General features: G+C 37.7%; 4 long non-coding RNA genes and 4 pseudogenes across 4 annotated transcripts; 6 read left to right on the top strand and 2 right to left on the bottom strand.

Moving 5' to 3' along the window:
- Nucleotides 1–6110: 6110 nt before the first annotated feature.
- On the bottom strand, nucleotides 6111–7061 carry LOC132980633 (uncharacterized). Its single transcript, XR_009674191.1, has 4 exons — nucleotides 6872–7061; nucleotides 6689–6765; nucleotides 6422–6602; nucleotides 6111–6316 (listed from the first exon to the last, which is right to left on the bottom strand). It is a non-coding gene; the product is annotated as an uncharacterized LOC132980633 (long non-coding RNA).
- Nucleotides 7062–15214: 8153 nt separating this feature from the next.
- LOC132954369 (uncharacterized) lies at nucleotides 15215–19924 on the top strand. The gene is made up of 3 exons (XR_009665751.1): nucleotides 15215–16244; nucleotides 19324–19439; nucleotides 19797–19924. It is a non-coding gene; the product is annotated as an uncharacterized LOC132954369 (long non-coding RNA).
- Nucleotides 19925–37410: 17486 nt separating this feature from the next.
- Nucleotides 37411–38145, top strand: LOC132980619 (uncharacterized). The gene is made up of 3 exons (XR_009674187.1): nucleotides 37411–37521; nucleotides 37759–37973; nucleotides 38058–38145. It is a non-coding gene; the product is annotated as an uncharacterized LOC132980619 (long non-coding RNA).
- Nucleotides 38146–38493: 348 nt separating this feature from the next.
- LOC132980612 (uncharacterized) lies at nucleotides 38494–41327 on the bottom strand. Its single transcript, XR_009674186.1, has 3 exons — nucleotides 39403–41327; nucleotides 39176–39225; nucleotides 38494–38828 (listed from the first exon to the last, which is right to left on the bottom strand). It is a non-coding gene; the product is annotated as an uncharacterized LOC132980612 (long non-coding RNA).
- Nucleotides 41328–58660: 17333 nt separating this feature from the next.
- On the top strand, nucleotides 58661–58769 carry LOC132955078 (5S ribosomal RNA; annotated as a pseudogene).
- A 143-nt stretch (nucleotides 58770–58912) lies between these two features.
- Nucleotides 58913–59030, top strand: LOC132955093 (5S ribosomal RNA; annotated as a pseudogene).
- A 2550-nt stretch (nucleotides 59031–61580) lies between these two features.
- On the top strand, nucleotides 61581–61698 carry LOC132955088 (5S ribosomal RNA; annotated as a pseudogene).
- Nucleotides 61699–64248: 2550 nt separating this feature from the next.
- On the top strand, nucleotides 64249–64366 carry LOC132955085 (5S ribosomal RNA; annotated as a pseudogene).
- The last annotated feature ends 7723 nt before the right edge of the window (nucleotides 64367–72089 follow it).

Below are 72089 nucleotides of genomic sequence, written 5' to 3'. Positions count from 1 at the left end.
ATGAGCTTTCTTCAACAGTGGCTTTCTCTCTGCCACTCTACCATAAAGCTTTGACTGATGAAGAACCCGGGCAATAGTTGTTGTATGCTGAATTTCCCCATCACTGAAAATGTTTTGTATATTGACCATGATTCCATTTATAATATATTTATAATTATACAGTTGCAAGAAAAAGTATGTGAACCCTTTGGAATTACCGCATGATTCGGAATTGTGTTGGTCTGTAAGAGGCTCTGTCAAAGATTTACATTTTATGCCGTTTTTAAGCCACATTTCACTTTACACTCCTTAGAGCCTGACGATTTTATTAACAAGTTTTGACAGAGTTTACTATTAGTCTGGTGGCTAGGCTTAACCCAGTCATTTTTGATAGGGATTTTAAGTACTTTTACTCCTGGATTTTACTCATCAATCATCATTGCTTTCTCTCTATCCTGATTTTTTCATGAAGATACAGAGGACATGGTGTAGACACCTCAGCTTGAATGTCAGCACCAGCTAGCAGCTAAACTTAGCTAGCAAACTGGCTAGCTGGCTTACCCCTGCTGTAGCTGCTGGCTGTCCAGGTTATCCACTTGAGACTGCATACTTTCCCGCTGACAACTAAATGGATTGTCCAGAGCTGTCCAGGGCTTAAGGCAGACCATTCAGGGTCTGATTAACGAACTACTTAACCATTAGTCAATCTGACCTAGCTTGTTCTGCAAGTGAGCTACTAAATGATTTTAATAAATCTTGTACCTCCATATAAGATACAAATGACCCTATTCAAAAGCAAAAAATTGAGTTGCCTCTCAATGTCTTGGATCAATGAAAATATTTGAGAGCTTAAGCAAAAATGTTGCAAGGTCAGATTGGTGTCGAGAGAACAAAAACTGACAGGTCACCTGGAAATGCTCAGGTCTCTTTTGTGAATAACAAACAGTCCAACCCCAGAACGTTGGTCAACATTGTTAGCAGTGTCATGGATCCTGCCACCGTCGAGATTTTAGATGCCACCCCTAAGAAATGCAAATAATTTCTTTCTTCACTCAAAAATCACCAATATCAGACAGTGCATCTCTCCCCCAGATTTCCCAATCATAGTCATGAAGCCATGTTCAGTCTCATCCTGTTCATTTGATCCTATTTTGTTAACCTTTCTAACTGATCTGGTAATGAAGATCAAATCATGTCATTTAGATATTCTCCCTGTAACATTTTTGAAAGTTTGAAAGTTTAAACTTTAAAGTTTTAATGGTTTTAAGTTTTTTTAACCACAGTTAGCCCCTTTATTTTACAAATTTTAAACTGCTCCCTATCAACAGAATCTGTTCCGGAATTGTTTTAAGACTGCTCTGGTTCAACTACTTTTAGAAAGACCATCTTTTGAGTTCTCTGATCTAAATAATTTTAGACCCATTCTAAGCTCCCAATTTTAGCTAAGGTTTTAGAAAAGATTGAAGCGGATGAACGGCTTGCTTTTCATTCTTTTCCTCCTGGATTTAGGTGCTGCATTTGACAGTATTGACCATGACATTTGGACATCTTTGGACATCTCCCAACCTGGACACGGCTCTTCAGTGGTTTAGGTCATACCTAAATGACTGGCGTAGGTATTACCAATGCCAGGTCTGGTGCAACAGATGCCTATTGTGGGGTGCCTGGAGGGTCGGTGCTCAGTCCAGTCCTCTTCAATTTACATGCTCCCTTGGCCACCTTATACGCAGACATAATATCAATTTATATTTGAACACATGACACTGACATCTTTTTAAGCTGCGATCCAACAAATAACCATTAAAATCTACTGAATTGGCCCCATGACATCCATAAGTGGACATAATGTCCTGCAGCTTATTGCTGATAAGACAGAGATATTGGTCATAAGATAGTGCAAACTTCCAAATATCAAACAGTCCCAGTATCAAACAATCAATAACTCCACATTGCACAAGTCTCTGAATATCTTTTGGTCAAACCCTCAACTTAGACAAACATGTAAATATAGTGGTCCAATCTGGCCTCCACCTTCTCAAATATTTATATTCTCAGATCATTCCTTTCTAACAAACATCTAGAAACTGTTATTCATACATTCATACCCAGTAATTTAGGTTACTGAAAATGCTTGCTCTCTGGCATTAGTAAAAAAAAATCACTCTCCTGCCTCCAGTTCATCGTGAACTCTGCAGCCAGAATCTTAACTCAGACTGATGATGACCACATCACAGCAATCTTGGTTTCCCTACACTGGTTACCTGTTGCTTTTAGAATTTAATTTAAGATTGTATTAATCGCTAACAAATCTATGTGAGGCCTTGCTAAACAATCTTTATTTACCTTATTGCCCTATGTTGCTATGTTTAATTCACAAATTCTGACCTTTGTGACCTTTGTGAATAGAGCTCTACCACTTTGGAATGACCTGCCTGAAGAGATCAGGCTGCAAAATCAGTCTCATCTTTTCAATCAGTTAAGAAACCCCACTTGTTAAAAATTGCATTTCAGTTTTTATTATTGCATGTTCTACTGTCTTATGTGTAGTCTGTTTTTATTGCTTTTCACTTCTTGTATTCACTTTTGTTAACCCCTTTATGACAGTGTTTTGAAAGGTGAATACAAATAAAGCTCATTATTATTATTATTGTTACTATTATTATTATTATTATTATTATTATCTCTTTGATTGAAATCTCATGAAAAACACCTAAAAAATAATAACACTCACCTTAATACTAAAAATGTTCTTCTTTCTGATAACCTTCTTTATGGGGACCTGGAAGGGGCGGTACTAACCATATATGGAAGATGTGTGTGTGAGGGACAAGTGGGTGCACCTGCAAACAGTAACCTTGAGAGGGCGATGCTGAGAAATCATTGTGAGTGTGTCAAGACGGAAAATTTTGAATTATGGGCCAAAACTTAAAAACTTCACAGGCACCTTTAGAATGACTCCTGCATTCATTTAAAACGCATTCTCTTATGAGGACCTCGATTTTGGTCCCCATGGTGTCAGAGGTCCCTACGGCGTGACTGTGTAAACAGAATGATGTCCCATAATTATAGTAATACAAGCACACACACACTCACACAGACAGACAGTAAGTAGTAGCTGCAGCTAATTGTCCCTGCTCCTGTCTCTGCTGTTGTAGCGGATTATTCTACATCAATATATAACTCGGGGCACCATCCTTACAAAGTAAGGAAATTAATATTACCTGTATTAATGAATTAATCTATAAATCTTCTCATATCATTGGGGTAAATTCTCAAGCAGTTAAAACCATAAAATTACACAGACAAAGTACTGACATTTTATGTGAAGTTTAATAAAGAAAAATGGTGAACAAAAGATGTATAAAGGGAGTAAATAGGCAAAGGATATAATTACGATAGTGATACTGACGTGACAACGTAAATAATAACACTGTTATGTATTGTTTCTAAGTTGAAATGGTGAAGTTCTTATGTTAGAGTTGGAGATAAAACGCAAATATGGTTTGAGGGATTTAACTAAGTGGGGATTTCAGAAAGAAAACAAAAAGGACTTAAAGAGCCCATATTATGCCCTTTTTGGGGTTCATATATTTAATCTACGTACCTACTTATGTACGTTCACAATAGCTAAAGTTCGAAAAAAGTGTCTGTTTTCATGTACTGCTCCTCCTTGCTCCCTCTCCGCTCTGAGTCCGTCAGCTACGCTCTGCTGAGCCCCCACAGTTAGACCCCATGTGGGCCAAGTCTGCTCTGATTGGTCTGCCGAGCCGCTCTGTCGTTATTGGTCAGTTGCTCAGCACGGTTCTCGGAAATTTCACGCCCCTTTTACCATATTGGGAAGTCTGCAGCTCAGGCTTTGAGGGCAGCAAAAACACCGGTATCTGCAAACAACAATGGCGGTTAATGATCCTTACCAGTCAGACCCCGAGTCTGAAACCGAAGGAGAGGATGAACAACCATCACAACCTTTGCCACGACGGCTGGAGCAGGAAGTTTCAGTGTGGTAGGTATTTATTTTTCAGCTTTTTTCAGATGTAATATGTTAGTAATATGTGCTCATTGTGTTTGCATTGTTTTACGTTGTTCAGGTGTTTGTGTGAAAACTGCAGCAAAATGCCTACAGAAGCAGAAAACGTGTGCTGCAGAGAAATACCACAGGTAATTTTTATAAGTTAAATACTATAACTTACAACCAGGACATCGCAACAGACACACACAAAGCATGTTAAGTTTGCATCATGTCTTTTCATCATAAAAACATTCAACGTTGTTGTGTTGAAAAATGCGTTAGCCTCTTCTAATTTCAATGACTAGAACTACCAACATATTTCCCTAATCAAAAAATATCTGTTTTACTTGTGGCTTAACAAAGTTTGGCTATAAATTTACATTAGTACCGTACATTCTTCAATGAATAACGGTGAAGCCACTCACCTTGTACTGCATTGTAAATCACCTCCTCGCTGTGATTAAAAGTTCAGTGTACAATTGTGTGTATCAAGTTGATCATATAACTGTTAGTTACCTATTCTACAAAAGCCCAGGTGATAATCATGTGTAAATTAGATCAATATGTGTACCATGCAATAATTTTGCCTACTCTTGTCATTAATTGCCCTATTATTACTGTACTGATGGACTATTATTATTTCATTTTAATCAGTATCTTATTCTTTTTATTAGGTCATCAGGAGAATGAATGAGCTGCCTGTTCCTTCCACCTGCATGACTCAACATCCGGGGCTAGAAGCAAACAGTCTTAACCCATATACACTCCAAAATATACACAACATTCTTCGAGTGGACTACGGGCCTTTGAGAAGGAGAACAGCAGAAGAGTATGTAAAATATAAAAAATTATTTACAACTTCAATGAAATTAATTCTAAACCAACAGTTCATTTCCATTTTTCAATATGAATAAAAGTAAACAAGTTACAAAACCTTTTTTGTAAATTCTTTATTTGCAGCTAAGGTTAAACAAAAGGAAATGAGAGAGAACTATACAATGTAATATACAATGAGAACATTTTTATGTCTCCATACAGGCTTTACAGACACTTGGCCTATCGTAGCTTTGTGAGCTGGTGCTGGGGATATTTGGGACGCAACTGCAGAGTAGTCATCCCGTCGTGTGTTGTCCTGAGGATCCGGCTTGAGTTTCCAGACCAGACCAGACAGTATCTTGGCTTCCGCCCGCCCCTTGGCTGAACCTGGATTTGTGTCGAGTCACTACTTCGTCTTTTGCGGGACGGTCAAAGTCTGAGGCAAGATCCTTGGGGACTGGTATTCTCTGAAGCTCCCCAAGAAATGGTGCGGTGGTCCGGGAACACCTCTTCAAACACCAGTGCAATCAAGTCCCCAACATATTCTGAAAAAGAATATATATATGTATAATTTGTTTATTGCTCATTTTTCTATCATCCGTTTTTTTTACTGTTTCTGAAAGTATTTATAAAAGGTATTTAAAAATGTTCTTTTGTGTTTAGAAAAATAAAATAATTTGTAAATTACTGTATGTTGGATCTGTTTTGACGGGCTTGGCGACGGATTCGCCCTTTTTGGCTTTGGGAAATGCCACCTTGTAGATCGGCTGTCCTGTAGAGGTTGTTGCTTGCTCGCATTCAGCATTTTCATTGTAATGCATCACTGACAGAAACAACCTACAATACAAAAAGGTAAAATCAGTAATTATACAATGAAATCACATGTCTCTGATATATCAGCAATTGGTTAATTTGTTAGAGGGTGGTACAAGAGGCCTAACAACAAAAATGTATTTGTAAAGTTCTACAGCATACCTGCACAACATTCCCATGAATGGAAAGACCACATTCTTCGGTGTGAAACGAAGCAGCAAGCTGTGGTAGGACTCAAGTGCAGAGATTTGATAATGGTGGCTCAGATTCTCCACATCCTTCAAGACCGTCTTGTTATTCAACAGTTTCTCTAGACGATGTAGAGCCACTGACCCTAGAGTAAAAACACAAAATTAAAATTAGAATAAAATAAAAAAACAGGAAGTTCCATAAAACTGTAGATAAGCCATTCATAATATATAATTTTTTTACAGAGTGCTGTTTGCATACCTGGTTGGAACCACTTCTTTGGATCCCTTGTCACCTTCTTTGGATGAGTACACTCAGGAAAGAGAGAGTTTTCATGCTCATGCACATCCTGAATGTGGTTGAACATGGATGTGAACTTGGCCACCTTCTCTGGTCCTGATGTAGATGATGTTGCGCTCCAGTAAATGTGGTTCTTTATGGAACGGAGCCACTTCTTCACCACCTGGCAGTCTTTGTTCTGTCCAAGTTTATTCAATTTCTTTGACAGACCTGATAGCAGGGATACAAACAATACATTAATATTAAATATATAGTTTGAGGAAGGCATGCTAAAGTGACAGTATGTGTCTATCAAATTAAGACATGAATATTTACCCTTTTCAAAGTGCCAAACATCATAGAACTGGGTGATGCTGTGTTCTCTCAGATATTTCCGAATCTATGGATGGCGGTCTGTTACAATGTAATCAACCTCCAAACCATTAGATTCCAAACAATCTAGAGATCGCTTCAGTCCCTCCTTTTCCATGTGGTAACTACCACCGACCTCATTGCTCTTGTGGTGGAAAAAAAAGGGGAAAGTATGAATGTTGGAGAATGTTTAAAATAGTTTCCTGTCTATTACATAGAGATGTATCTCACCTGCACAAGTTGAAGATCAAATATCTTGTTGTTCTCCAGGTGCATGAGTGTGTAACTTCCAAATTTGGCAGAGTGACCTAGAATATAAGTAAATAAAAAACCAACGGTAAGTTGCAAGAATTTCTAATTAAAACCGAATATATGAAGATAAGGATTTTAACAATGAATAAGTCAAATAATTACCAGGCGAGTCCGCACGCATGTCACCACCAACTGCAACCTTCCTTTTGTGTTGGAGATCCTGGAACATAGCTTGGTCGTTGTTCCATTTATGGATAATGGTTGGCTCCAAAAATTTCTTGCATGTCTCCTGAAAGTGTCATACTGGAAAAATTGGAGTTGTATCGCCTTACACACTTATAGTTCAACAAAGAGAAAAGAAAAAGCTGCAGAAAAAGCGCATTCTTTGCAAAATTAATATAGATTGAAATAGAAAAAAATAGAGACCTACCTTTTCCAGCTGGAAGAATGAAGCGGCTGGCTCTGCCACTTTCTGGAATAGTTGCAGTTGTGGCAAAGCTGTTTAAAAGCCACAAATGTGCCCATGCATTGCCGCTGAACCTCAGACTGCCTCCTACACACGGGACAGGTTTCAAAAAGTTCCCTCAGGCACAAGTCAAACACAATGTATTTTGTGTTGCCATACGTGACCTGCGGCCCAACTGTACTGCAATAGAGAAAAAGTTTTTGGACTTCACAAAGAGGTTCTTAGATATTTTGATCAGCTGATAGTCTGCAACTACAAATAATGTACTTCAGACTCCTCTGTAATAGAGTCACCAGGGTTATAGGTTGAACCACTGGGCTCAGCTTCTGCTGATGTTTCTGCTGATGTCTCTCCCTCCTCTTCCTCTTCCTCCTCCTCAAGACGGGGCCTCTTACTTGGTTTGAAAACGTTGCCGTGTATAGGTGTTGACGATAGGGGAAGTTGTGGACCAATGCAGACAGTCTCTGTGCCAGTACTGACCTGAGACACTGTAGCCTGTGTGCCTAAATATAAAGGAAGGTTATTAATTTTGGTCATTGTCCCAACTAGTGTCTTTATTCATATATCTATATATATACAGACATATCTTCTTACCTTTGCTTCTCATATGATAGTCCCTTAGCGTACCCCAGGACAACTGTGTGCCGACAGATAACAGCTTTGGAGGTACTGTTTGTGTGCCCTCACAAACAGAGACTTGTCGTGGTGAATCTGTCTGGCACCCAACATCACTGAATCTTGGTGCACTCATTTGGATGCTGGAGCTTGTGGTCTGTGATGTACTCTGAATACAGAGAAATAGCAAATGTAGAATGGCTTGATGACATGAATCAGAAATATTATGTATTGTTTCCCATAGCAAATCCCGATTGAAACTTTGTCCAGTTAGCAAAGCAGTCCTTGGTGAAATGTCAGGAACACAAGAAAGTGTTTGGGCTGCACTGCTGCTGAGGACCATTACTAAAAATAAAAGATAGCCACCGGGTCCTCAAACTGGCACTGCTAGGCAGGCAATGAAGAGTAGAACTGGGCTGGCACGAAGACGACTCCATTGCTAAATATGCTACCGCATAGAGGCTTGCGGGGTTCTTAAAGACAATTGTTACATGTTTGCGAGACCTGCAGCTATGTCACATTTCCGTGGTTCAGACTGTATCCGTGGCTTTGCAAATGCTTGTGGTGCAAAGTGTCCCAAGGCATTGACATCAACCAAACTGCGAAAGCATGCTGCGACCCTTTCAACTGTCCTCAATATGACAGACACAGAGATGGACCAACTGGCCAACTTTCTTGGTCACAACATCAGAATACATCGTCAGTTCTATCGACTCCCTGACAAGACCCTGCAACTCGCGAAGATCAGGAAAGTTTTGATGGCACTTGAGCAGGGAAGATTGGTCGAGTTCCATGGCAAGAATTTGGATGAAATAACAATGGATCCAAATGGTATGTTTGATTTCCATTTTCCTTTGTCTACCTTTTTTTTTTTTTGACCAGACATATAAGCTTGGTATGTCTCCTGCAGACAAAGTTCTGGGTAGTGATGAAGAAGATGGCTGCAAAGAGGATGGAAACCATTCACCTTCTGTTGATGGTATGTGTTTTTTTTTTTTTTGTTTTGTTTTATTCATATTCAACATGTCTTTTTTTTATTGTACATTTCCTTACGACGCTCAAATGCATTTGCAAATGAACACAAATTAGAACTTGAATCTTTTATGGCACTGAAATGTTTCAACACTTTTTATGATCAGCATTATTACAGCACAACTGACGTACATGTCTGACTAAATTATGTATTTCAGCAGAAGAAAATGTTGCAGCTAATGAGAGGGATAACATCCCACCAACACGCAAGAGACGCAAACAACCATCAGCAGAGGATGGATCATATTCTGAAGATAGTGCTGTGAGATCTTCTTGCTAAGGTGAATTTCTACACAACATCAGTAGATGAAACTGTTAAAAATAAACAACAGATTCCTACCACGCAGTAGCGTGATGATCAGGTAGAATAATAAAACTGTCACAACCTGGTATAATTTACTGCAACCATTACTTTTACTGACAATATTTTAATTACATTATCCCAATTCTGCTTAAATTCTTCAGTAACATTTGCAGTGAAAGATATTTCCTTGTATCAGATTATTTTTAGTGTGACATTATTTATTTTACTCTAAGTATAGGTAAAGTAAACGATCAGAACACTACCCCCACCACCTCAATCATAGATATAGAAATATAGACACTGCATTGGCTGCTGGATTGGACCTCAACGTCGCCGCCATATTTGACCTGGCAAGACTTGCCTGTACATGAATACAAATAAACAAGGGAACTGTGTTTTTTCTGGGTGCAAAGCACTATAGCATTGTCATTTCTCAACTGGTTTTGAGACTAGTAAAAAAGAGTCATAAAAATGTTTTGTACTCCAAGTAGATTCATAATAACCTGTTGAATATAAAAATGGCTCATTGAAATTAGTTGAGAAATTCAAATGTTATAGTGCTTTTTAATCTTAAAAAAAACTCAGCTATGCCATTTACCTATATCCATTTACAGGCCAGTCTTGCCCAGTCTAACACGGTGGCAAAATTGATATATTGCAGTAATGAGCCGAAGCAGTCAGTGCAGCATCTACGTGTACATGCCTTTTGTAGGCAACATTAACACCTCTGCCTGAATAAGAGATTACAGTGTTTAAAAGAGAGGTACAACTGAACCTCTTTTCAGGTAAATACTGGATGTAATTCTGTGACAGTGAAAAAGAAAGAACCTCAAAAGTTGATGGTTAATCAGTTCTACAACATTCAAATGCATTTGCAAATGAATACAAATACAGAATTTTAAAACTTGAATATTTTATAGCACTGAAATGTTTTGACACATTTTTTTTATGGTCCACATTGTTACAGCACAATTTAAGTATTTGTCTGACTAAAAATATTTTGTAATTCATAGAACCATCAGCAGAGGAAACTATTGCAGCTGATGAGAGCGATGACGTCCCACCAACAGACTGGAGACGCAAACAACCATCAGCAGAGGATGGAGCATCTGGAGTCGGTGCTGTGAAACCTTCTTCCAAAGGTTAATATTCATTTATTTGGAGTAACATCAGTAGATTTGGGTGTGTAAAATAAAAAAGATGCCTACCATCATTGCACGCCTCAGTCTGGTGGCACCCTAAGTACATTTGGTCAAGTAATGTATTTAATTACAAATTTGAGGTACTTGTACTTAATTGAGCCTTTTCTTTTCATGTTACTTTTCAAGTTCCACTCTACTACATCTTAGAAGCAAATATGGCACTTTTTACTCCACTACATTTATCTGACAGTTATACTTATTACCAGGGCCTGGTATTATCTGTTGTGAGTGACCTGTTCATAAGTGGACAGCTCCAAGTACAGGTGTGAATGTCTTAGGATTTGATGACTCAGAGGTGGTCTGGGCCACACGTGACACATTATTTTAGCACTGTGTAAGCGCATGTGTCCCAGACCAGATTGAAGGACCGCCTGTTCAACTGATGTCCTCTGTAGAGGGCTGATCACACTAATACTCATTAGGGGCACAGCCCCTTCAGAAATGCCAAGATATGAAGTGTCCACAATGCAAAATAATTAATAGAATGAATGTCAGAGATAAAACACAGCCCTCCATACACTCTCCCCTCTCCTCCTCTCCTATCCTTAGCAGCGGCGGTTACATTTCAACAGTGGGGCACTGTTGCTGCCGCCATTTGGGAAATTCTGTTTGAAATGGAATGTCTATCAGGTTAATCAAATCAACTGACAGAATTTATAAGGACATCTGGTCACTTTTCTGAAGGTTTTTATATATCAAATGACCACAAACTTATATTATGCTGTCTCTCTCTCTGTGTCTCTCTCTGTGTCTCTCTCTGTGTCTCTCTCTCTGTGTCTCTCTCTCTGTGTCTCTCTCTCTCTGTGTCTCTCTCTGTGTGTCTCTGTCTCTCTCTCTGTGTCTCTCTCTCTCTGTGTCTCTCTCTGTGTGTCTCTGTCTCTCTCTCTGTGTCTCTGTCTCTCTCTGTGTGTCTCTATGTCTCTCTCTGTGTTATTACTTATAGGAACTGTTGCTCCTTCCATTTCTTTTTATTTAAACATTTGTTTTTGTCCTCACTTACAGGTAAAAGAACACCCTGGCAGCCAGCAGAAGTGAAGGCAGTGGAGAGGCAAATGAAACGATTCATCCATTCTGGTATTGTACCATCAAAGAGTGAATGCCAGAAATGTTTAAGGGCTGAACCAGAAGCTCTGAAGAGTCGGAATTGGCAGAACTTGACATTTTTTGTTTATAACCACATTACGGCCCTTAACTGAAAACTCAGCTTAAATAGTATGGAGAATACAATGAAAAGGCTGGTACTGAAGTATTGTTTTTTTCCTAAAGTTCTTCAGCAAAACACTGATGTTCCTGAAGTTGAATGTTAGATTATGTGCAAAGACAGGTCATTTGAGGTGTCGGTGCCTCTGAATCAGCACTGTAACATTTTTTTTAAATTTTTTTTATTTGCAAGATTGTTACTGATGTTTATGTTAAACATTGTTGGATGTTTTACCATCTGATACTCAGGTATTTCTGTTATATTATTATATTGGTACACATTATTTTTCTACTTGAAGCAGCAGTATGTACATATCTCCAATTTGGGAGGTGGGAGCTGCCACCTGCAGAAGTTCTCCGATGACACAGCCGTCGTGGGGTGTGTGTCTAATGGGAGCGAACAGGAGTACAGGCAGGTCATCATGGACTTTGTTGATAGGAGTGAGCTCAACAACCTTCAGCTCAACGCCAGCAAGACAAAGGAGATGGTGATTGACTTCCGCAGGAAGTCACCCCAGACTGCACCGGTGAACATCCAGGGCTTGGACATTGAGAGGGTGGAGACGTCACACAACACAGACGTCCTGTACAAGAAGGGCCAATGTCGACTACACCTGCTGAGACGACTGAGGTCCTTTGGAGTGTGCAGGACTCTGCTACGCACTTTTTATGACACTGTGGTGGCATCTGCACTTTTCTATGCAGTGGTCTGCTGGGGAGGAGGGAGCACAGAGAGAGACAGGAAGAGACTGAACAGACTGGTCAGGAGGGCCAGTTCTGTCTTGGACTGTCCTCTGGACAGAGGAGGTGGGTGAGAGGAGGATGTTAGTGAAGCTGACATCCATCATGGACAACCCCTCTCACCCCCTGCATGACACTGTGGGGGCCCTGAGCAGCTCCTTCAGCAGCAGACTGAGACACCCACCCTGCAAGACAGAGCGCTACCGCAGGTCTTTCATCCCATCTGCCGTCAGACTGTTTAATCAGACTCTTTAACAGCATCACCACCTCATGCTACACACTGTGTGTGTTTTTTTTTCTTTCCTGTGTAGTTACTGTGTAATTTTACATTATTGTTTTTTTTTTATTTAACTGATGTAAATATGTTTGATTTGATTTTAACTTCTATTTTTATTTGTAATAATTATATTCCTGTCCCCTGTTTTCTGGAGCTGCTGTAATGCACAAATTTCCCCCACGGGGGATCAATAAAGTTTATCTTTATCTTTATACTGTTTGCCTGAAAAAAAAATCGGAGAAGTAAAATAGCACAATTTTTTGAATGTTAATGTTTTGGGAAGTTTTTGTTTATTTGCAAAGCAGTTTCAAACATTTTGCATTGTTAACATTCAATGTTATATTTATTGCACTGTTTTAGTTTAAATATGCTATTTGTAAGAGAAGTTGATTTGAGTCTCAGTCCCAAGTCATTAAATAACAACTTCAGCAATTTCAACTACGTGGATTCATTAAAACTTAAAACATTAAGTTGTTCAGTTTGAGTTTGATTTATTGGAGAACTATAAAATACATATTTACAAGGATTTAAATGTAACTAATTTTGATGATTGCCAGTTATATAAGGGTGATGCTACATGTTTGCTGACTAAAGTCCTTTCAGGCCTTACAGGCCTTACCACTTGGCAGCCATCTTGTCAAAGCCCCATGGCAGCTATGTTGGGCTAGCAATACCCTGCTCATATTTAGATGTACAGTATGTTGAGAGAGCCAAACTCCACTTCCTGTGGTCATTGGACATAAAAACTGCATGTAAAAAAAATAATAATAATAATTTTGTTTTTCCAATCAATTCTGATGAAAACTTAAACCAGGATGAAATACACTTAAAGTTATGTGACTTTGCCCCAAAATGAGGTTTAAAATGGCCAGTGGCTTTTTAATCTAATGGGCATGCTTATGGTTTCACGACACCATCTTTATTTACAGCCCGATACAGAGTGCCATGACATGATGTCATCTGCTCATCCAACTAGAGCATCTGACCAAATAAGTTTAATGTCTGAATTACTTCAACCTTCTTGCGTATTGATGTGATATCCTCCTCTTTCATGCTTATTAGAAGTGCTTCTGCAGCCACATCAAATGACTTGACACCGTTGTGAATCTCAAATGTGCATCCCCCATCAAAGTAACAGCACAGTTGATTGATAGCTCTACTGGTTTGGCTGTGATTTAAGATGTGTTTGGCTTTTGGGGGAAGAAGTGGTATATCTGTCAAACAACCACCAGCTAACAGCTGTGTATTACTAATCCTGTATGGATGTATTATGATTTGCTTTCATTGTTGTATAATCTGGCTTAAGCAATACCCTTTGTAAATGATAAACAAACGCATACAGAGTATGTGCCCCAAATATCAACAGATAGTGTACTTGAAGTTACATACATTACTTGTTATTTATGGATATTGGCTACTTGTGTGCTAATCTGTTGGTAACTAACGGGGTCCCTTTTCTGGTCTTAAAAATTGTCTTTGTGATCAGAACAAAGATTTGCTTACTCATTAGCTTTTAGGCAGTTTTTAGTGTTTGTATGGCATATATGGGTTGGGCAACAATGTCTAAACAATGATTCTCTACTGAAGTCTTAGCACTGAAATTACTTCAGACAACATGTTCAGTGTTTCAACACTCAGAAAAGAATCAGAAAAGTCAGAACAATGCCTCTAGTATGAATGCTAATATAATTATCCTATTTGCACCTTCATATATGTAATGTGATCATTGCATCATTTAAAAAAAAAATGCATTCTGCATGAATCGAGGTGCTGCTAAACAAAGTATTATTAAATGTGGTTGTACTCCATGTTTGTAATAATACGGTATTTGTTCACATCCCACAGCTAGTAGCTGGCTTACTGAATGATAAACGAAAGAACATAACCTGACCAGAGTAATGTGATCCTAACATTACTTATGTTATGTTGTGAGGCCAGATACAGCACAACAGGGTCTTGTGTCTTGCATCAGTGATGACATTGTGAGTTTTGGTGATCAGAGTTATGGCTAAAGAGGCCAGAACAATGGTCAGCATCAAAATCTAACCATTCCAGAATTTGAACTGTGACAGATGTACTACATGTAATTTACTCATTTCTATGCAAATGCAATATTCTGGGGAATTGATATGATTAAAAAGTACATCATTTGCCATTTTATGTAAAAATGGGTCGCCATTAGTCACATAATGAAATGTGTGAAGTATGCTAATATTTGCTAATTTATGCAAAATGTGGTCCCCTGTAAACATGTTAACTGGTTCTTCCGGAAGTCCCCATAATGCATGGGGAAACTTTTACTTCATCATTTCAAAGGTTTGAAGGTGTGTATAGGCTCACTTGGCAATGGAAACTTTACCCATTTTTTTTCAGACCTGAGGCACCTCTAGAAAAGGTGGTCCCCACAAGTAATGATTAAAAACCTGGTCCCCATAGATGATATAAACGTGTGTGTGTGTGTGTGTGTGTGTGTGTGTGCTCTCACATTTCTTGGTTGGTTGGGCCATACCACCGGTAGCCCACCAACGGTATGATGCCATGAATTCTTGTGGGGCCAAAATGCTGGGCCCCAAAATGTTTATTGCTTCAAAGTAGCTCAGGAGGCTTCACTGATACTCCTCATGCTTTTTTTTTACTTGGCCCAAAAGGTAACAAAAATTGGAAATGTGTGTGTGAAGTGGGTGTGCGCCACGAGTCGATCGTGGATCTTTCATGCCACTGCAGCAGGATACAGACTTCCGGAAGTGTGTGTCGTATTAGCCAATGAGATGCCTTGAACATCAAGTGTCATAGTCTCGCAGGATTTTACAGGATTTTGATAGTGAGCTGAAGCACAACACGGAGCAATGCCCAGTACCGACTGAAGAACTTTGCATGTTAATAAGGTAAGTTTACTTCAAGTTTTGTTTTTTTTAACTAATATTCTTTTGACTGTAGGAGTTTTGTGCAACTTTTTACATTCTTTAAAAAAAATATATAAAAAGTACCATTCGATATAGATTGCTAATTTTAGCTGTAGATCACTGACTGCTAATCGCTAGCTTCAGGTTTCTAGTTTTTATTTTATTTTCATATAAACTTCATTAACATTTTACAATTTATTACATAAAACAGAAGAATATGGGAGTACAGCAAGCACTGTTCCCTGAGATACAACTATGTGAGACTGTTTGCTTGCTTCTGTTAGCTAAAGCTAGTTAGCTGCTAACCAATAGCTTTGGAGACTGCCTATGCTTTCACTTGCATACAGCCTTCCAGTTTAGTTTATGACAATGCAATGCACACTACTTTGAAATTTGGTCATAATTCAATATAATTGGTGTTTTGATATAATTAGGGGTAAATATGGTCCATTTGGTACATGGATTAAAACATGAATGATAGTCGGATGGATATTGTCACCTTGGGCATACATTACATTGTCATCATTTCATATTGAACTCCTTGATGGGATAGACTTTCAGTTATTTTGACTGCTATTACATTTAAAAACGTATCAATAAGATGGATCTACTTTCTGTGTATGACTACTCTTCCCCATGCTCTGAGCCGGGGTGTGTTTCATGCGCCCAGCCGAGCACATGGCTAATTAAGCCTGTGAATATTCATGAGATACCAGAGTGACAACAACACGGTGGTGGATTGTAATACCTACAGTGCGGAGTTTCAACGTGGTGTCTAACGTTAACAGACGTTTGGTGAGCTATTTGATAAATGTGTTGTTGCCGTTTCTGTGGAGAAACTTGTCTCGTATTTTTCTACGAAAGTGCTGATATATGGAAGACGTTGTTGTGCTAACGTAGCCTACAGGTAACTTGCGGCTAAGTGCTAATAGTGTTAGCCGCAGGCTTGTATTTTGTAACTAACCGTGTTTGAAGGGGCCATCCGATCACACGTAATGTAATGTTTGAGTGGTAAAAACGTTCACATACGGCCAGACAAAGCATTGTAACATAAACTCTGCTTCATGTTAAATGTGTCGCTGAAGGCTTTGGGCCTAGTCAGGTAATGCGTCGCGGTCCGAGCCACCCTTTAAAGTGTAACACGAGTTATGAAATAATCAACCGATGTAATTATTCAGGGGTTCAGAACAGAGTAGAATAGAATATATCTTTATTGTCTTTGCTATAAAAACAACGAAACACAGTTTAGCAGCTCCTGTCATTTGCAGCACACACAGACAAACAGCACACACTGATTGACGATAAGACTGATTATGTAGAGACAAACAAAAATCACATCATAAGAAGCAGTAAAACAGTAAAAATACTCTGAAAGAAGTGCTTAATTGAGTTTGTTTGAGGCAGGACTGGCCTCAGTCCTAAGGCGGTCAGTGTCCACAGTCTGTCTTAGATTTTGTGTGTGTGTGTGTGGGGGGGAAGAAACTGTTTCTGAGTCTGTTTGTCTTTAATTTGATTGTTCTGTATCTCCTTCCAGAGGGAAGGGGGGAGAAGATGCTGTTTCCAGGGTGGGTGGAGTTGTTTATTATGCAGCTTGCTTTCCTTTGGAGCCGGCTGGTGTGTATTTCGCTGAGGGCTGGTAGTGTTGTCCCGCCCACCCGCTGCAGATCCCTCCTGTCCTCTGCTGTGCAGCTCGTAAACCCACAGTGCAGCAGTAGACCAGGAGACTCTCCATGGTGGCCCAGTAAAAGTTTATCAGCAGGGGTTGAGGAAGGTGAGCCTGTCTCAGCTTCCTGAGGAAGTGGAGTCTTTGCTGCGCTTTCCCCACCTGGTAGGAGATGTTTTTTGACCAGGTGAGGTCAGCTGAAATGCAGACTCCCAAGAATTTAAAACTCTCCACCCTCTCTACCTCCTCTCCCTGTATCCAGAGGGCAGAATGTTCAGTGTGTCTTGTTTTCCTGAAGTCCACGATTATTTCTTTTGTTTTTGTTGTGTTTAAATCCAGGTCGTTATGAAAGCACCACTGTACCAGATGTTGAACCTCTTTCCTGTAGGCCGTCTCGTTGTTTTCAGTTATCAGTCCTACAATGGTGGTGTCATCGGCGAACTTGATGATGGTGTTGGAGGAGTGGATGGGAGCACAGTCATGTGTAAAGAGGGAGTAGAGGAGGGGGCTGAGGACACACCCCTGCGGTGTTCCTGTGTTCAGGACCAGAGTGGATGAGGTGTGGTCTCCCATCCTGACCCTTTGAGGTATGTTGCTCAGAAAGTCCAATATCCACATGCACAGTGAACTGCTTAAAGCCAGTTTGCTCAGTTTTTTGACAAGTTTATGGGAATGATGGTGTTAAATGCGGAACTAAAGTCAACAAACAGCATCCTTACATATGTGTTCTTGTGGTCTAAGTGTGTAAGGGCTGTGTGGAGGGTTGTTATAATTGCATCGTCTGTTGATCTGTTAGTCCGGTATGCAAATTGTTGTTGGTCAAGTTCTGCAGGTATTACAGCTTTAATGTGAGAGAGAATAATTCTCTCAAAACATTTTCTGATGATGGGGGTTAAAGCAACAGAGCGATAGTCATTCAGGCCGTTCACCTTGGTTTTCTTTTGGATAGGGACGATTGTGGCCGCCTTAAGGCATGTAGGGACTAGAGAGTGGTTAAAGATGATAGTTAATACCCCTGCTAGCTGGTCTGCACAGTCCTTTAAGATTCGTCCAGATACACCATCAGGTCCTGCTGCTTTCCTGGTGTCAACTCTGCCCAGGGTGGATCTGACTTGATGTAGTTCGATCTTTATAGGAGGGTCCTTAACTGGCAGTGCAGAGCAGATGTTGGTCTCAGTGTTCAGTCTGTCAAAGCGGGCAAACTCATTCAGAGTGTCAGGTAGTGTTATGTCTGTAGGGCTTGAAGCTGTGTAGCTGTCTTTGTAGCCGGTGTTAGATTTTATTCCCTGCCACATGCACCTGGAGATGTTGTTATTAAAGTGGCCCTCTATGCGCTGTTTGTACCTATGCTTAGCCACTTTGATGCCCCTCCTCAATCTCCCCCGTGCCTCTCTGTAATCCCCCAGTTCACACTCCGTGCGCGCCGCGGTCCGTCAGCGCCACGCACTACGCCGTACTTAGCTGCCACTCTAGTCAATCACTGTGTTCACACAGGGTGCGCTGCGGTCCGTCTCCGGCGCGTGCCACCAACAGCACTACGCTCTGCTTCGTTTCAAATACGCAGCAAGTCTATTTTCGCCGGAGTACGCTGCAGGCACGCGTCAAGATGGACAGAAAATGACAGCTCAGACAGGAAGTCAGACAAGGAAACGCACCCCGTCAAAACAGTCTTGGAAGTGCTGAGGTAGCTTCCTCAGTCCAGACTTGAACTGTTTTTACAGATAGTGTATCTCTGCAAATTCGGGGTTTGTATGTAGGTGGTATAAAGTTCCAGTCCGGCTCAGGCAGCTTTAATTTTTCTCAGCACCAGTGAAAAGTTCATATCTGCTGTACTGTATACGTGTAACTGCTACTTCGTCGAGATGACAAAGACATAAATACAACACAATTAAAACATAAAAGTTGCCTTGGCGTGAAGAGTGCTGGGCCGCTGCGACTGACCACGCCGCCATCTTGCTAGTGATTTCATGATCTATGTGGAGGAGTCACAGTAGTTGAAGCATGAATCCAAAATTGCGATACTCGTATCACATGCTATGTTCTCATAACTGTGAAAATTAAAAAATAAAATAAGGTGCGATGCGACTCTGATAACTTTCCAACAAATATCACCTTTGAACATAAATATGTCTCCTTGAAATTACTAAGTTAATGAGCAGTCTGTTTTCTCGTGTAGCACAGCTGTGTAATGATATACAAATATTTTCACAGAGCCAGGATGTCCAAAAGGAAGTCCAGGATAAAGCCTGTCTAAGATGCAATGTCGTACATTCTGTCTTCGAGAGACAAGCCATGGTTTGCAGAAAGATTTATCAACAATATCAAAGGTATGACCTCAAGCCCTTTTGGTAGCTGCAAATTACGGCATTGCATTTCTAAATACTATTCATTAACACACACATTTGGAATAAAGAAATATTTAGGCTACTTGTCAGAAGATATTTTACAGAAAAAAACTGGCTTCAATCTGCTGTTTTGTTAAAATCCAATGCGTTCAGGTGTAGGCATGTCTCAATAAGCCTGAATTCTATCAGAGAAGTTTCATGTACACACTGGTGAAATCGAATATAGTCAGTTATTTATTTTATGAACGTAAAAATAGGCCAGTCTTCTATTTCCATTTTTACATGAGTTTTTACATAGAAATGGATCATAAAGTCATGTCTCATTTATATTAATTTTAGGCTGTAAGCAAGAAGGCTTCTGCTGTGGCAGTAGAAGCAAACACCTTCCCTACAGTGCTGACTTCCCATGAGGATTCAAAGGGAGATTATGCTGGGGCACAGGTAATGAAGTAATGTGGATAATGCTGTTACAAAATATCTATGTTAATTTATACAACACTATGCAGTTCCGAACTGTGTGGAAGGTATAAGCATTGTTTTTCTGGTGCAGGTTTTCAGTCAAAGTTACAAGTTTTATCATGTTTTTTTTTTTACTTGATCATTTGCAGTTGTCAGATCTCATTGCCATCTTGTTTTATATCTTAACACCAGGTGACATACAAGCAGGCTGCTGCAGTGGAAGAAGAGACCGATGTTCTTCCTGTTAATCTGTCTTGCCATGATGAGGATGCTAGCCCAAAGGTAACTGAAAGAATGAATGTGGTTGAGTGAATGGTCTGATAGAAGACGATTTTCTAGGAAAACTGTAAGGTTTTGGATTTCAATGCCATAAGCTAAAACAAGATCCAGGGTGTGGTTAAAACGATGAGTAGGTTCGTTTACACCCTGGGTGAAACCAATAGAGTCTAATAATGACATGAAAGCTGTGCTAAGGCTATCATTATCAACATCCACATGGATATTGAAGTCACCTACAACAATTATTCTATCACTGCTAAGGACTAAATTTGATAACAATTCTGCAAATTCAGATAGAAATTCAGAATATGGGCCAGGAAGGCGGTAAACTACAACAACTAGAACTGGCTGAAAGGTTCTTGAGACTGGATGTGGAAGACTAAGAACAAGGCTTTCAAAAGAAGAAAAATTTAGCCTTCATCGAGGGTTAACTAAAAGACTGGAATTAAAAATAGCTGCTACTCCACCACCTCGTCCGGTGTCTCGAGGTATATGAGTATTAAAATGACTGGGAGGAGTGGATTCATTCAAACTAACATATTCATCTCGACACAGCCAGGTTTCAGTCAAACAAAGTAAATCAATATGCTGATCTGATATCAGATCATTCACTAAAAGAGATTTGGATGCTAAGGACCTAATGTTCAAAAGTCCGCAGTGAATTTTCTAATTTTTTTGCAAAATCGTATTCATGGTTTTGATTCTAATGAGATTTTTACGATTTACACCTTTTTTTTTCTACGTTTGGATGACTTCTAAAAACGGGTCTGGACCGGGGGACAGACACAGTACCTATATTATAACTACAGTTCGATTCAGAATTACAGCTATAGTGACTGGGAGATCTAAGGGAGGCGCAGAGAAGCGTGTAAGACTGCAGCTCTGCCTCCTGGTCTGAACTCTGAGTTGTTGTCAGGGTTTTGGACTAATAACCTCTGCTGTGTTTCTAGATAATAGCGCTGCACCGTCCAAAGTGGGATGGATGCCGTCTCTAGCTTGCAGACCAGGTGTGTGTTATAACTCTAATTTATCTGTACACTGAAGACTACATTGACATACTTTTTTTGCAGGCAGTAAGTTCCTGTCACCCCAAGTGAATACACTTCAGACTGCTGTGTACTGCCTGGTTGCAATCTTCACATGGACGACGGCGTCTGAGACATGAACAATTTGTCCTTCAAGCTGCACAGCACCAACTCCAGGCGTTTGGTGTCTCTTCCCTAATGTGCTTGTTCATTTTGCTGTTTTTATTTTTGATGGTTCTTATGAAATACTCCTGAGCAATCACAGACATATTCAAAATCAATTGCAGTTTATACTTTAAACTGGGAAACGGAGCGGAGTATTTTTTACAGCTTAAAAATGGTATTAATTGAAGCCCCTCCCTGATAAAAAAAAAAACTATCTCTGACAGTGTTGTATTTCCAGCACCACTGCACAAAATTGGGGTATGCCAGGTGTCTGTAGGAACTGTGAAACATTAATATATCAAAATAATGGTAAGCCTTTTTGCAGTGCTTGGTCCTAAATGAGAATAATTTGATATGCTCCAAAGCAAGGATAATGAATCACACAGGTGTTGCTTCTGATAATACTTTCTGACTTTGTAAACTACATGTTATGAATAAAATTTTTAGAAACTATTCTCTGTATTGATTTTGTAAAACTGACCTATTGAGATCTGGTGTCTGTCTTCAGAGCTGCATGTATGTCCCATACACAGCCTGCAGCACATAGGGGTTTATTTGTGTGCAAGGGGCAAACATTGTATCATGTTGCTGCCGAAGGAGTGAGTGGGCGTGTCTTGCCCCCCTGCCCCCCTCCCTCTCGAAGTTAATACATTGACATTCTAAAGGCATTTTTTAAAATTCCAGGGTAGAGCAGTACAACTGAAAATGTGGTGTTTAGTTACCCTTTAAAGACAGCTGGGTTTTTCCAAGATTTGCAATTTTTCTTTGAAGATCTCTGTTCAGTGCCATTAACGTTTTCTCATTTTCCTTGGACCTCTGTAAAAGGAGCTGGCTCATTTTTGAGTTCGATGTGTTCATGATGCCTCCTTTGTCTTGCTTCAAATAGCCTGCTGTGAAAAGAAATGTGGGTCTTCACCATAGACTGTAAAAAGAATGGACGGGACAAGCTCCCCGGTGTTGTGAAGCTTTTATTTTTAGAGCTCCCCCTGCTGACTGGCTGCAGTATAGGTCATAAACCCCGCCTCCTCAATGATAACAGATGGGATGTGGGTCAAACTGTAAAGTAAAAATACTCGTCAGATAATTTTTTTCAAAGTTATTTCAGGTTGAAAAACGGGATTTTACGTCATATTTGACGATGATTGACAGCCGCCGATCTTGCATAGCTGTCTTTGTGAATAGCAAAGTTACGCAGACGCCATTGAACATTTCTACTCCGTGTTTGTCTCTCTTGGACTGACAGAATGAGTTGTTCTGCTGTAAACACATCTAACCAACCTGTGGGATTTAAAGTCCCTTTAAACCAAAAAAAAAAAAATGTTTTTTATACAAAAGAAGAATGTGTTATTAACCACCAGGCCAAATTTCAGCAATGAAAAAAACATAAGTTTATAAAATTAACCTTCAAAATCATGAAAAATGTAGCTGTTCTCTCTCCTCTGGGAGAGAATGTGCCGAAGCCACGCCCACTCGCGGAGAAACCCCTTCTCAACTGTCAAAAATGTAAATGAGCTGACAATGGAGGCCTCAACTCCTCTATCAGACCTGTCTGTCACAGAATGGTAATTTTTTTTCTCCATCATTTTGGTTTAGTCTAGTAATGTGTAATGGAAGCCTGTTTCTCAATAGTATAGCTAGCCAAATTAAATAAGTTTAGCTAACCACAATAAAAAATATGTAACTTATGTATTATTTATTTTATTTTCATGTAACCACTTTTTGCTTTGCATCTATTTATTAACCAGGCAGCTATCCTCACACTATAATTGCCTTTGATTTGTATTACTATTTGGTCAAGTTTAACATTTTTGTGGGGAAAGGGAAAACTAGTGCTCCATTTACAGCCTTCTGTTGTACCTGTTTTTTTATTTACACAATAAAGGTAAAATAACCCCACCGTTATCAATATCACCTAGCTAATAAAAAAAGGTCTATTGTCAGTTTTATCTACATACCTGCAGGTCCTCATGCTTGATGTGTGAACCGCTGATTTTCATAATTACAACACACAAGCTATGCAACCAGATATACTCAGTAGTATTGAGATTAATGTAGTTTAACACATAATATTTCCGATATCATAGTCACTGTTAATTAAACCATATTAGAACAGGTGCACCTGTGGAGAGTGCAGGATGATACCCACAGAGGTGGAAAGTGTGTGCTCCAAGCAGCTTAACACCGTATCTAAAGACAATTTATATATATATATATAGTTTCCCTATACAAAATGATCATTCAAAGTATGAATACACAAGATGAATACTGGATCGTCAGAACAGAAACACCTTCTAACACATACTCCAACAGGTTCAGAATAAATGTCTGGAGCCTCCAGAGGAGCCACACTGCATGACTCTTCATCCAGGCCTTGAGCCTGTCTGCCTGAACCCCTACTCCCTGAAGAATGCTCTGAACATTTATCAGACAGACCATGGACCGCTGGAGATGAATGACAGAGCTAATATGTTACGTTCATACTTCAATTACATGGCAGAGAAATTTCAGTCATGACAGGCAAATTAAAAAATGACGAGGAACCCATTAGTTCTTTTTTTCAATATCTACAAATATCTAACAAACAAAGTGAACTAACTGTTCAGTGATGGTGTCAACAAGTTCAGAAATACTGGGGAGGTAGGTGGTGTCATCAGGATCTGCAAAGTTGGAACTGTTGGAACGGAAACTCCAAGAGAGGTCATTTTGTAGGTGGGCTGTCAGGTGATGCAGTTTTCCACTTGAGTGGATGAGAAGAGCGGAAGAACTCAGGATGCTGTGCTTCCCACAGCAACGCTCCTGTTGGCTACTGTAGCTTGAAAACCTGGAGAATACATGTGCAAATAACAATACAATTGTTTGTGTGCACTGTATACAGAGTTGCAGGTGTGAAGTTAGAAAATAAATCTTAAAATTGTAGCTGCACTTTGACCATCAATGTTGCAAGATTGTTGTACTTATTCAAATCTTTAATGAATATCATTTAAGCAGTGTTTTCTTTGATGTACATATAGTGCATATCTAGAAAGTTTGCCTTAACGTCATAGACATTCACAAAGAACAAATTAGACCTTTATATCTCAACATACCTGTAGTTTTTCTGTTGCCTAGTGTTCTCCAAGACAATTGTGTGGCCCCTGTCCTCTTACCCACAGAGTGTTGTCTCACTGGCACCCCGTCTCTCTTGTTGTTGGAGGAGACTATGTGAAAACGGATAATAGTTTAATTTGCTTGCTAATGAAATATACTGTTACTGATAATACTGACACGTATAATAATCTCTAAACTACAGTAAAATAACGTGCAGTACTCAGTCAGAGAACCGCGTAAAGGCAGTCAGGGACGTGCGTAAAGGCAGCCAGACACTGGCGTGGTGGCAGTCGCAGACGCGCCGTTTCAAGCCTTCTCTGTCTGGTTATTTAGACACAGAAGGCATCATTTACAACATCAACAATAGCCGTGCTACTAGCGGAGATTTAGAAAAAACCCCGGCTGTTGCAGCGCGGTCATTTATATTCCTCCAAAATAACGTTACCCGTTGATATGACCGATTATTATTATTATCTTACACACAGATGAAAGTTCTCTATCATATTTGATCGGAGCTGGATGCTAACTTTAATCTTACACCACACATTCCCTCTCTCTCTCCCAACCAAGAAATGTGAAGCATCCCTTCACCTAATAATCATAAACTTGACCACATTAGATATGAAAATCATGCTAGGCTCCACAATATAATCATGTTATATTATTTCACTTACCAACAAAAACTTTGATATAGATTAACTATTAACATACAGCAAAAAAGGGCAACTTACACTCACATGCAGGCATCCACTGTCCGTGAAGGAGCCAGATGTCTCTGAGGCGGGCAGGTGACGGTCAGGGGGGAGACAGACTTTTCGGCCCCACTAACCAGCAAAAGGCGGTTAACCAAAAAAAGTGGGCACTGCAGAGGTGGGTGATATTAGTGACCACCAGCTCTCCATCGTGGTACCTCTTCACAAAGTTAATCCACCTGTTCTTCATCTCTTCATCCGTGGGGAATTTGAACAAACAGACCGAGCTGTCCCTGGCATCCAGGGAACATACACTTGCTGCCGAGGGGATAGCTAGCTAAAAGAGGCTACAGCTTAGCATGGAACGTTGAGATGAAGGGTCGATCTACGTAGATAGGCCCCGACTTAGCTCCGCCCATTAAAACCTAGAACTGAAACTTGAGAAAACCATAAAACGGTCAAAAATCGGAAATCAATCAAACATAGTTCTCAGTCTTTTCACCTGTTTAAAGCTATCTTTTTGCAACATATTTAGCGTGCTTGAATAATAATAATAATAACTTTATTTATATATCACCTTTTAAAAACACAGGTTTACAAAGTGTTTTGACAAACAGCAAAAACAAGAACAAACTAAAGCAAACACAGAAGAACATAAACAACAGCAAGAACAAACAAATGCAAAATACTAAGAATAATTAAATACAATTCAACAGAAAAGAACCCAAAGTGCACGATACCCAACAGACATAGATAACCTGACCATCACAAGAACCATTATAAGAACCCAGGCAACACAAGAACCCAACAACACGAGCTGAGACCAAGAGGACCAAAGATTTAAAAAGATGTAAGGAAACTAAAAGAGATAAAAGCAAATAAAAAGATAACAGCAATAAGAAGATGTATTGCTGATTTTACTTTACAGGGACTTTAAGGATATCTGCGTTAACTTGGTAAGTTGAAATGTTTGTTCAATGTGCTGTTCGGGGGTAATGTCGTTAGCTAGCTAGCTAACACTGAAGTAGGCTAGCTGGCTGTGATGGACTTTATTTAGCGTTTTATTTCAGTAAAGAATTGGGGGGGGGATCCTGATAAACTATGCTGGCTGTGCTTCATGATACTACAACTTAACTGTGCTCGAGATTCATATTAATGAACGATCAGATCCGTAGTAAAATTCAGCATATAGTTGCACATCACCGACAATAACTTTACTTTACAGTCTGTTAAAGTAAAATAGAATATGTCCTGATGGTCTGCATTATTAATAACATTAACAGTTGGTCAATCTGCTCAGTGTACACAGACTGTAAGAATAACAGGCTCGACTTTCTTCCGCTCCCTGTGATGCTGCTGCGGGGCTGAAATTTAACGTTAATATTTGGAAGAGGCAGAATATTTCTTCATGTGTTCAGATAACACTGAAGCTATTATCTGGTTCAATAATGTCTCTAACTGTTCGAAGAAAAGAAACAGAACGGACATGTTAACAGCAGCAGCCAACGGTGAAATGTAATATGAACCAAACATGATTTGTACAAGGACTCAAAACGGGCTGATCATATTCTACTAAGACTTCAACAGGTTGACTTTAGTGTTAATTTACTTTAGTTAATATTCAAGACTTCAGCACACTACCAGGAGTCAATTCAATAGTTTACAGTTGATTTGTTTTGACTTTGGTTCAGAATATTCAGAATTTGTTCAGAAATTCTCTTCTTGCTTTGCTCCATGATTATGTGATTCATGTTATATAATAACTTTCCTTTTATTAACACTATTTATGTTCAACAAGATTCATTTCTATTTAAAATGCTCTTTGGTTATTTCATTATCATATTTGTCTGTTATAACTTCTTAGTTTTAGACTTAAATTTTAACCTCTCAAATAACAAAGCAGTCTCAAATCTTTTTGAGGAATTATAGCAAAAAAAATGAAATTCTTAAATAAAGTGAAGTACTCTTATTGCATTTCTGTGGTGTTCCTGTAGGTGACCATGATGCAGCCAGACTGAAGCAGCACGTTGTGAAGGTGGGGGCCATCATCTTGTCTTTGCAGTACTGATTCTGAAGAGAACGCCTTCACATAGGACTCAAAGGTAAAATTATCTCTCATATGATTGGACTGTGTTATTGTAACCGCTATCAGCATCAAAGTAAATGGACTTGAGCTTATATAGCACTTTTCTAGTCTTCCAACTACTCAAAGTGCTTTTACACCACATGTCACACCCACCCTTTCACACACTGATGGTAGTGATCGCTATGTAGTATCACCCATCAGAAGTAACTAATCCCATTCATACACCACCACTGAAGCAGCGGGAGCAATTTGAGGTTAGGTGTCTTGCCCAAGGACACATTGGACATTTGGCCAGCTGGGGATTGAACCCTTGACCTTCTGGTTGAAAGGTGACAACTCTACCAATTGAGCCACAGCTAGCCCCAGTAATTTTAATAACTATTTATAATTCTTCTTAAAATGTAAGGAAGACTAGCAGAAGCTTTTAACAGCCTCTATAGTGAAGTCTAGTTCATGTTTAAATTGTTCTTCTTTCTGTCTTCAAGGAAATCAATGCCCAAAGGAAACAGCAGTCCAGACTCTGATTCCAGCTCCGGTGAGGTTCTGCACACAAATTGGCTGTCTGATTCGTTTAATGGGTATTTCCACACAACACCAAATCAGTACATTGAATTGACTTTTTTTTTTGCCAAATACTGAAGCTACTTCTGCATATTTCTCATGAAGCACAAGAATCCAACTGACTGCAGTTTCTGCTCAAACTGCTGAAATCATGTCTCACTGTTTAAGTTTCACAGTTGCACTTTGAGTATCTGTAACTTAAGAAATCAACAGGAGACACTGGTGCAGTGTGTGGTAAAGTTATTACATACATTGAATGAACACAATACTTTTCTGCAGGCTTGTTCTCGCATTCCTTATCAGCAGTTGCAGTATCCTGTTTTACCACTTTAACTTCATCATCACACCTCATCATATTGGACCGCCTGCACTTGACACTTTTGTGAATAAGAATGGTCAAAAGACGTTTCACACGCGCCCTTTCTGTGACGCGCTGAGAGCCTTAAGCAGAACGCCTGAGTTAACAGACAAAGTTCATAATCAGCTCATGCTATTAGATATATTCATCTGGGGCTTCTGGCTTTGCTGAACCAGCTTTCTCAAAGAAAGCCTGGATATGTTGAACTTGCTTCAGGCGTACAACAGCTGACCCAAATACTGATCAATAACTTAAACGACAGCCAAATACCGCCACCTAGTGTCTAAAGTGAGTTTTGTCTAAACTAAATGTGTTGAAGTGTTTGCACTTCAGAAATAAAAGTTTCCATGGCTAACAAAAACCAGTATAAACCAGTTCTGCTCATCTGTCTGTCCCTGTCCATAGGCACACTGACTTGAAGAGGAGAGGACAATTGGCTTCCATGTACGAGACACACAAGTCCCAGATTGAATCACTCTATCAGGTAAAGAGCTGTCTCACTTTAAAGTGATTTAAGAAGGTGGAGTCCTACATACTCATACTAAGTAATCCACAGTCCTTTCTAACACTGAGTTAATATAAACTCTATGTATATTAAAACATACAAGCTTCTGATTTCTGCCCCTCAGGTTGATTCTGCTGTTTCAGTTTTCACCTGTTAGCTCACATCCCTGGCTACTAAGTCATAGGCAAAAGTTAATTATTGTAACCCTGTTTATGTCATGATTATATGAGAATATTTAACATTAATTTAATTTATTAGGCTGGCCCATGTGATGACAGTTTAAAATAATCTTCAATAGAAAGTGGCAGGAACACTTTTGTCTTAAAACATAAATTCATAAAGCTGATCATATTATTGGATTCATCATGTCTTATTATATATTTGTTTTTCCTCTTAAATAGTTCTCCTGTCTTTAATAGGAAAACAAAAAACATGATCAGCTACTTTTTTATGAAGGCAAACTTTAGAAGCTGAAGTTTAGCAGAACCTGAGGACAGATCTGATTTCAGGTCTGAGGCATAAACATCACAGTAAAATTCATTATACTTTACATTTAACTCCATGATTGTTTTTCTTTATTACAGAAGATGCCCTCAGATTCAGATCCATCAGCAACCACTGACAACATGGAGGACTCGTCCCCTGAGTGTTTCCTGTCCTCTCTCGATGTTCTTCTCTTTAGTTATTAACTCTTGAAAACAGCAGCACAACATGCCAGACTGTTTGACAAGTCTGTGATTGAATAAATGTAAATGGTATCTCATGCGTATCTTGTTATGCTTATTGGCTTTAAATGTTTAATATTAAATAAGTTTGAAGGCCATTCATCTCAGACGAGACCGGCTGTAACAAGCTGAGCTCGTCTGTTAGCTTTGCTGTTGTCTTAGCTGTTGTTGGTCAAGAAGAAATTAATGTCAGTTCAAGCCTTTTCAAATGTGAACTATAAACTTAACTGCTAAATTATTTTACTGTGACCAACACTTTGTAGTGCTCCAGTTAATCAGAGACAGTCATGTCAGATTTTTAAAAAGTTTATTTAAACATTTTATGAAAAAAACAACAACACCTGGCTTCATTAACCATGTGTAAAATAAGTAAGGGAGACCAACAGGTTGAATTGCTGGGACATAGGAGAAAGTATAAAAAATAATTTAACAAAGATCCTGGATGATTGTTTGACTGTTAAAATATGACGGAAAAGCAAATCCAACACAACCCTCCAGCAAACACATGGCAACATCATGGAAAGAAAAATAGCACCATTGAATATTGACCAGGATCTCTGTGTTTTATCTGAGGATGACTATGGTAGCCTTCTCACTGTTCACTGTCACAAAGCTCCAGACTCTGTCCACCTTCTTCAGTTGTGCAGACGTTGATCAGCTCCTCTGGGTGATGGCAGAGAGGACTCTTCATCTGGGAGAGCTGCTGGTGTAAGGTCATTTCTACCACAGTGGATGAGCAGGGCATCTGGCACAGGTGAAAGAAGGAGGAGGTTCCTTCAAACTATGTGACCCCAGCCTGACCTCTGTAACAGGTGTTCAGACGAAGGTTGAAATGAGTCATTTTTAGTTTCTGTTGATTGTAAAATGGAAAAGAAAACATCACCTTTCTATTTAACATTTAGCTGGTGTATGACTCAGTGTGATTTTTATTTAATTTTAGAAGACTGTATTGTTAACAATAGCTTGTTTTTACAATCCTCTTATGAAACTTCAAAAAAATCACAGGATATATAACTTTTAACAGATGATTTTAACTTACGCTTGGCCTCTGTGGAAGATGTCAGACCAGCTGCTTTTATCTCTTCTTTGCCTAAATGAAGACCCAAAAAACAATTGATTTATTGTTCAAATAAATATATTAGAAAAGCAGACATGAATCACATTACAGACTATCAGTTTCTAACAAAATACAACATATCTTACCACCTGTAGCCTACGGTCTGTGGTGCTAACCTAGCTTAAATATAGAACGATTTAAGCAAAAACAGGACCCAGCAGCCCACGTATTTTCAATAATGATCAAAATAGCGGGATTTTTTAAAACACAGTGTGTTTAAATATTAGACTTTGAATACGCCGGTTGGTTGTACTTAAGCCCACTTCACACATACTCTGTGCGCACCGCGGTCCGTCAGCGCCGCGCACTACGATGTACTTAGCTTCCACTCTAGTCAATCATTGTGTTCACACAGGGCGCGCTGCGGTCCGTCTCCGGCACGTGCCACCGACGGCACTACGCTCCGGTCCGTTTCAAATACGCAGCAAGTCTATTTTCACCGGAGTACGCTGCAGGTACGCGTCAAGCTGGACAGAATATGACAGCCGGGACAGGAAGTCAGACAAGGAAACGCACAGAGGATCCGGTCAATTTCAAAATAAAACACAATATATGGACTCGCGATCGTATTTTTCATGACTTTATCAACATTACGTCAAAACAAGTACCAAATAAACAACAATGCATCCTCAGAAAGACAAAGAAACATGTTGTTTGCATGTTTTTCGGTTTATTCCTGCGGGATCTTGTAGTTCTCCTGTGATGTGTCATGAGTGCGCTCTGCTGCGCTGACGTCCCAGAAATGGATCCAGTGTCAATGGGTGCGAGCCGTCCAACGGAGCAAACCCGTGGCGCTGACGGACCGTGGCGCACGGAGTATGTGTGAATTGCGGGCAAGATGGAAGCGCCCGTAAGGGGCGTATTTTGGCTTCAAGACCGTTGAGTGGGAACAGCTACAGTGCGTCCACTGGTCTTCACATGCACCTTCTCAGTTCAGAATCAGATTAAAGAGTAACTAAACCCTAAAACCACTCTTTTATTCCTATTCTTTTAAGGGAATGTTGTCAACAACAAACTACTGCCATTACAAACAGATGCACTCTACACACCTCATTTAGCCCTTAACATTCAAACAAAGGAGAAACAGGGAGCATGTTTATGTTTAAGAGTTTTGAGCAAATGCTGGTACTGCCTACTGTTTAAAAAGATATTTTGAGTATACAATTCTTGTAAAATTTATAATTATTAAAATTATTATTGAGTCTTTCAACCCTCGACCTGTTTATCTTTGAATGAGTGCAAATTAAATCATCCTCGTGCTCAAGGCACCCTTTGCCCTCTTAAGTCAGTGTATATAAGGTAAAATGCATACTTAATATCAGTGGATAGTTGTCAGTACCAGCATTTGCTCAGGGCCAAATCCTATATGACGTATATATATGTGAACCGTGTTGCGAACAAAACAGTTTAATGGGCAGCCGTGGACACAGCAATGTCTTTACTTTTAGAGCGTAGCTCTGTGATCTTGCCGTTGATTGTGCTTCCAATGCTGGAGAGTGGGGTCCCTGGCCACCTTTCAAGAGTTGCACCTAAATATGAAAAAAATATGAAAAAAAAAAAACTACTGGGGAAACAGTAACTGAAAAAGTAAAAACGTACTGTAAATTTCATCCAATTTATTTTTGTCAAGTGGTAGACGAGTGTCTCCTCCGCCGCCTCGTTTGTTCCCCCGAAGATTGCTCACCAGCAGTATTTCCATTGGGAAGACTGCTGTGAGCAGATGCCTTACAAATACTGTTGCAGAATTTGCATTGAGGGCATAGGCCCATGCAAGTTTCTCAGCCATCATTCCAGTCTCGGGATGGATCTCCACCTGTGAGGACAAGGACATAAGGTTAGTATTTAAAGTAGAAAATGTGTGATTTGTTAAGCCCTACATTCTTTACACATACAATCAAATTAGATTTGCCGTACTCATCAGCAGCAAGTCTGAAGAAACAGTAGATCTATTTGATGTACTGAATTTCTTCATTCTTAAAAGACAGTTACCTTAGAAGACTGGAATACTGTAAATGATGGAGATGCAGACGTGGAACTGGACAGTGTTGATCTGGGTAGGGACAGTGCTGAAGTATCAGATGAAGAACTTGGCCTGGACTGCAGAGAACTTGGGAGAGTTAGCGAAGGTGTAGTGAGCTCCGACCTGGATTTCTTGGAAGGGGTATCAATTATCTTCCTCATGCTCAGTAGGAGGTGTGGCACTTCTAGACACGGTCAACAAAAAAAAAAAAACTTATTTTTTATGCTCTTGAGAAAGAGTAACTTACAATATAATCAATTAAGTGTTTAGTCATTTTGAAATGAAGTGTGTTAGTAGTCTAAAGGTTAATTTAATGATATGAATGAGTGATACCTTGCAGAACCATATCTTTCAATTTAGCGTTCTCTTCTTTCAGGTCCTTGATCTCCTGCTGAAAATAAAGTGTTTCTCTGATTGCAGCGATCAGAAGAAGGCTGCATTTGACTGTACTGGTGAAGAAACTCCAAATAAAATTATTGGATACAAAAACAATATTCCGATATATAGAATCAATATTAAAAACGTGTAATCTATATAGATTTTTCTTTATTCTAGCTACATAGTAATGTCTTGTACATAGACAAGTCAGCCTGTTACACAATCTATTAACATGGTGGGAAATATGGTCACTGGTAAAAGTAAATTAACAACACCTTAGCTTGTAGTAGCTGAGTTTCGTTATCAGTTGAGTCATCTGAATCGTCCCCATATTTTTGAGGAGCCATTGACACCCTTTGTCAGCACTGAAGGTTCTTCTTCATTCAGCAGAGAGTTCAGTTTATGGGTTGACTCAAAACGGGTAGCTAGAGAAAAAAGGAAAATGGGCCCTTTTACAAAACACAAAGACTGAAAATATATTATTGGTTGTTGATCATTGCTTCTACATTAGTGTAAAAACATAATTCATACTAAACAACAAATGCAAGAAAGTCTTTCGTCAGTTGGACAATAAAGCCAGGACATGTGCTAAAACAGGCTGAATCTCCTCGTGTTCGCATTATTGAACACTAACAAATTTTGAAGCAATTAAACAAGGACATGGTTTACTAAATGCCAGAGTTACTGTATCTTACACTAACGAAGATTACTTCTCCTCTGTAATGAGGCCAACCTCCTCTCTGTTTCCTTCCATGGCGCCATTCAATGACAGCTGTGTAGTTTGAAATCGGATTTCCATCCTCTGCCATCTTGTCGTCATTGTACCCCCTAATGGCATCAGTTCTGATGTCACTCAATTTGCCACAGTCCTCCCCTTCACTCCAACGGACCACAGCAAACTTCCTCTCCATGACTGCTGAAGTGACCAAATAAATCATTGGTACATAGAGCATTTTGCATGCTAGACATCTGTGTTCTGAGGAAAATTATTTAAAAAAACATTAAATCTACAGATTTAGACAAGTAAAACACTTTTTTAAATTCGACCTAAAAGAAAACATCTCACCAACAATATGTGTTATCATTCATCTGTTAATGTTTTTAAGCAAGCACAAAGGATGCCACATTTCTCACGTAATTTTATCAGAAATACTTATTTTGAAAATAGTTTTTGTTCTATATCTGACGTTTGGTTTCCATGTACCAGTAGTTTGATTTGATTAATATTACATGACTTAACATTTATATGTAAATATGAGAGAAAGTCCTTTTTGAATTTCAATATTTCAATTTTTCCTTTATAAATGAGCTCTAGCATGGCAAACAACACTACCACAGGTTAATAAAAAAAACAGCAAACAAACAAGGTTAGCAAATAAAAAACGGACAAAGTAATACCATTAAATATTGAATTTTTCACGTTTAATTCAGCCAGGATACATGAACTATCTTCTTTAAATGCAATTTCAAAAAAGCTCAACATGGAGTAAGGTTAACTAAAAGGGTTTGCTAAGTTAGCTTGCTAAATGGAAGAATTAAATGGTTATATAGTTACTCAGAAATAAATAACTTATTAGATAACTAAATATACAGTACAATACAATACATCAGTTTATATACTTACCTCACACTACTGCGCCAAAAGAGACTAGTGGCCGTTACTCTGGATCGTCCTGGTTTAAAAGATGAAGACTCTCGCGAGATCCATAAGACACCGCGATATCTTGCACTTTGCATTGTTTTCGCTAGCTTCCTTGCTAAGCTTGGTCACGGTGTCCTCAATGCCAAGAACAAGCTAGCTTCCACATCCAGTTATTCCACTAAGCTGACCAGCTGCCCTCCAGACTCCAAACAGAAAATAGGTACAGTATGTTGAAAAGAAAGCACGTCACCACGGAAGAAAATGACTGGTTGAGGGAAAATATTCCTGTATGACCATGACAAGATGGAAAAAAAGGTGCGTGCTATATCGTTTCCTAATGCAGCTCATAATAGTGATTATTTATTTTCTATTGATGGTCGGTGTCGGTTTCCAACTTAATATGTACAATCAATGGTTTCCACAGGAGAATCAACAGAACTGTCAATGACATAGATAGCCACACAACAGGTCAGTATAGCCCGCTCTCCCATCTATTTTATCAACTGTACTTGTTGTACAATAAGCTACATTAGCCAATCATGCTCAATAATGGTTTGGTGATTTTCTCAATCCTTCACTATAATGAATAAAAATCGTAATATCACACAGTGGTAAATTAAGTAGACTACATTTAATATATGATGATTCTAATGTCTTGTGTTAAGCACTTTGAATTGCCTTGTTGCTGAAATGTGATATAAACTTGCCTTGTGTTGCCTAAAAATAAGTCCTTCATTTTAAACCTTACTTGCATTATCAATCAAGTGTATGTGTATCTGTCATTTTACTATTGAGGCTGAAGTCATTGTACCCAATTTGTTTACCAGTGGCATAGTTTGCAGCTACATAAACTCTGTTCCAGGCCCACAAAGAAGGCTGATGTAACATCATGTTGAATTGTTTGCAGAAACTATTGTTAGTTTGCGAGTTAATTACCTTGTAAGTCTTATTCTCTCTGTCACAGTCGCACTTACATGTGTGACACTACTACTATCTCTCTGACCCTGGCTCAAACCCCTTTCATGAGTAGTGGACATATGTGTTCTTCTCAGGGAAGCAGGGCTGGACTGGGACCAAAAAATGGCCCTGGCATTTTTGGCTATGGCGGCCCACCATGATTATTTATACGATATGCGGAGGCACGCAACATACCAGAGGATATATGCGCACATTGGCCCTCACTTATCAATCTAGTGTAGAAACCAGCGCAGATTTGGGTGTAGAAATCATCGTACGACAGGGTCCACGTGGGACCTATGAAACGTGCGTATCTGGCTGATCACGACGTACGCAAGACCGGGTGTTGATAAGTGTGGTGGCTGGAAACGATCGTCATTTAAATACCACGCCCCTATATATTCACGGTTTAGCTGACCTCGCCCCCAGAGTTTACGGCATGGAGATACTTAATACGGCAAAGAAGAGAAACGAGATATGACCTGAGTGACACCATAACAGAGAAAAGTAAAGAGGAATAGCATTGTGTTGTTTGGCAGCCTGACATGTAGGATTAAAGAGCTTCAGAAGAAATGCGCCTGCATGAAATCTCAACAGCGTTGGTTTTAAATATAAAAAATATATAACATCTGTGATATGTAAAGTACATAATATAGGCTATAATATATATATTTTTTAATACTTTTAGTTTAAAAAACCTGGTCAGACCATACGATCGCTACAATGTATCCTAGTGTTGATCGTGGTAGTGATGTGTCAGTCATGAACGATTCGTTCAAAACGAACGAATCATCTGGGTGAACAAACTGAACTAAATCACTTACTGAAAAGAGTCGTTCATTTCTCAACTTCAGTTGCGCTCTCCTCTCTCCCGTCTCGTGTCTCTCTCTAGACCGTAAGAGTCACTCAAAGCCCGCCCTCCTCTCCTCAGTCAGTACAGTGTGTGTGTGTGTGTGTGTGTGTGTGTGTGTGTGTGTGTGTGTGTGTGTGTGTGTGTGTGTGTGTGTGTGTGTGTGTGTGTGTGTGTGTGTGTGTGTGTGTGTGTGTGTGTGTGTGTGTGTGTGTGTGTGTGTGTGTGTGTGTGTGTGTGTGTGTGTGTGAGACTGAGGCTGGTGACTATATATGTAGTCTGGCCTCAGGGCGTCTGCTGTGCGCAATTACGCATGTGGCACATCAGCGTATTAATTATTTATACCGATTAATTATGATCTAATGTTGATGTTCTGTATTCCTAAATATTTCATATTTCAGAGGCTAAAAGTTGTATTTACTATCCTCTGGAAGTTTTTCTGTCCTTTTTAGTTTTTCTGTTTTAATTTGTCTCAGTATTTTCTGCAGCATGAACGTTTAACATGTATTTACCGAAAGCAGCCTCTCTAATCTTTAATCTTTAAAGAAAATCGATTAAACAAACAAAAATTAATCAAATAAAACACAAAACTAAAGAAATCACCTGACAGCTCGCGCTTCTCAACATTATTTAAAATTCAAAATCGTTTGAGGTGAAGCGTAATATAAAATACTTTTGAGATATCTTATCTAACAGTAAATCTGTGAAACTCTATCTATCCGTCTTAACCAGTGGGCGCGCACTGTAGCTGTTCCCACTCAACGTTCTTGAAGCCAAAATATGCCGCTTAGGGGCGCTTCCATCTCGCGATTTTGACGTCATTTGTTACCACTGTAACTTTTGCTGCTTTGCTAAAGTGCTCATGATGGATAGGCCGGATCTTTGTAACATAGCAATAAGTAAGGTCTTTTACCTGCTTTTTGTAACATAACAATGAGTAAGGTCTTTTTACCTGCTTCTTGTAAAGTGTCTCGAGATAACACTTGTTATGAGTTGACGCTATACAAATAAAAGTTGATTGATTGATTGATTGCAATGTGATTCATGTCTGCTTTTCTAATATATTTAACTGAACAGTAAATCAATTGTTTTTGTATTTTCATTTAGGCAAAGAAGAGATAAAAGCAGCTGGTCTGACATCTTCCACAGAGGTGAAGCGTAAGTTAAAATCATCTGTTAAAAGTTATATATCCTGTGATTTTTATTTAAGTTTCATAAGAGGATTGTAAAAACAAGCTATTGTTAACAATACAGTCTTCTAAAATTAAATAAAAATCACACTGAGTCATACACCAGCTAAATGTTAAATAGAAAGGTGATGTTTTCTTTTCCATTTTACAATCAACAGAAACTAAAAATGACTCATTTCAACCTTCGTCTGAACACCTGTTACAGAGGTCAGGCTGGGGTCACATAGTTTGAAGGAACCTCCTCCTTCTTTCACCTGTGCCAGATGCCCTGCTCATCCACTGTGGTAGAAATGACCTTACACCAGCAGCTCTCCCAGATGAAGAGTCCTCTCTGCCATCACCCAGAGGAGCTGACCGACGTCTGCACAACTGAAGAAGGTGGACAGAGTCTGGAGCTTTGTGACAGTGAACAGTGAGAAGGTGGACAGAGTCTGGTGCTTTGTGACAGTGAACAGTAAGAAGGTGGACAGAGTCTGGAGCTTTGTGACAGTGAACAGTGAGAAGGCTACCATAGTCATCCTCAGATAAAACACAGAGATCCTGGTCAATATTCAATGGTGCTATTTTTCTTTCCATGATGTTGCCATGTGTTTGAAAGGCCAGATGCTGGAGGGTTGTGTTGGATTTGCTTTTCCGTCATATTTTAACAGTCAAACAATCATCCAGGATCTTTATACTTTATTTGATTTTTGTTGGGATTTCTTTGTTAAATTATTTTTTATACTTTCTCCTATGTCCCAGCAGTTCAACCTGTTGGTCTCCCTTACTTATTTTCCACATGGTTAATGAAGCCAGGTGTTGTTATTTTTTTCATAAAATGTTTAAGTAAACTTTTTTAAAATCTGAATTGACTGTCTCTGATTAACTGGAGCACTACAACGTGTTGGTCACAGTAAAATAATTTAGCAGTTAAGTTTATAGCTCACATTTGAAACCTTGAACTGACATTAATTTCTTCTTGACCAACAACAGCTAAGACAACAGCAAAGCTAACAGACGAGCTCAGCTTGTCACAGCCGGTCTCGTCTGAGATAAATGGCCTTCAAACTTATTTAATACTAAACATTTAAAGCCAATAAGCATAACAAGATACGCATGAGATTCCATTTACATTTATTCAATCACAGACTTGTCAAACAGTCTGGCATGTTGTGCTGCTGTTTTCAAGAGTTAATAACTAAAGAGAAGAACATCGAGAGAGGACAGGAAACGCTCAGGGGACGAGTCCTCCATGTTGTCAGTGGTTGCTGATGGATCTGAATCTGAGGGCATCTTCTGTAATAAAGAAAAACAATCATGGAGTTAAATGTAAAGTATAATGAATTTTACTGTGATGTTTATGCCTCAGACCTGAAATCAGATCTGTCCTCAGGTTCTGCTAAACTTCAGCTTCTAAAGTTTGTTTTTAAGACAGGAGAACTATTTAAGAGGAAAAACAAAATATATAATAAGACAGGATGAATCCAATAATATGATCAGCTTTATGAATTTATGTTTTAAGACAAAAGTGTTCCTGCCACTTTCTATTGAAGATTATTTTAAACTGTCATCACATGGGCCAGCCTAATAAATTAAACTAATGTTAAATATTCTCATAATCAGATTTGTGTGCAGAACCTCACCGGAGCGGGCATCGGAGTCTGGACTGTTGTTTCCTTTGGGCATTGATTTCCTTGAAGACAGAAAGAAGAACAATTTAAACATGAACTAGACTTCACCATAGAGGCTGTTAAAATCTTCTGCTAGTCTTCCTCACATTTTAAGAAGGATTATAAATTGTTACTAAAATGACTTTGATGCTGATAGCGGTTACAATAACACAGTCCAATCATATGAGAGATAATTTTACCTTTGAGTCCTATGTGAAGACATGCTCTTCAGAATCAGCGCTGCAAAGACAAGATGATGGCGTCCACCTTCACAACGTGCTGCTTCAGTCTGGCTGCATCATGGTCACCTACAGGAACACCACAGAAATGCAATCAAAGTACTTCACTTTATTTATCAGAGGATGTACTGTATACAAAGTAGATTTTTAGCTGTAATTCCTCAAAAAGATTTGAGACTGCTTTGTTATTTGAGAGCACAGATTGTTTCTTTTCCCTTCTCTCTGTTTGCCTGTACATGACCTCTTAGTGCTGTAAAAGATGCTACAGTAAATCCTGGATCAGCTGTGTGGATGGTGTGACTGTGTGGTAAAGCTTTGTTAAAGTTGTCACGCACATACTCATATGCCTTTGGAGAGTAAAAGTGCAGTGTGGTGGCAAACTGCTTATAAAATATAAAATAGTATTTTATTGGTGAGGTGCCCCAATCAAAGCGTCCTACAGAGTAGCAGCAGCGGGCTGTAGAGGGAGGAGACGAGCGCATTATGGAGAGGAGGGCACCGGAGGGGGCGAGCTGGGGGAGAGACGTGAGACCCGAGGAAAAGGAAATCCTCAGTTTAAAATATAATGTTGGTGAAAAGAGGGAAATAGGAAAACATAAATGTCAATGTTGAAATTCTTTTGAATGCAGAAGCTGTGGATGTTCAGTTTTCTTTGGCTATAAAAAGGCAACAATAGCCTGTAGTTTAATCATCGTGTTTCTCTTTGTTAACGATTATTGAAGCGAAATAAAAAATAAATGCATGACATTTAAAACATATTAACATGTGTGGGGAAAAACGCGATCTTTATGTCTTCTTTTATTGTACCTCTGTCTCCTCCTACAATAACAGCAGCATGTTGTGTGTAACACTGATCTCCTGTATTAACACCTTCCTTTCAAAGGTGTTAAATACAGACACCGTCACAATCACCTCAGTTTTTGTCAGGTTTTGTCAATTTTTAGTACAAATTCTCAATGAGCGTCATTAAATTTACAATATGATCAACTTGTGACTGTTGAATTGATGTGTGGAAGACAATGCAGAATATTTATCACATTTAAGCAGCATGATGCTCGGTTAATATTACATTACACCACCGCAGGTTGTTGATGTTTGCTTTCACGTTTCAGTTAGTCTCTTAAATCAGTAACAATTATATTGAATCAGATCTTACCTTTAGTTTTATCTGGATACATAGAGAAATATTCTACCCTCGTATATAGTCCTATGAATTTCAGCCTGCACGGTGAAAGTAAAACCTGTTACTCTCGGTATAGTCCACTTATCACTCAGACTGTAAACATGTACACATTAGTAATGATGCAGGACAGATTACAATTATTTGACTTTGTTTTTGCCCTAGATACTTTTTTGAGACCTTACCAGACGTATTTATTTTTGCTGTAAAATAACTGTACAGTCAATGAACCGCATCTATGAGCGGATTTTATATTACGATTCTTGGTTTTAAATACAATTTCAATCACAATAACGATATAACAATATCAAGAAACATAGCATGTCAGTTATTAGGTTTGCTCATTTTAAAAAATAAAATAAAAAGATAAATCATGCCGGATAAGTAACCTAGCTTTACAACATTTCAGCTAACCTTAGACTGCTTATGTGTTAGCTAGCTAGATAACGACTTTAACCAACCAATGACACATAAATCACACTTTTTTACTTACCAAAAAAACTGCAAAGATCCCTTAGCTCCCACAGGTCGGTTAGAACAGTTTACTGCAGAACAACTCATTTTGCCAGCTCAAAAAAGACGAAAAAACTGAACGGAAAAATTCAATGGCGCCTCGGCTTTCCTTCACTACGTAACTTTTGCTATTCACAAAGAGAGCTACGCAAGATCGGCGGCTGTCAATCATCGACAAATATGACGTAAAATCCCGTTTTTCAACCTCAAATAACTTCTTTAGAACAAACTTCACAGAAAAATGAGCACTTGAACACAATGTAGGGTGATAATAACTAATGATCACAGCAGAGTTTAGGTTTGGAAAAAAATTATGTGACGAGTATTTTAGCTTTACAGTTTGACCCACATCCCGTCTGTTATCATTGAGGAGGCGGGGTTTATGACCTATACTGCAGCCAGTCAGCAGGGGGAGCTCTAAAAATAAAAGCTTCACTAGACCGGGGACCTTGTCCCGTCCATTATTTTTACAGTCTATGGTCTTAACAAGCACTGTTATAGTATGATCTAATTATTCTCCAACAGACAGATTCACTGCACTGCAAGTCCACACTGACTTGAAAAGGTGTGTACACGAACTGAGACCTGGCGTGGGATTTGAGCGTACCCTCCGCTCACGTCCAAATTGATTAGTGCCGAACTTTAAGTGGAAATGACTGTACACCCATTTTTCTGCTGTAGGTACGTTTGATAAGTGAGGGCCATTGTGTTGTTTAAAAAATTCAAATAAAGCGCAGTAGCCTACATGGAAGAGAGTAACCATGTTAAAAAATTGATACGCTCTTTCACTACTCACAGAGACTTTCATCTTGGGAGAGATGGCCACAGTGCCACAATTCCCATCTTGAAGTCAAAGTGGTTGTCAAAGAAACACTGCTAGAGATGTATTTTCAGTAGGGCTGGACAACGATTAAAAGTTTTAATTGCGTTAATCGCATGAGTTCCTGTGATTAATCACGATTAATCGCATTGTTATACGCAAAATCCAATAATGAATTCAAAAGTAGTGTATAGCGCACTTTTATTGTAAATGTACTTCTCAACTTAAACAATGTAATCAAAGCAAATGAATACAAAACTAAAGCTTATTGCATTCGTTGCAGTCTGGACGCAGAGTGGTGTGGGTCTCCTCTCTGCTCTCTGACTGCAGCTGGGTCTGCTGCGCGAGGCTACACTGACAGCCTGTGAGAGCTTTTGGAAGGGGGAGGGACTCACGGCAGCACCCGCGGCTCTATGAGGACAGTAACTGCAGAGCAATACGTGCTTTCACGTCAGTTTCTTACACCAGAAAAGTCGCTAGATTTGTCGCTAGTAGCTGTTGACAAAAAAAAAGTCGCCAAGGGGGTTTGGAAAGTCGCCAGATTTAGCGAGAAAGTCGCCAAGTTGGCAACACTCTTTCCTCTTTCCTGTGAGCACCGCAGCAGACATGCGCAGCAGTAAGCAACATGCGAGGCTCGCTCACGATGGAATTTTACAAAATAAAAGCCAGTGAGCAACAGACTTTTACAATAAGAAAATAAATAATAAAAACTGCGTTAATGCGAGATAAAATAATTGTCGGCGATAATTAATTAATGAGTTAACGCGAAAATAACGCGTTAACGTGCCCAGCCCTAATTTTCAGTGTTTAATGAAATATACTGTTTATAAATAAGACAATTAGGCCTACAGTAAGACCATAGATCCATGTAAAATAAAGAGCTCCTCAAAGTGGCACCTTAAAGTACACACACACACACAGTGTTTAGACCAACAAAATCTCAAAACCCGTGTTTTGGTGGTATACACTGAGACACCTTTCCCAAGGTCCTAGAGCAATGGGAGTAAGGCTAAACTACTGCAAAAAAATTGAAAAAAATTCAGCTCACTTCAGCTCTTAGAAAAAAGCTTCAGAACCTGAGATATCAGACCTGACTGGATGGTGGTTTATGCAGACTCTTAAATTGGCTTGGATTGTGGTTTACAATGACAACAACAGGTTTATGGGGACTTTAAAGGGACAGGGAGGCCACGCCCTCCCCCCTAATTAACATAAATACACGCACCAGGCACCACTATGCATTCGGGGGACAGAACCAAAAGACAGTATGTAGGCTTCAATTGATGATGATTTCACCCCTTTAAGTGCTCCTTTCTGACAAATACACAAACAAAAGACAGTACTAAGCATTTACGGACAGCATCAACATTGTTGGGACTTCAAAAAGGCAATGATGTCCCTTTACAGCACCCCCAAACAACAAACACAAAGACCTGACTGCATAAAGGATGTAGCAAAGTGTTCTTTTATTGAGAACATCGGCTCCTTTGACTCTCAAGAGCACACACTTTTAAACTTAAATATGACTTTTTCTACACTGTAAACAATATGTCTATGGCAATACATTACGCATTCATAGAAAACAACAGAGGTGACACAGAGCTGTGTGCAACAAGTTCAACATACTCACCATCACAGCATCAAAACAGTTGAACAGTTTGAATTAAAGTGAGTTGGGGTCTGAAGGAAAACATTAACATGATGCTGTTTACAGGGTCTTCCTCTTGGCTGTGGTGAAACGGTTTCGTACAAAGTCTTGTATATTTTGTACAGTTCGTTCTGACAACACAGGGTCTTCTGCCTGCTTGCATTGGCTGCATTCATCTTTGGAGGCGAGTTTTCCTTTGGAAATGTGATTTCCAAAATGTCGCATCACTGCAGCAACCTCAGCTTTGGACCACATTTTCTTTGGCCGTCTTCTTGCCTCAGGCTCTTGACCAGCATGTTTTCCTGAGAGATATGCAAGTAAAAAAGAAAAGAAAATGATTGACTGGTATTGGAACAATCATAAGTTAAGTCCAACTAATGTCAAAGATTATAAATCAATCAGAACGGCTGCAGAGCTACAAACAGGAAGCAGACGCTCTCCAGAGTCAGGGGTGCATTCAGCACCCATAGATGAGGTTGATTTCACCACACTGGGGTTTATACAGCTCAGTGCTTCATTGTTACATTTATTCATCTCATGCTACAGGAAGAACATTTCAGGATGGTATGAATGTAATACAGTTATATGGTAACTATCTATTTTATGTGAAATGCATTATAATCCTTTTAATCTCTGATTATTACAGTATAACCCAAGTAATTGAAAGAGTTCTGGCCTTCTCTGTTTATACAGGAACCAACTGATCTCACTGAGCCTGAGCTGGAATATCCTCGCTCAGCAGAGATCATCATTTACCTTCCTAGGTAGTCAGACTCCACCCTGTATATCTACCCCATTCACACACCTGGCTCAGCACATTCATCTACCCTGTTGACTCTGAGCTGAGATTTATTGACTGATTGAGGTTTTGTTTTGGACCTACAGAATACTTGAGTGGTGATAGGGTGCTCCATATTTTTCAAATTGAGTAATTTAAGTATTTTGTTTGGGTTGCTTCAGTAGTTGAGGTTAAGGTTTTGGTTTGATTAGTTATCTTGACTGACAGAGTAAGTGGAAGAACTGAATGATACAGACTTTAACACACCAACCTTTTATCCCAACTCAAGAGAAATCTTCAATCAGCTGACATAGGGATTGTTTTATTTTTAGTTCAGAGTTATGATTATGTGGAGAGAATCACATTCTGTGTGGCCATCATTTGTTATATATACAGTATATGTTTTTAAAACACATGGTACCTGCTGACACTAAAATCCAGTTTCTAAGTCTTCCTTCAGTACTGTCAGCGTGTTTATTCTTTTCTAATTTAACCCCTGCTCTTCTGATCTTAAAGATCACGTCTTCGTGTAAGCCGTCTGCTTACTTCAATCTTTCAGTAAGGGTGTGCTACAAGCGTCTCAGCCACTGATACTTCTGAGTGTGTATTCATGCTGCAAGTCCTACCACTGATTCTGCCTTTCTCTTTAATAACAGCCGTCAATATAAATGTATGAAGTCCCACAAGGGATGAGTCGATAGCAAAAAGCAGGTCATCTTACATCCTACAAGTAGTGGTACTCTTACAACGCACAAACACTGAAACTGTGCATCTCAAAGCCCCAAACTGATAAATCCTCAGTCAAACTGGAAGTAGAAATATGTTGATGCATGAGAGAGGAAACAAGAGACCAGATTTAAAGGAAGTCTTTCCGCTGACAGACACGCCCACGTATCAACTTTCACTCACTGATAGGACACTGATTAACCAATTATACCAGACTGGTGCTAATGATCACCTGTTTCATATGTAGGTTGAAACACAGTCATGAACTGAAACGGAAACGGCTGTAGGAGGATTCAAACTGGGTGAGGAACGGCCAAACTCTGCAACCAAAGTGAGGCTGTGGAAGACAGTTTCACGTCACTAGTCAGACACCATGGCGAGACTGAGCACAGCAACAAGACACAAGGTGTCTCCCAGGCAAAGATTTATGAGCCGACTGGGGTTTCAAGATGAATTTGTCCATATACTAAAGTAAATTCACGTGACTAAACACACTGATGATATACAAATCCCTTCAACAATCAGACTTACCTGTTCATGATCTCCAGCCTCAGAGACTCTGGGAGACATCTCTGCATCAAGGACTTTTTGTTCATTACCTTTGAAAAACAACAGCCTGAGTATTTGCAGTATGTTTTTTTTATATTTGAGACATTTGTCAAGGCACTACTTTTTTGATTACCCACTGTCTGGAACAGTCAGGTGGCCTGGATGAAGAGGCTGTTATCAAAGTGCTGACGTAACTCAGATTAAACTGTATTCAGGTATGTGCTGCTTCATTTGAAAAGGATTGTGTTTTACATTAAATTGTATGTAGGTAGTTGGGTCAACATGAAACAAATGAAAATAAAAAATGTCTCACTGCAGGTTTTCCAACTCTGTGAGGCTACAAAACAAGGCTTTTAAGAATATCACCTAGAGTGGAGACCCTCTGTGTGGACAGTCCATGTAAGACATATTCAAGCAGTTCTCTGTTTAATACACACACACACAGGTGAGTGTGACTCTCAGACTTATAAATCCATTCAGGAAACAAGTCAGTGTATACCACTATAGACTCAGGTGACTACACACACTCACAGTCTGATTTCAAATGTTATAAAGCCTCCTATGAATTTGTCCACATACCAAAATAAATTCAGATGGCTACACACACAGACACAGAGCACTGGGAAAGATTGTTGTACTTTTACTTTAACTGTAGTTTGGCTCTTAATGACATTAATTATTGCAAAACATCAATTACCTTTCCAGAACTGGGTTGTGGCTCAAGTACTGGACTCAGCTCACTCTGGCTCACAGACATTGAGGAGTCCCCTCTCTCCATCATGAACTAAAATACAGAACAATTGGGGAAGAGTCACACATAAAAGCAATCAAACTTGAGGGAAAATTTAGAGTTTGGTTACAAAATCACTGAACTTGCAGAAATAAGCATGAGAGGTAAGCTTCACTGGACAGTTTTTAACTCCCAGAGTTGATGATTTAGAAATCCCTTCAACAATCAGATGTACCTGTTCATGATCTCCAGCCTCAGAGACTCTGGGAGACATCTCTGCATCAGGTTGCTGTAAAGAGACAAAAAGTAAACATCAAACACACATTAAAAAAAGAGACATTTTTAAACAGTTCAACTGATTGGAGTTAATAAAGAGCATTTAAGTTAGATTTCAAGCACAACCTTGTATGCATGCTAACTAAAATCGTAAATCACAGCCATGCACCAACTTAATTTGGCAACAATTTTAGATGAACATTTAATCTCATAATTGTGAACTTTTTCAATTCAAACATAGTTATGGACTGTTCAAGAACACTAAGAAAATGGACATATATTTACCTCTTTAAAACATTTCAGAGCATCCGTGGGGGCTGGAGATGTTGTACGTTCCTCAGTGCTGAGCTTGGATGTGGATGATGTGTCATGGCCATTTGAAGACTTCCTGCCAGATTCCTGAGGTTTAAGTAGACAAACAGCATGATAAGTGTAATGCAATCAGCATTCATTTCACCTAGAGTTATATCAGTTTCACAACATGAAAATATGATCACCTTGTCTCTCCATGGCCAGTCTGAGTCACCATAATTATATGTGATCTCCTCTCCTGGGTTAATGTCCCGTGTCGCAAACAAACAGAGATGGGGCTTTCCTTTCACAGTTAAATACTTCATTTTGGTATTTGGGTTCATATGGTCATCGTTGACCAGTCTTCCAAGCGACCCATCTTCTTTTGCTGCATCAACACTTCAAAACAAAACACAATCAATATTTTATGCTTTGCTGTGTCAATTTTCCTGACTTAAGAACCCATTTAGGTTCGGACTATCAAAAGCAATGTGTCACCCCATTATGATTAAACAAAGCATTGATTTTTAATACACACCACCAAAATTTTCCATCAAAGCGGAACTCGAACATGAACACTTTCAGGTTGTCATGGTAAACTCGCTGTCTCCTCTCACATTCTTGTTTGGTGATAAGTTCACCACGATATTCCAATAAGAAGTCTCCTTTTTCAAAAGGAGCACAAGCGAAAACACCCCGCCCTGGTCAAGACACAAATAAAAGTGAAGAAAAGTCAGGTGAAACATCCAATGTTTGGCTGTCATTGCGAGATTTAGCTTACCCTTGAAAGCACTGATGAATTTGACATCAAGTCCACCTTTGTCTTTTCCAGTGTCAAGATATAACTTTGCATCTTCTTTGGGTTTTAAACACCTTCGCAGAGGCATTTGTGCTTTTCTGTGTCAGAAGCCTAAATACCCAAAGATAGAGTCAAGGTTATTATGCTTGATTGTAAAACGGGTATCAAAAGACATGAGTATGTATGAAAGCCCTAATGCTTTGAAAACCGGGAATTTAAATTTGATATCTGGACAGAACCCGCATACTGAGCCAGTTATGGAGGCATTCATGCATTATGTGACTTAACAAAACTTTTTCGTGATCTCCTTTATTTTTTATTCTTATGAGAAACTTTATAACCTAAACCTGTTCATATTTCGGAATGAACAGTGGTGACGCTCACCCAGGGCCGGACTGGGATAGCAATTCAGGCCGGGAGTTTGACTCTCGTCCCGGCCACCATGTCCACATAAAGGCTGTGATTTTACTTGAATTGAAAGAAAAAATTAAAATTGCAATGCAAAATTCAATTATCTACTTTAATTTAGTATACCGTAATCACATCCATGTCAATATAAGTGCAATGTGATTGTTTGATCATATCCTGCAGTCTGCATAAAGATGAAAATCTGCTCAGTTAAAGCACTGGCTGCATTTTTAAATAATAAATAAAAAATATCTAATATGTATGAGTGATTTATTTTTTCTTGATTTAAAATACAGACTTTAACTTTTGATTTACACCATACTATCACTTCCCTCTAAGATTAAAAAGCATGAACTCAGTGACAAATGATGGAAGAAGCAGATTTATCATTATTTTCTAACTCCTTGCTTGTTTTCCTTCATTTTAATCACACACAACCTAACAGCCAACATGACACAACATTACTATCACAAGTGTTCTCAGTGTATCTCAGTGCTAACAGCATGAGAGACACATTCAAACTGATAATGTGAGCCAACAAAGAGAACCACGACATGCATCAATATCAAATCTAAACATACAACAGTCAGGTCCTATATTCATCATACTTCAGTTCAGATACACACCTGTCTGTCACTGCCTCAGTTACTCCGCCGGAGAATGCACATGTGTGTGTGTGTGTGTGTGCGCGCGTTCCTGCGTACAAATCGCCGACCTGATACTCTTATTTTAAAACAAATATATCAATTTTTACTGCCAAAAAGGCGACGTAAACAAACCGACGTCAAGTCCGGAGGTTCTTACAACTCAACAGGAGTAAAACAGTTACTCTAAGCAGATATCAATGAACACGCAGCACGGAAAAAACGCCAGCTTTCCTGTATTTAAATGGCCGCAGCTTAGTCTGCTCCTGCTGTGTCTGAGACCAACGCAGGTGTAGTCATTAGCAGATTAATTTGGCCAATTACTGGTCTAGTAACATTTTGAGAACGAATAATGCCACAACAAGCGATATAAATTGGACACGTAACACTATTTCACGGTTTTAGCCCTCCCGCTGTCCTCTGCTTCCCGGGCCGGCGGCAGGCCGGCAATGCGAAAAAGGAAAGATAAAAAATAAATAAAATAAGAATATGCGAGAAGGAGAACGGGACCGTGACTGGGACTGTGACCGAGACAGACACAGAGGAGAAACAAAAGAATTAAACAAGAATTATAAAAAAATAAATATAAGAAAGGTAATAAATTACTAACGTGTATTTCTCGGTGTTTGGAGAAATACCCGGACCACGGCTGCGACGGCGGGGGGAAACAAGAACAAGAACATGAACGTGAACATGACCGTGAGCAACGACAACAACAGCAACAAGACAAAGTCAAAGACAAAGTCCAAGAAGAAGAAGAAGAAGACAAAGTCCAAGAAGAAGACGAGACCTGTGTGGGAGACGCGGAGAGCGGAAGGCCCATCTTCCGCGCCACCATGCCCCTCAAGAGGTTTCACGTGCTCTCGCGACTGCTGCGATTCGACGACCCGTGGACGAGACCGGCGAGACGCGCCACGGACAAACTGGCAGCCGTGAGACAGGTGTGGGACTTGTGGGCGGCGCGGCTGCCCCTTCTGTACAACCCGGGGCGCAAGGTGACGGTGGACGAGCAACTGGTTCCGTTCAGAGGTGGAGTAGTTTTTATTTTATTTTTTATTATTTTACATGTCTCCTTTAATGTCTCGTGATGTATTTCATTTATGTGTTTATTGTGTAATAATCCTCTCCCCCAATCTCCGCCCCCCACCCCCTGGTCCTTTCTGCATGTGTGGGCACAAAAAACACAAAAAAAACTAATAAATAAATAAATGAACAAAAAAAAAAAAAAAAAAAGAAAAACAAGGCCGTTGTCCCTTCCGGCGGTATATGCCAAACAAACCAGCCAAATACGGGATCAAGTCGTGGGTGGCCTGCGACACCAAATCCAGCTACGCTTGGAGGATGCAAGTGTACACCGGAAAACGGGCGGAAGGCGGCCCCGAGAAGAACCAGGGCACGCGGGTCGTGTTCGACTTGATGGAGGGACTGAGCGGGGATCACGTTGTGATGTTCGACAATTTCTTCACCTCCTTCGACCTGGCGCTGCGGCTCCTCGAGGACAGGAACATCACCGCGGTGGGGACGGTGCGCAAGAACAAGCCCGAGCTGCCGCCCGCGCTGCTCCAGACCAAGGACAGGGCCGTGCTGTCGTCCAGGTTCGCGTTCACGCCCGCCGCCGTCCTGGAGTCCTGCCTGGCCAAGAGGCGCAGGAACGTGCTGCTCCTCAGCACGGCGCACGCCGACGCCGCCGGAGAGGTGTGCAAGGATCGCCGGGACAGGAAGCCAGCCATCGTGCTGGACTACAACCGCGCCAAGGGCGGCGTGGACAACCTGGATAAGCTGGTCGGCATGTACAGCTGCAGGAGGATGACCGCGCGCTGGCCCATGGTCGTGTTCCACAACATCGTCGACGTGTCCGCCTACAACGCCTTCGTGTCCGCCTACAACGCCTTCGTGATATGGCGAGAGACCCACCCCGAGTGGCTGCCGCACAAACGCAACAAGCGGAGGGTGTTCCTGGAGCGGCTGGGCAAGGAGCTCGTCGCTCCGTTGATGGAGCGGAGGGAGTGCGAGCCCCGCACGTAAGCGTTCGAGCGCCGTGCGGCTGTCGAGGGAGGAGGAGGAGGAGGTGGCGGCGGGATCGTTTTGCCGCAGCGGCGTTGGCAGAGGAGAAGAGAACCGGGTCCGAGACTGGGCCGGGCGAGGTCCCCCGGGCCCTGCTGGGGGCGAGCAAGAGGAAGAGGTGTCAGATATGTCCACCTAAAAAGTACAGCAAAACAAAGCCACAGCAAGCGAGTTACAAAGAGTTACAAAGCCGTAACAGCCGTAAACAGTACTCAGATTGTTAGACCATGTTTGCATATTCAATGCCCACGATCCGTCTCAATTGTATGTAGGCTGCTAAAGACATACTACTGTAAAATTAATGAGCGTACACTAAATTATCACTTAATTGTTTAAAGGCATAATGTGAGACTTTTTGATCCAGTAGATGTCGTCCTTGAACACCAGCATGAAACCAAAACAACTTGTGCTGCATTGTTGTGTTAGCATGCTAATGCACTCTGCACTCTTTATTTTGCTCCTATCTTCACACTGCATGTAAATTTACAATTAACCCTTATGCCATGTTAGAGGAAATTTGAGTAGCTTGAGGTGAAAATGTTGAGGTAATTTTATCTAAGATTGTTCCCTAGCCATGTAATTGGGGAGGAAATTGTGTTTTTCACACACAAAGGGGTTCTTGTTTAATTTAGATCATGATTTAATTAATCACAATTAAAATTAACCCTTTAGATGCCGGTTTTGATCATAACCACTAACAGCTTTTTTGAAAAATACACCATAATTCAATATTCTAAATACAACAAAGACAAAAAAAGACTTTGATTATTATCAGTATATCCTGCACACAGCTCAGCGCTAACAACATCTGTGGCCATCGATCACCAGAGCCTACCTCCCGTGACTCCAGCCCAGACTACTCTTCCCCAGATGAGGAGATAGACTCCACTGAGTTTGACACTGAAACTGCCCGTGAAGCCTGGGTGCTCCCACCAAGTTCAGACAGTTCAGACTCTGGTGGTGATGATGATGATGATGATGGTGGACTGGAGAATGGTTTGTTGTCCAAGGATGGACCCCAGCCAGGTCCAACTCCATTTGCAACTTCCCAGATGAAGGACATTGAATCCACATGGAATTTACTGATGACAGAGAAAATCATGCAGGAGATTAAAAAAAATACAAACCTCTACATGCAGTGGACCCCCAGGGCAAAACTGGTGACACTAACAATAATGTCATGTAAGCATTTTTAGATCACATGCTGGTGCTCAAGGGTGACATCTACTGGATCAAAAAGTTGCATCTTCTTTCTTTAAAGTGAGAAAAACCTAAAACCTATTTAACTGTAACAGCCCATATCCAAGAAATATACTAACTCTATCTTTGTTCTTGGTTGCATTTTGCAATGCTAGTAATCATTCTGTAAATTTATATACGTATGTTTGTTTTGTATGAAATTAAATGAAAAAAGAGTGAGGTACAGGGGCTAATCAATTATTTAAGTGATCTTTTAATACACCTTGGCTTGTCCAGTGTTGTAAGAAGAAAAAAATGCACTGAGCTATCAAATTTGCTCATTTGCAATTTGTGTTATATAACATGCAAATTTTGTGCTAAAGAAAACTCTTTCCACAGTAAGAAAGCTAAGATCTGTTGTTTATTTTCCTTTTTTTAAACTTTACTTAAAACTGAAAGCATTACTTGCACGGTACACAGGAACAAAATATATAATTGCTCATCTAATCTTCTTCAAATCAATTTAGGAATATTTAATACTTGAAGAGAGCGATTTTATAAACAGGTTTTGAGAAAGTGCTAACATTAGCAAAACTTTGAAAAAGTTGAAATGTAAAAGAGTTCAATCTCAATTTAATTTAAAGATTTATATATTATTTGAATTTCTCATTTATGTCACATTGTATATATGTCTTACGGTTTTTATACATTGCAAGATTTCAGTTTTCCAGAATCATATAAGTTTGATATTCTAAATATCTAATAAGAATATTGTATGAGGAGTTACTGTCTTATAAAGTACTTGTAAGTTTTAAAATTATATAAGTTTCATGTGAAAATTTACTAGGGATCTTGTACTTGCTTTGAATTTCATGCATTTAACATACAAGTTTCATACAAGTTGCTCTTCATTTTATTTAATGTTTTTGCTTTATTTTTAGTGATTTTATCTTTACTATTACAGGGATTTTTTTTTTTTACATTTGCTCATATTGTCTTTTTTTCTGCTATAATTTTGTCCATTTAAATGCAATATTATTTTTTTTAATTGGTCCTTAATTGTTTTTTCCCTTCTTATATGAATAGGTATATGAACAGGAGGTAGATATTATTTTTGTTTTTAGGGGATTTAGATGATTTATTGAATCCGTGGTTCTCAACTGGTGGGTCGGGACACCAGTGGGTCGCAGGGTTGTTGCGAATGCATGCCTGGAAAAGTCAAACAGTCTTTGAAGCACGTTTCTTTTTGTACCAAACTCCACAATTCTTTCGTGAAAACAAATTTGGGTTGAAAAATATCATAAATTTAGGTCGTGATTTCTCATTAAGGAGCTGGTGGTGGGTCGTGAGCATAGACTGTAAATATTAATTGAGGAAGTCTGAGTGACGTCAACCATCTATACAGCAGTGGCTCATCTGCAGCAGCCGCCATGCTGGAAATTCTGTTTCAGCCTAACTTTCAGTCAACCAAACAACAGGCTGAGAGCTGGAGCTGAGGCGGGTTTTAAGCCTCTTGAGGAACCATTCCATCTCGCCCACCTGTCAATCATGTCAGCTACGCGCCTAACTATGGATAACACTTATCGTTTTTAAAAAAATCACCCCCTGTACAGTGTGTGCCAGTACAGTGACAGTGACTAATCAGACCTATTTTGTTTTTTGTACCATGCTGTAAACATGTTCATTTATGCTGTAAAAACGGCTTTTTTGCCTGTCGTATGTATGTGACTTTCTGTGCTTCTGCAGCCAGCCTGATGCGGACACTCGATCAACTGCAGAATTTTGCACTTCCGCATTGGCTCCATTTTTCACGACCAGAGGTTGCAGCTTGGTCGTGAGGCCTGGTTATTTGATGAAATCAAATAAAATGTAAAAAAAATTAATACATGTCAGCACAAAGTTACTTCCAACAGAAACAATACCAGATCAACATTTACTATCTATTTATTATTTATCAGATATTCTGTCTCATATGAACCCAGCTACGTGCAGCCTTGACTCCATACTGACACAATTTCTCAAAGATGTTATGGACACAGTTGGGCCCAGTATCTTATCCATTATTAACAGCTCACTTTTAACTGGCCATTTTCCATCTGCTTTTAAACATGCTGTGGTCCAACCTCTTTTAAAGAAACCAAATCTTAACCCCACTGTTCTTAGTAATTTTAGGCCTATTTCTAAACTCCCGTTTTTATCCAAAGTTTTAGAGAAAGTTGTTTCAACGCAGATCTTAGCTTTTATGAATGACAGTGACCTTTTTGAGAAGTTTCAGTCTGGTTTTAGAGCACTCCATAGTACAGAAACAGCCCTCCTCAGAGTAACAAATGACCTACTTTTAGCTACTGACAGAGGAGAGAGTGCAATTTTAATTCTTTTAAATTTAAGTGCGGCATTCGATACTGTAGATCATGCAATTTTAATTGAACGTCTTGATTCCTGGGTTGGTGTCAAGGGCACTGCACTTAGCTGGTTTTATTCCTATCTTTTAGACAGAACCTTTGCAAGGTTCGATTTTAGGCCCACTCTTATTTTCTATTTATATGCTCCCACTCGGTAAAATTATCCAGTGCCATAACCTTTCTTTTCATTGTTATGTGGACGACACACTATCTATCCCTTCCTGTTATTAATTGTATTGCTTTTAACCCCTTTTATCTTTCTGTTCTTTAAATGTTTTAACCTTTAAATGTATCCATTCCTGTATTCATTTTACTGCTCTTAGTCTTTTTAAATTCCTACTCCTTTTATCGTTTAACTCTTCAGTTCTCTGTTGCTTTATTCATTTAACCAATGTCCTGTTTATCCCTTCTTTTTATCTTCATTCTGTGTTTACAGCCTGTAATGTGATGTCATCCCACTCTCCCTCAATTTTAATTTTGTTCTCTCCTGATTGATTTTAAACTAATTTTCCTTCACTGTACTGAATTGCCTCTCCATACCTGCCTGTTGAATCTTATTCCTGTTATTTGCATTTTTACAATTTTGCCCTCTCTGTTGATCTCTGTTCTGTTGTTGTTTTGCTGTATTTTCTTTGTCTGTCACAGCACTTTGTAAACATTTGTTTTTAAAGGTGCTATATAAATAAAGATATTATTATTATTATTACTAGTGTTAAATACTTGTGTTAAGGACAGGATCTAACCCAGGGGTCATTTACTCCATTTACAGACACTTTCGGGGCCAGACTCTAAAATATGCTTGCATAGCCTAACAGTTGTCCAGCCCGATGTGAAGAGTTAGTGTTACCTATGCGAGTATTTCAGCCTTCATGTTAATTGTTTAATCACCCAGATCATTTATATTCTGGAGGCTGGATGGGAAGCTTTGGTGGGCCGGATGTGGCCCACAGGCCACCATGTTGATGACCAGCCCATAGAGAGGGTTGAATCATACAGATACCTCGGGACAATAATTGATCACAGGCTCACCTTCCAACCCAACAGCAAATCCATCTTCTCCAAGTGCCAGCAGCGCCTCTTCTTCCTCAGAAAACTCTGCAAATTTCAAGTCCACCAATCAGTCCTAACAGCATTTTACAAATGTTTTATAGAATCAGTTTTAACCTTCAACATCACAGCCTGGTTTGGGTCTCTGCCAAACATTCATCGTAACCCATTAAACAGGATCATAACAATAAGCAGCAAAATAATCGGACAGCAGCAGGAACCACTGATCAGTATCTACAACAGGAGAACAAAACTAAAAGGACAACACATAGCCTCAGACAGCACACACTCACTCTGCCATCTCTACAACCGTCTCCCCTCAGGCCACAGATACAGATCTCTCACTTTCCGGACTAATCAAGCCATGTCAAGCTTTGCTCCCACATCCATCAGGCTCATGAACAAATGATCTATTTCTTATTTATTTTTAAGACCACTCATTTAACCGCTCATAACAATTATTTATGACCTATTTATCATGCTTTTAATAGAGCCACTTGTATGTGTGTGTTTCTGCTGTTGTTTTTGTGTCTAGCTGTATGCGTACTGATGCTCTTTTACACAAATGAAATGAATGAATAAATAAAGTTATTTGAATTTGAATCAGTGATTTAACTTAAGCTATTCTCTCTCTCTTTGCTTTCCTTTTTCAGTGGAGACATCGCTCCAGGACAGAAGGTGTCGGTGTAGCTCTCTTTCTCCCCTGTGAGGACCGGAGTGAGGAAGCTCCTGGTGGACTTTGACTCTGACAGACTGAAGGACGTGAGGGGAGCCGCCACTGTGGTCGTTCAGAAGAAATACACCCGTGTTTACCAGATAATGACCTCTGAACTCTCTCAAAGCGACGCGTCTCTATTTAGTGATGTTTTGTTGCCACAAAATTCCCTGAATGTGAGAGGAGGAGCTGCTCTGCCTCGCTGCGGGGGCTTGACGGTCAAATGATACAACGTTAGATCAATTTAATGCAAACAAGTTGTGATCCTAGATCAAAGGTCTCATAATAATCACAAAGACAGACTGGAATTCATCTTAATGCCACTGTGTCCTATTAAAAAAACAAACATAAGTAGCCTATGTTCTATGTTCCTGCTTCTACATTTCAGATTTGAACTAAAAATATATTTTATCATTGCTTTCTTTTCATCAACCTCCTCCGTATCCCCTTATGTTTTCTGTTGTTTACATCGACTTTATTCTCAAACCTTTATTTCCATCTCTGAGCGATCTAAAAGTAATCATGTCTCTGACTGAAGGTCTTTAGATGTGTTAAAAATCTTTGTGCCGTGTGCTTTTTATGTGGATATTTGCTGTAAAATATCTGATAGGATGTTTCTTTGATTTTTGTAACTTTATGTATTTTTTTTGCACTGTTTCCAATTACATTTGCGTGATAATACAATTATGAAACTACCACTTTATTACATTATTGAATTTTTAATATATATACTTTTGCATAGTTATACAGCCAGGCTTTTAAAAAAGACTGTTTGCTTCCAATAAAAAATATTTTTCACAAGTATTGATTTGGTCTGTTATGTTTTTAATTCTGATTTTAGGATTACAACAGGGAGGATCAGAGTTGGTCGTCTCTCAGGCGGGAGGCCGGGGGTTGATCCCCAGCTCCGGCAGCTACATGCCCCATATGTCTTTGGGCAAGACACTTAACCACAAGTTCCTGCTGCTTGGTTGGCGGTGTATGAATGGGATTAGTTACTTCTGAAGGTCACTTTACATAGAAACCTCTGCCATCAGTGTGTGAATGGAATTGAAAGCGCTTTGAGTAGTCTGAAGACTATAAAAGCACACTGGAAGTCACAAAAAAAACATGATTGTAATGTCCTGGCCAGAGAGATAGCAGGCAACGAGATGGTGGTGTCATTCCTGGGACTTTCTGCCCTCATTGGCGACGCTGAGATTTTACACCGGCTCAGAGAGTGGAAGGTGGAGGCGGTGTCGCCGATTAAACGGCGAATGTGGCCGGGGACCTTCACGTGGCGGATGGGACCTGCTACGTGAAGGTCCAGTTTACGCCGGAGGTGAGGTCGCTGCTGTACTCCACAAAGTTTGGTAGCGACGGGACAGCGGAATACTACCGTGTGATTCATGACAGGCAGCAGCGGGTGTGTAGACTGTGTATCCAGCCGGGGCACATCCTCCTGGAGTGCCCTGATTTGTGCCCCGGGGGAGCGAGCAGCAGCACCGATGTACCAATGTAGGCGGAAAATATATGAATGCAGTACACGAGTGGCACTGATGGGACGGAGGAAAGAAGGAGTGAGGGGGCATGCAATTTCATTGATGTTGAGATTTTCAATTAACTGTATTGTGTGCATGGAATTGTTTAATGTGTGGATGGAAAGGAGGGAGAGTGATAGCTGCTGCCACAAGAGGGAGACAGCGGGCAGGGAATGTGTTGGGGTTGGGGAGGGAAAAGGGATAGAGTGACTCTGGTGGATGAGGGTGGATGGTGGGAATGAAGGAGGAGTGTTGAGAGTTTTGTGTTGGGATTTGTGTTTTTCTCTGTTTGTTTCTTGTTTTTTGGAAAGACTTTGGTTTCATGTACTTCCTTTATTGTGATATATATGTATTCGGTATGTTTAAGCGGGGAGTATGGGGGCTTTATTTGACAATTCTAGTTTAATAATGGATTTGAGTTTTACATTTTCATGTGGTGTGATGTATGATTAGAGAGGATTTAAAATTAAGAATCCTGACGGGGTACATGATGAATGGGGAAGTTGTCGATGGAAAAGAACATGTAACTGAAGTGATTGTAAAAATTGTGTGAAGCGTGTATTGTGGAAAATATATTGTATTTTTTGATAATAAAAAAAATAAAATAACAAAAAACATGCCCAATCTCAGAAGCTAAGAAGGGTCGGGCCTGGTTAGTACTTGGATGGGAGACCGCCTAGGAATACCAGGTACTGTAACCTTTTTCTTTTTTTTCACCTCACCTAAAGGATATTCATGACTACATGTTTGACAAAATGAATAAGGTGATGAATACAAATGACATTGTGTGAGACATGGTTTTTTTTTATCATCGTGATAGAGACATATTCACGTCCATGTGAACATTCATGTCCAAAAATTCAGCCAGAATCAATAATGTGGCCTGAGGGCATGAGATCTTTAAAAGGCCCCTTTCTGCACACAATAATTGCTTACGGCCATACCACCCTGAACACGCCCGATCTCGGAATCTAAGCATGGTCGTGCCTGGTTAGTACTTGGATGGGAGACCGCCTGGGAATATCAGGTGCTGTAAGCTTTTTAATTTTTTTTATCATATGTTTTTTTTTTTTCATATGGTGATAGAGACATATTCACATGTCCAAAAATTCAGCCAGAATCAATGCTCCCCCACATTATGGCCGAGGGCATGAGATCTTTAAAAGGCCCCTTTCTGCACACAATTATTGTGTACCACCCTGAACACGCCCGATCTCGCCTGATCTCGGACGCTGAGCAGGGTCGGGCCTGTTTAGTACTTGGATGGGAGACTGCCTGGGAAAACCAGGTGCTGTAAGCTTTTTATTTTTTTCAACTTTTTTATCCGAAATTTTTTCATGAAAAATGTTCAACTTTTTTGAAGCCGAAAATTTTTCATGAAAACTGTTAAACTTTTTTGAAGACGAATTTCTTCATGAAAATGTCCAACTTTTTTGAAGCCCAAATACTTCATGAAAAATTTCAACTTTTTTGAAGCCAAATTTCTTCATGAAAATTTTCAACTTTTTTGAAGCCGAAATACTTCATGAAAATTTTCAACTTTTTTGAAGCTGAAATACTTCATGAAAATATTCGAATTTTTGAAGCCGAAATCCTGTCGTGAAAATTTTCAACTTTTTTGAATCCGAAATCTTTTCATAAAAATTTTCAACTTTTTTGAAGCCCAAATCCTCCATGAAAATTTTCAACTTTTTTGAAGCCGAATTTCTTCATGAAAATTTTCAACTTTTTTAACGCCCAAATACTTCATGAAAATGTTCAACTTTTTTTAAGCCGAATTTCTTCATGAAAATTTTCAACTTTTTTAAGCCCAAATACTTCATGAAAATGTTCAACTTTTTTTAAGCCGAATTTCTTCATGAAAATTTTCAACTTTTTTGAAGCCCAAATACTTCATGAAAATGTTCAACTTTTTTTAAGCCGAATTTCTTCATGAAAATTTTCAACTTTTTTGAAGCCCAAATACTTCATGAAAATTTTCAACTTTTTTGAAGCAAAATTTCTTAATGAAAATTTTCAACTTTTTTGAAGCCAAATTTCTTCATGAAAATTTTCAACTTTTTTCAATCCCAAATACTTCATGAAAATTTTCAACTTTTTTGAAGCTGAAATACTTCTTGAAAATATTCGATTTTTTGAAGCCGAAATCCTGTCGTGAAAATTTTCAACTTTTTTGAATCCGAAATCTTTTCATAAAAATGTTCAACTTTTTTGAAGCCGAAATCTTTTAATGAAAATTTTCAACTTGTTTGAAGCCGAAATACTTCATGAAAATTTTCAACTTTTTTGAAGCCGAATTTCTTCATGAAAATTTTCAACTTTTTTGAAGCCCAAATCCTTCATGAAAATGTTCAACTTTTTTGAAGCCGAATTTCTTCATGAAAATTTTCAACTTTTTTGAAGCCCAAATACTTCATGAAAATTTTCAACTTTTTTGAAGACCAAACAATTCATGAAAATTTTCAACTTTTTTGAAACAGAATTTCTTCATGAAAATTTTCAACTTTTTTGAAGCCCAAATACTTCATGAAAATTTTCAACTTTTTTGAAGACCAAACAATTCATGAAAATTTTCAACTTTTTTGAAACAGAATTTCTTCATGAAAATTTTCAACTTTTTTGAAGCCCAAATACTTCATGAAAATTTTCAACTTTTTTGAAGCCCAAATACTTCATGAAAATTTTCAACTTTTTTGAAGCAAAATTTCTTCATGGAAATTTTCAACTTTTTTGAAGCCGAATTTCTTCATGAATATTTTCAACTTTTTTGAAGCCCAAATACTTCATGAAAATGTTCAACTTTTTTGAAGCTGAAATACTTCATGAAAATGTTCAACTTTTTTGAGGCCGACTTTCTTCATGAATATTTTCAACTTTTTTGAAGCCCAAATCCTTCATGAAAATTTTCAACTTTTTTGAAGCCGAATTTCTTCATGAAAATTTTCAACTTTTTTGAAGCCCAAATACTTCATGAAAATGTTCAACTTTTTTGAAGCCGACTTTCTTCATGAATATTTTCAACCTTTTTGAAGCCCAAATACTTCATGAAAATTTTCAACTTTTTTAAAACCGAATTTCTTCATGAAAATTTTCAACTTTTTTGAAGCCCAAATACTTCAAGAAAATTTTCAACTTTTTTAAAGCCCAAATACTTCATGAAAATTTTCAACTTTTTTGAAGCCCAAATACTTCATGATAAATTTTCAACTTTTTTGAAGCTGAATTTCTTCATGAAAATTTTCAACTTTTTTGAAGCTGAATTTCTTCATGAAAATGTTCAACTTTTTTGAAGCCGAAATACTTCATGAAAATTTTCAACTTTTTCGAAGCCGAATTTCTTCATGAATATTTTCAACTTTTTTGAAGCCGAATTTCTTCATGAAAATATTCAACTTTTTCGAAGCCGAATTTCTTCATGAATATTTTCAACTTTTTTGAAGCCCAAATACTTCATGATAAATTTTCAACTTTTTTGAAGCCCAAATACTTCATGAAAATGTTCAACTTTTTTGAAGCCGAATGTCTTCATGAAAATTTTCAACTTTTTTGAAGCTGAAATACTTCATGAAAATATTCGAATTTTTGAAGCCGAAATCCTGTCGTGAAAATATTCAACTTTTTTGAATCCGAAATCTTTTCATAAAAATTTTCAACTTTTTTGAAGCCCTTGGATGGGAGACCGCCTGGGAATATCAGGTGCTGTAAGCTTTTTAATTTTTTTTATCATATGTTTTTTTTTTTCATATGGTGATAGAGACATATTCACATGTCCAAAAATTCAGCCAGAATCAATGCTCCCCCACATTATGGCCGAGGGCATGAGATCTTTAAAAGGCCCCTTTCTGCACACAATTATTGTGTACCACCCTGAACACGCCCGATCTCGCCTGATCTCGGACGCTGAGCAGGGTCGGGCCTGTTTAGTACTTGGATGGGAGACTGCCTGGGAAAACCAGGTGCTGTAAGCTTTTTATTTTTTTCAACTTTTTTATCCGAAATTTTTTCATGAAAAATGTTCAACTTTTTTGAAGCCGAAAATTTTTCATGAAAACTGTTAAACTTTTTTGAAGACGAATTTCTTCATGAAAATGTCCAACTTTTTTGAAGCCCAAATACTTCATGAAAAATTTCAACTTTTTTGAAGCCAAATTTCTTCATGAAAATTTTCAACTTTTTTGAAGCCGAAATACTTCATGAAAATTTTCAACTTTTTTGAAGCTGAAATACTTCATGAAAATATTCGAATTTTTGAAGCCGAAATCCTGTCGTGAAAATTTTCAACTTTTTTGAATCCGAAATCTTTTCATAAAAATTTTCAACTTTTTTGAAGCCCAAATCCTCCATGAAAATTTTCAACTTTTTTGAAGCCGAATTTCTTCATGAAAATTTTCAACTTTTTTAACGCCCAAATACTTCATGAAAATGTTCAACTTTTTTTAAGCCGAATTTCTTCATGAAAATTTTCAACTTTTTTAAGCCCAAATACTTCATGAAAATGTTCAACTTTTTTTAAGCCGAATTTCTTCATGAAAATTTTCAACTTTTTTGAAGCCCAAATACTTCATGAAAATGTTCAACTTTTTTTAAGCCGAATTTCTTCATGAAAATTTTCAACTTTTTTGAAGCCCAAATACTTCATGAAAATTTTCAACTTTTTTGAAGCAAAATTTCTTAATGAAAATTTTCAACTTTTTTGAAGCCAAATTTCTTCATGAAAATTTTCAACTTTTTTCAATCCCAAATACTTCATGAAAATTTTCAACTTTTTTGAAGCTGAAATACTTCTTGAAAATATTCGATTTTTTGAAGCCGAAATCCTGTCGTGAAAATTTTCAACTTTTTTGAATCCGAAATCTTTTCATAAAAATGTTCAACTTTTTTGAAGCCGAAATCTTTTAATGAAAATTTTCAACTTGTTTGAAGCCGAAATACTTCATGAAAATTTTCAACTTTTTTGAAGCCGAATTTCTTCATGAAAATTTTCAACTTTTTTGAAGCCCAAATCCTTCATGAAAATGTTCAACTTTTTTGAAGCCGAATTTCTTCATGAAAATTTTCAACTTTTTTGAAGCCCAAATACTTCATGAAAATTTTCAACTTTTTTGAAGACCAAACAATTCATGAAAATTTTCAACTTTTTTGAAACAGAATTTCTTCATGAAAATTTTCAACTTTTTTGAAGCCCAAATACTTCATGAAAATTTTCAACTTTTTTGAAGACCAAACAATTCATGAAAATTTTCAACTTTTTTGAAACAGAATTTCTTCATGAAAATTTTCAACTTTTTTGAAGCCCAAATACTTCATGAAAATTTTCAACTTTTTTGAAGCCCAAATACTTCATGAAAATTTTCAACTTTTTTGAAGCAAAATTTCTTCATGGAAATTTTCAACTTTTTTGAAGCCGAATTTCTTCATGAATATTTTCAACTTTTTTGAAGCCCAAATACTTCATGAAAATGTTCAACTTTTTTGAAGCTGAAATACTTCATGAAAATGTTCAACTTTTTTGAGGCCGACTTTCTTCATGAATATTTTCAACTTTTTTGAAGCCCAAATCCTTCATGAAAATTTTCAACTTTTTTGAAGCCGAATTTCTTCATGAAAATTTTCAACTTTTTTGAAGCCCAAATACTTCATGAAAATGTTCAACTTTTTTGAAGCCGACTTTCTTCATGAATATTTTCAACCTTTTTGAAGCCCAAATACTTCATGAAAATTTTCAACTTTTTTAAAACCGAATTTCTTCATGAAAATTTTCAACTTTTTTGAAGCCCAAATACTTCAAGAAAATTTTCAACTTTTTTAAAGCCCAAATACTTCATGAAAATTTTCAACTTTTTTGAAGCCCAAATACTTCATGATAAATTTTCAACTTTTTTGAAGCTGAATTTCTTCATGAAAATTTTCAACTTTTTTGAAGCTGAATTTCTTCATGAAAATGTTCAACTTTTTTGAAGCCGAAATACTTCATGAAAATTTTCAACTTTTTCGAAGCCGAATTTCTTCATGAATATTTTCAACTTTTTTGAAGCCGAATTTCTTCATGAAAATATTCAACTTTTTCGAAGCCGAATTTCTTCATGAATATTTTCAACTTTTTTGAAGCCCAAATACTTCATGATAAATTTTCAACTTTTTTGAAGCCCAAATACTTCATGAAAATGTTCAACTTTTTTGAAGCCGAATGTCTTCATGAAAATTTTCAACTTTTTTGAAGCTGAAATACTTCATGAAAATATTCGAATTTTTGAAGCCGAAATCCTGTCGTGAAAATATTCAACTTTTTTGAATCCGAAATCTTTTCATAAAAATTTTCAACTTTTTTGAAGCCCTTGGATGGGAGACCGCCTGGGAATATCAGGTGCTGTAAGCTTTTTAATTTTTTTTATCATATGTTTTTTTTTTTCATATGGTGATAGAGACATATTCACATGTCCAAAAATTCAGCCAGAATCAATGCTCCCCCACATTATGGCCGAGGGCATGAGATCTTTAAAAGGCCCCTTTCTGCACACAATTATTGTGTACCACCCTGAACACGCCCGATCTCGCCTGATCTCGGACGCTGAGCAGGGTCGGGCCTGTTTAGTACTTGGATGGGAGACTGCCTGGGAAAACCAGGTGCTGTAAGCTTTTTATTTTTTTCAACTTTTTTATCCGAAATTTTTTCATGAAAAATGTTCAACTTTTTTGAAGCCGAAAATTTTTCATGAAAACTGTTAAACTTTTTTGAAGACGAATTTCTTCATGAAAATGTCCAACTTTTTTGAAGCCGAAATCTTTTCATGAAAATTTTCAACTTTTTTGAAGCCGAAATCTTTTCATGAAAATTTTCAACTTTTTTGAAGCCGAAATCTTTTCATTTAAAATGTTCAACTTTTTTGAAGCCGAAATCTTTTCCTGAAAATGTTCAACTTTTTTGAAGCTGAAATACTGTTGTGAAAATTTTCAACTTTTTTGAATCCGAATTTCTTAATGAAAATTTTCAACTTTTTTAAGCCGAAATACTTCATGAAAATGTTCAACTTTTTTGAAGCCCAAATACTTCATGAAAAATTTCAACTTTTTTGAAGCTGAAATACTTCATGAAAATATTCGAATTTTTGAAGCCGAAATCCTGTCGTGAAAATTTTCAACTTTTTTGAATCCGAAATCTTTTCATAAAAATTTTCAACTTTTTTGAAGCCCAAATCCTCCATGAAAATTTTCAACTTTTTTGAAGCCGAATTTCTTCATGAAAATTTTCAACTTTTTTAACGCCCAAATACTTCATGAAAATGTTCAACTTTTTTTAAGCCGAATTTCTTCATGAAAATTTTCAACTTTTTTAAGCCCAAATACTTCATGAAAATGTTCAACTTTTTTTAAGCCGAATTTCTTCATGAAAATTTTCAACTTTTTTGAAGCCCAAATACTTCATGAAAATGTTCAACTTTTTTTAAGCCGAATTTCTTCATGAAAATTTTCAACTTTTTTGAAGCCCAAATACTTCATGAAAATTTTCAACTTTTTTGAAGCAAAATTTCTTAATGAAAATTTTCAACTTTTTTGAAGCCAAATTTCTTCATGAAAATTTTCAACTTTTTTCAATCCCAAATACTTCATGAAAATTTTCAACTTTTTTGAAGCTGAAATACTTCTTGAAAATATTCGATTTTTTGAAGCCGAAATCCTGTCGTGAAAATTTTCAACTTTTTTGAATCCGAAATCTTTTCATAAAAATTTTCAACTTTTTTGAAGCCGAAATCTTTTAATGAAAATTTTCAACTTGTTTGAAGCCGAAATACTTCATGAAAATTTTCAACTTTTTTGAAGCCGAATTTCTTCATGAAAATTTTCAACTTTTTTGAAGCCCAAATCCTTCATGAAAATGTTCAACTTTTTTGAAGCCGAATTTCTTCATGAAAATTTTCAACTTTTTTGAAACAGAATTTCTTCATGAAAATTTTCAACTTTTTTGAAGCCCAAATACTTCATGAAAATTTTCAACTTTTTTGAAGCCCAAATACTTCATGAAAATTTTCAACTTTTTTGAAGCAAAATTTCTTCATGGAAATTTTCAACTTTTTTGAAGCCGAATTTCTTCATGAATATTTTCAACTTTTTTGAAGCCCAAATACTTCATGAAAATGTTCAACTTTTTTGAAGCTGAAATACTTCATGAAAATGTTCAACTTTTTTGAGGCCGACTTTCTTCATGAATATTTTCAACTTTTTTGAAGCCCAAATCCTTCATGAAAATTTTCAACTTTTTTGAAGCCGAATTTCTTCATGAAAATTTTCAACTTTTTTGAAGCCCAAATACTTCATGAAAATGTTCAACTTTTTTGAAGCCGACTTTCTTCATGAATATTTTCAACCTTTTTGAAGCCCAAATACTTCATGAAAATTTTCAACTTTTTTAAAACCGAATTTCTTCATGAAAATTTTCAACTTTTTTGAAGCCCAAATACTTCAAGAAAATTTTCAACTTTTTTAAAGCCCAAATACTTCATGAAAATTTTCAACTTTTTTGAAGCCCAAATACTTCATGATAAATTTTCAACTTTTTCGAAGCCGAATTTCTTCATGAATATTTTCAACTTTTTTGAAGCCGAATTTCTTCATGAAAATATTCAACTTTTTCGAAGCCGAATTTCTTCATGAATATTTTCAACTTTTTTGAAGCCCAAATACTTCATGATAAATTTTCAACTTTTTTGAAGCCCAAATACTTCATGAAAATGTTCAACTTTTTTGAAGCCGAATGTCTTCATGAAAATTTTCAACTTTTTTGAAGCTGAAATACTTCATGAAAATATTCGAATTTTTGAAGCCGAAATCCTGTCGTGAAAATATTCAACTTTTTTGAATCCGAAATCTTTTCATAAAAATTTTCAACTTTTTTGAAGCCCAAATCCTCCATGAAAATTTTCAACTTTTTTGAAGCCGAATTTCTTCATGAAAATTTTCAACTTTTTTAACGCCCAAATACTTCATGAAAATGTTCAACTTTTTTTAAGCCGAATTTCTTCATGAAAATTTTCAACTTTTTTAAGCCCAAATACTTCATGAAAATGTTCAACTTTTTTTAAGCCGAATTTCTTCATGAAAATTTTCAACTTTTTTGAAGCCCAAATACTTCATGAAAATGTTCAACTTTTTTTAAGCCGAATTTCTTCATGAAAATTTTCAACTTTTTTGAAGCCCAAATACTTCATGAAAATTTTCAACTTTTTTGAAGCAAAATTTCTTAATGAAAATTTTCAACTTTTTTGAAGCCAAATTTCTTCATGAAAATTTTCAACTTTTTTCAATCCCAAATACTTCATGAAAATTTTCAACTTTTTTGAAGCTGAAATACTTCTTGAAAATATTCGATTTTTTGAAGCCGAAATCCTGTCGTGAAAATTTTCAACTTTTTTGAATCCGAAATCTTTTCATAAAAATTTTCAACTTTTTTGAAGCCGAAATCTTTTAATGAAAATTTTCAACTTGTTTGAAGCCGAAATACTTCATGAAAATTTTCAACTTTTTTGAAGCCGAATTTCTTCATGAAAATTTTCAACTTTTTTGAAGCCCAAATCCTTCATGAAAATGTTCAACTTTTTTGAAGCCGAATTTCTTCATGAAAATTTTCAACTTTTTTGAAGCCCAAATACTTCATGAAAATTTTCAACTTTTTTGAAGACCAAACAATTCATGAAAATTTTCAACTTTTTTGAAACAGAATTTCTTCATGAAAATTTTCAACTTTTTTGAAGCCCAAATACTTCATGAAAATTTTCAACTTTTTTGAAGCCGAATTTCTTATATGAATATTTTCAACTTTTTTGAAGCCGAATTTCTTCATGAATATTTTCAATTGACCCACCCCCCCTTACGAAAAAGTTGAAAAAAGATGAAACACCCCCGCTTACGAAAAAGTTGAAAAACGACGAAACACCCCCCCCTTGAGAAAACTTTTTTGAAGCCGAATTACTTCATGAAAATTTTTAACTTTTTTGAATCCGAATTTCTTCATGAAAATTTTTAACTTTTTTGAATCCGAATTTCTTCATGAGAATTTTCAACTTTTTTGAAGCCCAAATAATTCATGAAAATTTTCAACTTTTTATGAAGCCGAATTTCTTCATGAATATTTTCAATTGACCAACCCCCCCTTACGAAAAAGTTGAAAAAAGACGAAACACCCCACCCTTACGAAAAAGTTGAAAAAAGACGAAACACCCCCACTCACGAAAAAGTTGAAAAAAGACGAGACACCCCCCCCACGAAAAAGTTGAAAAAAGACGAAACAACTCCCCCTAACGAAAACTTTTTTGAAGCCCAAATACTTCATGAAAATTTTCAACTTTTTTGAATCCCAAATACTTCATGAAAATTTTCAACTTTTTTGAAGCCCAAATACTCCATGAAAATTTTAAACTTTTTTGAAGCCCAAATACTTCTTGAAAATTTTCAACTTTTTTGAAGCCGAATTTCTTATATGAATATTTTTAAACTTTTTTGAAGCCCAAATACTTCATGAAAATTTTCAACTTTTTTGAAGCCGAATTTCTTATATGAATATTTTCAACTTTTTTGAAGCCCAAATACTTCATGAAAATTTTCAACTTTTTTGAAGACCAAACAATTCATGAAAATTTTCAACTTTTTTGAAACAGAATTTCTTCATGAAAATTTTCAACTTTTTTGAATCCGAAATCTTTTAATGAAAATTTTCAACTTGTTTGAAGCCGAAATACTTCATGAAAATTTTCAACTTTTTTGAAGCCGAATTTCTTCATGAAAATTTTCAACTTTTTTGAAGCCCAAATCCTTCATGAAAATGTTCAACTTTTTTGAAGCCGAATTTCTTCATGAAAATTTTCAACTTTTTTGAAGCCCAAATACTTCATGAAAATTTTCAACTTTTTTGAAGACCAAACAATTCATGAAAATTTTCAACTTTTTTGAAACAGAATTTCTTCATGAAAATTTTCAACTTTTTTGAAGCCCAAATACTTCATGAAAATTTTCAACTTTTTTGAAGACCAAACAATTCATGAAAATTTTCAACTTTTTTGAAACAGAATTTCTTCATGAAAATTTTCAACTTTTTTGAAGCCCAAATACTTCATGAAAATTTTCAACTTTTTTGAAGCCGAATTTCTTATATGAATATTTTCAACTTTTTTGAAGCCGAATTTCTTCATGAATATTTTCAATTGACCCACCCCCCCTTACGAAAAAGTTGAAAAAAGATGAAACACCCCCGCTTACGAAAAAGTTGAAAAACGACGAAACACCCCCCCCTTGAGAAAACTTTTTTGAAGCCGAATTACTTCATGAAAATTTTTAACTTTTTTGAATCCGAATTTCTTCATGAAAATTTTTAACTTTTTTGAATCCGAATTTCTTCATGAGAATTTTCAACTTTTTTGAAGCCCAAATAATTCATGAAAATTTTCAACTTTTTATGAAGCCGAATTTCTTCATGAATATTTTCAATTGACCAACCCCCCCTTACGAAAAAGTTGAAAAAAGACGAAACACCCCACCCTTACGAAAAAGTTGAAAAAAGACGAAACACCCCCACTCACGAAAAAGTTGAAAAAAGACGAGACACCCCCCCCACGAAAAAGTTGAAAAAAGACGAAACAACTCCCCCTAACGAAAACTTTTTTGAAGCCCAAATACTTCATGAAAATTTTCAACTTTTTTGAATCCCAAATACTTCATGAAAATTTTCAACTTTTTTGAAGCCCAAATACTCCATGAAAATTTTAAACTTTTTTGAAGCCCAAATACTTCTTGAAAATTTTCAACTTTTTTGAAGCTGAATTTCTTATATGAATATTTTTAAACTTTTTTGAAGCCCAAATACTTCATGAAAATTTTCAACTTTTTTGAAGCCGAATTTCTTATATGAATATTTTCAACTTTTTTGAAGCCCAAATACTTCATGAAAATTTTCAACTTTTTTGAAGACCAAACAATTCATGAAAATTTTCAACTTTTTTGAAACAGAATTTCTTCATGAAAATTTTCAACTTTTTTGAATCCGAATTTTTTCATGAAAATAGTCAACTTTTTTGAAGCCCAAATACTTCATGAAAATTTTCAACTTTTTTGAAGCCCAAATACTTCATGAAAATTTTCAACTTTTTTGAAGCCGAATTTCTTCATGAAAATTTTCAACTTTTTTGAAGCCGAATTTATTCATGAATATTTTTAAACTTTTTTGAAGCCCAAATACTTCAAGAAAATTTTTCAACTTTTTTGAAGCCGAATTTCTTATATGAATATTTTCAACTTTTTTGAAGCCGAATTTCTTCATGAATATTTTCAATTGACCCACCCCCCCTTACGAAAAAGTCGAAAAAAGATGAAACACCCCCCCTTACGAAAAAGTTGAAAAACGACGAAACACCCCCCCCTTGAGAAAACTTTTTTGAAGCCGAATTACTTCATGAAAATTTTTAACTTTTTTGAATCCGAATTTCTTCATGAAAATTTTTAACTTTTTTGAATCCGAATTTCTTCATGAGAATTTTCAACTTTTTTGAAGCCCAAATAATTCATGAAAATTTTCAACTTTTTTTGAAGCCGAATTTCTTCATGAATATTTTCAATTGACCCACCCCTCCTTACGAAAAAGTTGAAAAAAGACGAAACACCCCACCCTTACGAAAAAGTTGAAAAAAGACGAAACACCCCCCCTTACGAAAAAGTTGAAAAAAGACGAAACAACTCCCCCTAACGAAAACTTTTTTGAAGCCCAAATACTTCATGAAAATTTTCAACTTTTTTGAAGCCCAAATACTCCATGAAAATTTTAAACTTTTTTGAAGCCCAAATACTTCTTGAAAATTTTCAACTGTTTTGAAGCCGAATTTCTTATATGAATATTTTCAACTTTTTTGAAGCCCAAATACTTCATGAAAATGTTCAACTTTTTTGAAGCCGAATGTCTTCATGAAAATTTTCAACTTTTTTGAAGCTGAAATACTTCATGAAAATATTCGAATTTTTGAAGCCGAAATCCTGTCGTGAAAATATTCAACTTTTTTGAATCCGAAATCTTTTCATAAAAATTTTCAACTTTTTTGAAGCCCAAATCCTCCATGAAAATTTTCAACTTTTTTGAAGCCGAATTTCTTCATGAAAATTTTCAACTTTTTTAACGCCCAAATACTTCATGAAAATGTTCAACTTTTTTTAAGCCGAATTTCTTCATGAAAATTTTCAACTTTTTTAAGCCCAAATACTTCATGAAAATGTTCAACTTTTTTTAAGCCGAATTTCTTCATGAAAATTTTCAACTTTTTTGAAGCCCAAATACTTCATGAAAATGTTCAACTTTTTTTAAGCCGAATTTCTTCATGAAAATTTTCAACTTTTTTGAAGCCCAAATACTTCATGAAAATTTTCAACTTTTTTGAAGCAAAATTTCTTAATGAAAATTTTCAACTTTTTTGAAGCCAAATTTCTTCATGAAAATTTTCAACTTTTTTCAATCCCAAATACTTCATGAAAATTTTCAACTTTTTTGAAGCTGAAATACTTCTTGAAAATATTCGATTTTTTGAAGCCGAAATCCTGTCGTGAAAATTTTCAACTTTTTTGAATCCGAAATCTTTTCATAAAAATTTTCAACTTTTTTGAAGCCGAAATCTTTTAATGAAAATTTTCAACTTGTTTGAAGCCGAAATACTTCATGAAAATTTTCAACTTTTTTGAAGCCGAATTTCTTCATGAAAATTTTCAACTTTTTTGAAGCCCAAATCCTTCATGAAAATGTTCAACTTTTTTGAAGCCGAATTTCTTCATGAAAATTTTCAACTTTTTTGAAGCCCAAATACTTCATGAAAATTTTCAACTTTTTTGAAGACCAAACAATTCATGAAAATTTTCAACTTTTTTGAAACAGAATTTCTTCATGAAAATTTTCAACTTTTTTGAAGCCCAAATACTTCATGAAAATTTTCAACTTTTTTGAAGACCAAACAATTCATGAAAATTTTCAACTTTTTTGAAACAGAATTTCTTCATGAAAATTTTCAACTTTTTTGAAGCCCAAATACTTCATGAAAATTTTCAACTTTTTTGAAGCCCAAATACTTCATGAAAATTTTCAACTTTTTTGAAGCCGAATTTCTTATATGAATATTTTCAACTTTTTTGAAGCCGAATTTCTTCATGAATATTTTCAATTGACCCACCCCCCCTTACGAAAAAGTTGAAAAAAGATGAAACACCCCCCCTTACGAAAAAGTTGAAAAACGACGAAACACCCCCCCCTTGAGAAAACTTTTTTGAAGCCGAATTACTTCATGAAAATTTTTAACTTTTTTGAATCCGAATTTCTTCATGAAAATTTTTAACTTTTTTG

Source organism: Labrus mixtus, chromosome 2, assembly GCF_963584025.1.
Source record: "Labrus mixtus chromosome 2, fLabMix1.1, whole genome shotgun sequence".
Classification (NCBI taxonomy): Eukaryota; Metazoa; Chordata; class Actinopteri; order Labriformes; family Labridae; genus Labrus; species Labrus mixtus.
Note: the sequence above shows the minus strand (reverse complement) of the source record. Positions and strands in the feature narration are given on the sequence as shown.